Source organism: Hoplias malabaricus, chromosome 3 (genome assembly GCF_029633855.1).
Source record: "Hoplias malabaricus isolate fHopMal1 chromosome 3, fHopMal1.hap1, whole genome shotgun sequence".
Classification (NCBI taxonomy): Eukaryota; Metazoa; Chordata; class Actinopteri; order Characiformes; family Erythrinidae; genus Hoplias; species Hoplias malabaricus.
Window position 1 is genome coordinate 52,841,209 of NC_089802.1, and position 55,241 is coordinate 52,896,449.

Genomic DNA, 55,241 nt, shown 5'->3' on the forward strand with positions numbered 1-55,241 from the left:
ACTGCGTGATACAGTGAGCGTCCAGACGGCTGCACTGGGACTAATCACTGTGTTTTGAAAAGGGATTTTATCACAGGCTGCTGATCAGCACTATGCACCTCTGCTCTCAGCACTACCAACACACACAAGCTCACGACTCTAACAATTAGAATAAAAAAGTAAAACCATTACAGTCTTCACTCTTAACAAAAAGGCTACAAAGTGTTTGTTTTTAATTTTTACAATTTATTAAAAGATGTCACAAGCACAAAGAAATAACATTAATAATTCACAGATGTTCCCCTACGTGTTATGATCTACGGCAACTCAGTCAAAAATCAATGCACAACAATTCAAGACCAGGGAAATGAGAAGAGGTGGATTGGAGGTGAGCTGAAAATTAGCTTAGCAGGGTAACATCACAGTGCTTCTAACGGATGAAGGGGTTGCATAGTTGAAGGTGTGATTATGGAGTGGAAACAACAAAATATAGCAAGAAAGAAAGCAGCATCAGGTCTCTCCTCCCTATAATACACTCATACAGTAAGGTTACTAGCAGCTCAAATTGTCAGGAATGAAAGCCATATAATCTGTTTAACATTTACTTTGTGTTATAGTGGAGAAAATGGAGGCTTGAAATTAGCTGTTTTTTTTTTCTTTCTTTATTTTGTCCCTAAAATACTCCCCCCGTTGGTCCCCTAGTCAGTCAACTGAATAGAGGCCTGCAGTTAACTGAAACAGTCTAGTCATCAGGAAAAACAAAGTTCTTAACACCACAAAGAAAGTAGTGAACAGGAGGTACAATGTTATGTGCAAAATTCAGAACAATAGACAAAAGACTGTTAACATGACGATTAAAAGGTACAAATAAAAAAAAAATACTAAAAGTATAGAAGTGTACAGTGACTCAGTTTTGCCTCAAATCAAACTTCACTGTTTTGCACAATTTGTAACTTCCCTGCTCTAAACCCATGAACAGTTTAAACAGTTTAGTCAAATCAGACAGGCCTCCGAAGAAAACTGAAACTATGCAAACTAAGCCCTATGGCACTTCAGAGCTAAATATGAGAATCACAGAACTGAGCAAAAGGATAAATATTTGGTACCAATATTTCAAACAAAAACCAAGCCAAAACCTAAATCACTAGAAACCTCAAAAATGTGAGTATCAAAAGGATACACATCAGGTTTCAGCTGCGGCAGTCAACATTTAATAAAGTAACGGAAGAAAACTAAAACACTTAAAGATATGAGGTCTTGACTGGCATATTTCACCTATTAAATCGAACAAAACTGAAGAACTAAAAGAAGAAAATGTCCATAACACACATTACCACTACCTCTCCAAAAACCACCAAGACTGTTCATTTATCTTGATTGCTATTCAAACACACAAGAACGCAGAGGTAGAACTGAAGCCGACTTGTGAATGCAGACACACACACACACTCCCTATTCACACTTTTGTGTCCTCATTCAAATCAAACCATCAGATCATGAAGGGACCTGTCAGTATATTTGGCTCATGTAGGAAAACACTGTCTTGAGGGGGAGGTTAAATGAACTATTATAATTTGGGCTGTTACAATCATCCAATAAAAAGCTCATGAACTTAAAAATAAATGGAGGCAGGGAGAAAAAAAATTACCATAATGACTATTTCCTAATGCATCAGCAATACACAGTTACTGTTTACTGATTAAGACCAAAACACCCACTTCTGCTGAGCTGTAGCTTGGACAATTGCATATTTCTGTGAGCTGAGGGGATTCTTGGAAGAACACTAAGCAAGCATTACTGATTTTTGCTCAGGTTTACCTCAGTGTTTAATTGGAACACATTGACTTCAACTGCATTCCAAGAGCTAAAACGTGTGGGTAAAAAAAGGCAGGGTGATTATACTGCATATATTGAAAATTAAAGTGTAATTTACTTCTAAAAGTTTTGCATTTCAAGGCACAGTGATTCAGTGAGAAGACATGAACAGGCGGGAGCAAATTACAACTCAAATAATAAATAAGAAATAAAATATATTTCACACATTTGGCTATGTCTAAAAAGGGGTAGGGACAATAAAATGAGAACAACATGTTCTAATTGATCTGGGTTCATAAAATATGCACCTCAGCTCAAGAGGGTTCAGATCATAAATCATTGCACCATTATTTGGTTTGTTTGGTAGTGGTTTAATATCTAGTGTTTCTACCTCAAGGAGTAAAAACTGTGTGTATACTTTGGGTGTATACTTTTTCACAGGAAGAATGTATGAATTACCCATTAAGCCTTGAGTACATAAACCACATCCAGCTCAGATAAATGGTCCAAAATCACTGCAGACAAAAATACATTATCAACCTCAGGCAACTAGAAAATACAATATCCCCCTAATCAAAAGAAAACAGTACTGTAAACAAGACTGAATGAAAATTCAAACTTAAGAAAAATAAACACAATAGTAAACAGTTCTGTTTGATGCATCCCAGCAGGTCTCTGGTTGGAGCCTTCGTATTCTTCTCATGAGATTCGCAACTATAAGTTCACAGTATTCCACAGCATCTGTCCCTTTGTTTTCACCTGTGCAGAGGGGTGGGGTCCTGAACAGTCTGTAAAGACAGAATTGGGGAATAAGAGGAAGTCAGAAAAATGTTTAAAATTGTTTTTGTACACCCCCCCCACCCGCCTGAGTGTCACTGGGTCTCCTGAATTAGAGAAACAGAGAAAAGAGCTTGATTACAAAACTCAAAGACGCTACCAAGTTGAACAAACGATCAGAACGAACTTAAAGTGGCAGCTCCTAGACTCTGATTACACCAGCACAGTAAAGAAAGAGTGACATGTCATTCTCCTTTTAATCCTCTTAACCATATATTGTAATGACTAGCCCCTCCCCCCAAAGCTCTCCACTGCAGCTCCTACTGTGTGCTGAGTCATGAACAACAGCAGAGCAGTTTACTGCAGTCACTCTTCCATTCTGCCCATCTCTCTCTCTCTCTCTCTCTCAAACATACACCACTAATCCTTGTGGAGTCATACACTTGCATACAGCCTAAAGTACAATGAAACTGCCAGGCCCAGTTTAGTACATTCTTTCAGAGTGAACCATGTGCACATATTTCAAATTATCAATGAAAAGTCTACAGGAAGTCACTAACACAGAAATGTTATCTGTATCCTGTGGACATTATCTGTGAAATTAGCAACAAGGATCAAACATGATGGGTGGGGGACTAAATATAAATATTTACTGCATTAAGCAGCAAATCCCTGTAAAAACTTGTACACTCAATTTGTCTTTTGTGAATACAGTCAGTTAATGTATCTCAATTAAACCACAGGAAACCCTTGACCTGTTAAAGCTAAATTAGTCAAAATGTCAGAAACAAAAACAAAACCTAACTGCAACATGACCTTATCCCCTATCACAATAACCCTATTATTTACTCCAATCTTAAACGGGCCCAGACTGACCTTGCTCTTTAACCTCAACATCATTTGACCCCTTTAAGAAACAAGTAAATGACAGGGACAAAATGTATCACTGCTTCTCATTACGACCCGCACAATGTATATGCACACCGCAGCAGGTGGAGCAAATATGGTTTCAAAACAAAGCATCCACCTATTCACGCGCATGCACAAAAGACTTGAGTAGTCTGCGCTATTCTCTGGCTTTTCCAAGCAACAGTGGTATGTGTGATAAAGGCAAGGAGTGGGGGATGGGAAGAGGAGATGAACAGCAGACAGCTGTAATGTCCTCATTATGGCTGAGAGGTTGAGAAACTGCACCCCCACTGCTCTCTCCATCAGAAACAAGCCTTCCACAAAGACTATGATCTAATCAGACAAGACAACCAATACAGAGCACACTTTATACACATTTATGCTGATGTTGACCATTCAATCAGAGCCCACTTATTTACAATAAAGCATTGATACATGCTTTCTCTCCGCACATGTACTGTAGTTTCTAAACAGCGAACAGCACCCAAAACACTGAGTACCACTCCCTGTCACCTGCTCTGCCAGAAGAATACTCCTGCAGGGCTTCAGCACAGGGGAGGGAGAAGGGGAGAAGGGGAGGAGAGAGAGAGAGAGAGAGAGAGAGAGAGAGAGAGAGAGAGAGAGAGTGAGTGTGTGTGTGTGTGTGTGTGTGTGTGTGTAGGGAGGTGGGTGAATGGGTTCAGTTGTGTAACAGGAATCCCAGCCTGCTCTGATAAAAACAAAAGAATCCTCACAGCATGCAAGCAGAAGAGGAAACAGGAGGATGTCCCTTTACAAACAAGCTGTTTTTAAATGGCCCCCTACTCACTATACAGTGCGCTGTTTTAGAGAACTGAATTCAGGAGTGTCGTGAAAAAATTGTGGACCCTACATCAGGGTTTTTTTTTTTTTTACCAAATAACTTGTATTATAATAAGTGAATTATGTATGTGCATTGTCCGCTAGTGTATCAGTGGTATACTAGTAATTGCAGTGCATTGTGGGATTGCTTGTGTGCACCATTTTCCAAATTCTACCAACCACCAAATTGCACCAAATTCATTGAATCCTACATTTAAAAAAATAATAAAAATTGAAAATCAGTGCATTTCTACATGTACAAGAGGACAAGGTAGGTAATGTGGCAAAGGGGTCTGTGCAAGTTAACATTACTAATGGTGCTTTTCCATTGAATGGGATCGGCTCAACTTGATTCTGCTCGACTCGCTTTGAGCTTGTCACTTTTCCACCAGCACAGTTCCCCGCAAATGAAAGCCAGTTATGTTGCAAACACCACTGCCGGTAAAAAGTAGGCTCTGTTTGTTTCGTTGTGTATTAGCACATTCGATGTACCTGGTTCCAAGGAGCAGGTACCAGATTTGGCTAGTGGAAAAGCAAAAGATCAAAGAAAGTTCCATGCAGTGGAAAAGCGCCATAAGAAAAGTGACATCCCAGCACACATTTCTGAGTACTTCTAAAACCCTGAATAATTGAATCAAGTAAATTCAAAGTGACAAAACCTGACTAGATCGTGATTAATTATATTATTGGGGATGCACAAATATGAGAAACGCTGATGGTCTACATTTGTATTTTTCTTAATTTGCTAATTCACACAAAATGGGACTTCATCTAATTGGATTAAAACCTCAGAGAAATATAAAGCACTTATTTGTACCAGATTGCAACGTTGTAAAGTTAAATAAATAGATATTTTAGCAGGATTGCCTAAACACACTTCCCTTTCAGAGTATAATAAGTACATCAAATACGGGTTTAAACATTAGTCAAATTGAAACATGCCCAACAACCAAATTTTCTTTAAAATCCACTACCCACCAACACTGATTTCAGTATCAGTTTGATATCACTGTGCAACCCTGGTCCTGGAAGCACCCTGCCCTGCCCGTTTTAGTGGTTTCCTTGCATGAACACTCCTACTGCAACATAAATGTGACATTCACAATTTTATTCAAAAACACTTCGTAATATAATTCTGAGAATGTTATCTGACCATTTGCTACTCTCCAGCCTGCATGCTTGAAACGGGCCTAATGTGTTTATGAAGCATCTGTAAATGGGTTTAAAGTGTCTCGGTCCGATATGCTAGGCTTACTCTCTCTCTGCTTATGGCAGATTATGGCAAATGGTTTCTGTAGGTTTTTTCCACTCAAACATACCATTCCACCTTAAAGGAAACATCTACTATTGTTGGTAAACTCAGTTCTTTGGTTTACATTGACAAGCAAAACTTTTCAACATTTGGAGATTTCTGCACTTCTAAAATTACTTCAGATGCCTCTGCCATGAGCAGAGAGACAGAGAGAGTGTTTGTGTTTGTGTTTTTTTTTTTTTACTAATTTACAGACACTAGGCCTTCAGAAATACATTAGACCCGTTTTCAACACTTCGACTGGAGAGCTTGCAAATGTAGTGGAAACATCTTCTGAATTTTATATAATTTTTAAAAATTACAATCGTGAACATCACCTTTAAAAGAACCTGAAGTTCTGAATGTAAACCAGACAGAACAGCATTTCCCTACAATCGTAGGTGTCCCCTTTCACTGATTACGGACACACAAACAATAATAGCCATATTCTCCTCAACATTTACTATTACAGACAAAGGTCAACAACAAAGGTTTCAGGCACCAGTACCTGAAAAAAATGTGTACCTGTGTGTGCATACGTGAGGGGTGGTGTTCAGGCGGCACAGGTGACCTGTCCCATCCTGCTGTGTAGCTCCAATGCATCTGGCCGATCCTGAGGGTTGACAGCCAGCATGTCCTGCAAAAGCTTCCGGAGTGCATCTGACATTTGTGAGCGCCGACGCTGAGGAATGCTCAGCACCATCTTTGGGTTTTCCAGCAGAGCCTCTCCCACTGGCACAATGTCTGTACCCTGTCGCACATATGTGCCTAGCAGCTCCCGCTTTGACTCGGCATCAATGAATGTGATCCTCTCGATCATGGCCCAGATTATGATGCCCAGGGCAAAGATGTCAGCTTTTGCTGTGTAGTGGCCTTCCCACACTTCTGGCGCCATATAGAAGTCAGAGCCACATGCCGACGATAGCCAAAACTTGTTGATGTTGATGCTATTTTTGTTCTTGTCCTCTGTCTCGTCTGATTTGCGGCAGCCTGGCCCCAGCCCAAGGCCTGCACATACTTTGCTAAGACCAAAATCGGCCACCTTGAGCACAGGTGTGCCTGAACGCTCTGAAATCAGGATGTTGTCCGGTTTGAGGTCCCTGTGCACAATGTTGTTCTGGTGCAGGAAGGCTACAGCACTGCTCAGCTGCAACATGAAGCTGGCATTGGTGTGTGGATCAGGCCTGCGGGACAGGATGAACTGATTAAGGTCTCCTCCCTCACAGAACTCCATCACAAACCACAAGTAGCATGGCTCCTGGAGGCCCGATAGCACACGCTCACCTAGACACACATGAATATTTATGAGGCAAAGAGAAACAACCAAACTCAAACAGGAAAATGATCAAAATAAAGGTACACATTAAAAATCCATTACAGCTATACCCAAACTCTGAGCTAATTTGTGGGCAAAAATTAATCCTGTGTTTCTGAGGGCGTTGTTTTCTGAATTTTACAGAATTAAATTCAGTTTCAAGCAGCTCAAATGTTTCCTTTCACAATGCACAGTAAAGCTGTTACACTTCATGATTTTTAGCCTGATTTCACCCCTGGTGTGCAATGTACATAAAGCGCTAAAAGGATTTCCCAGCCTAGGAACTTGACCTAATGCAAATGACGCCAAGGATAATCTGGTATTGTAAGAGAAGAAACAAGTCAGTCCTAGCTGTCCCATATAGCCCCAAGATCATTGTGATGAACAGTCACTGTTCACCAACTAATGTGGTGACAATGCAGAAGCTGTGCTTAATACAAAACGGTTTAAAATGTATGTTTATATAGTTCAGCACATTCACTCTGTCTATGACCCAGTCTGGGATGGACACTGCCCCCTGACCCCGTTCCCAAAATCAGGGTTGCATAACCCAAAGCATGACCCATATTTTTTTTTTCATAAATCCGTCCACAACAGGCTCTGTGGCTTTTACCACTCACTAATACAAGCATTTCAGTAAAGTAACATACCCTATACGTTACAATAATTGTGTGTATTTAGGTACCTAATGTAGTCTGAACTTAGACTACAAGGTGTTCCTCAGATTTAGGTATTTGAAGCGTGTTCTGAGTGACCTCCCTAGCTGTAAGAGTGTTGAGATCTCAAATCCAGTTCATGTTATTTAAATAACCACCGTTTCTGGCAGCTTTGTTTCAACGTGAGGGCAGTTTGCACTGGGAAGAACCGCACACTGTTTACACACAACAACAAAGTCATTCACGGATTTATTTTCAGGCTCTTTTTATCGGAAAAATGAATTCAAACGTTTAGAACTTGACTGCTGTCGTGAAACAGCTCCAGAGCTAAATTTAACAAAGGAGAGAGCCTAGGCCCCGGGGTGACGTCATACATTGACTAAACCCAGACACGTTACAGCAGTTCATTAACGCAAACTCTTCCGTTGTAACACACCATACAAAGAGACCGGGGAGAGCCGTCCCGACTCACCTTTCAACGAGGTCTCCACGAGTCGCAGGTACTGAGCGGAGCGCTTGTTTCCGTGTCTCACTGTGTGCGCCACGCCGCTACTCTGCAGCACGCACTCCTCCAGCTGCACCACGTTCTCATGTCGCTTCTCGAGGCTCGCGAGCGCCCAGAACTCGGCCAGAGCGAGCTCCACGTTCTCCGGCGCATCGCAGCGGAGCTTCTTCACCGCCACGAGCGCTCCGGAACTCCTCGCCACGGCCTCGTACACCACGCCGTAGCTGCCTCTGCCGAGCTCGCGGAGCAGACTGTAACGCGGAGCCGGCGCTTTGCGCTCGGAGATCTCGCGGCTTCGGAGGCGCTGGTGTAGCACTGGGTCAGTGCCGTTCAAATTCACGTTGCCGTTTTCGACGCTGAGCTCGCGCAGCACGGTGTTTACGGTCTTAACGGCGCGGGAGCTCAAGCTCCGCTCGCGGGCTCCTCTGGTCATCCGCCTCAGCTCTCGTTCCTCTCTCTCCGCCGCTTCCATCGCATCTCCTCACGTCTGCAGCACCCTCTCTGGAATCCCGTCAGAATACATAACTGTCCACGGAGCTATTCCCGCAAAACGAAGCATAGGACACTTCTCGCGCTCACGATTGGCATAGCGAAGCAGCGCGCGCCCTCTTGCTCCCTTTGAACTGAAGGAGGAATGAATGGAGTGCGAGAGATTAACCGGAGCAGACCATTTAGGAACAGAGGGGGGATTCCTTCAGTGAATGTTCAACGAATCACTGCATTCTTGGATCAACTGCCCCTATCATTTCAATGCTCATAAAAGACATTGAAGTGTTTAACTGCATGCTAAGGATTCATTTTTTTCTAATACATCAATATTTTATCAACTGTTATCCAATATTACACATTCATATACAAATTATGCACTTATATCTTTAATTTCACTATTTTATGTTCTTAACTATACAAAACTTTGGCCAGCTCCTGTAGTCTTTAAACGCACTCTAAAAACAAAATTAACTCGACAGACCAAATATCATCTTAGACTAGTTCAACTGTGACACACCCTTCTAAAGAAAAGATAGTGTTTCATCCTATCCAGGGTAGTTGTGGGGTCAGAGACCGGAACACACCCTGGATAGGAAGCTAGTCCATCAAAGGGCACCACAAACTCAACCAGTCTCTCACACACTCATATGTATGGAGACTTTCAAATAGCCAATACACACAAACATACACAGGGTTACCAGATCTGAGATGGAGTCCAAGTGAGAACATTTCTTTGTTAAGGATATGCACTTACTTACAAAATTAACAAAACATATAATTTGATCAAAAATATTTAACATTTTTATATGTGACTTCATGTCAACACTTTTTCCTTTTGGTTTTTAAAAATATCCTTTGAATGCTGTTACTTTATATTACAGCAGTCAATGTTTTAAACTTAGGGGAGCAGACTGGGTCTAAACTACAGAAAACTAATTTTACTACTATTTAATATGAAATAAAATGTTCATAATCTTTGCAATTTACATTTAAAAACAGAAATCCTGTTTTGTAATCATTTGTTTCTGATGTCACACAAGCCATCGTATTCACATGTACTCATTTGTCCTGCCAGTTTGTCTGTGTCCATTCACTAAAATACATTTCAATCTGTGTCTATTCACTTAATAAAATTTGAGTTAACAGACATCTATTCATTAGTTAAAAAATATTTTTTGACTTGGGCAACAAAACAATTCATTCCACAATGTTTTACGTTTGTTAGTAACAAGTTTGGATATAACAGGTTCCTAAAAAGAATATCTAATGTGCATTGTAATCCAATTTCATATCTGTATTAAATGTGATATTAAGCATAATGCAACTTTTTCATGTTTGTAAGTCTCTCCCAACAACGTATAAAAGAAGGGAATACATGAATGTAATATTTTGGACCAAATTAAATGAACATTTTAATGTGGATATAAATGTGTTAAGCCATTTTACCAGCTGCGTGTTGTTGGCCCTGGCGCAGTAATGAGGTGACCCCCCTTCAAGGTTCAGTAGGGTGGTTCAGTCCGACACGTCATCTGCACGTGTGCGGGGCTGTGCGTACGCACGTGGATCAGCAGAGGGAGCACAGTGGCTCTGTAGGCTGCAGTGATGAATAAGGGTCTGAGGAAAGAGCAGAGTGATCCAGACATCCTCAGAGTTAAATCACTGACACTGTGTAAAACGACATACAGGGAATAAATAGCTTCATAAAGCACTGACAGACAGCGGTCAGTGGCCAATTTTGCCACTTTACTGGATATTGCCTTTACTGGAGAAATATCAATTTTCATTTCATTTTCTAACTAGTACAAATAAACTATTAAATATAAACAACACGATTAAACGTTATTTTTGCAGTGCCATCAGCACCAGTGCATTCTGTGAGAAGGTGTGTTTGATAATTCAGCACTAGTGTGGCGCCTCCAGTAAGTGCCATGCAGATGCAACACATCACAACCCTGAACCCCTAGTGGCAAGGATGATCAGACTTTTTTTTTTTCTTTTTTGACAATTTGGCAAATTTGCATCACAACACAAATTATGGAACGCTGGACCGAAACCAGAGCACCTGCAGGAAACCCACAGAGACAGGAAGAACACACCAAACTTCTCACATTGACCGAAGGTGAGATTTGTACCTAAGACCGCAGGACCACAGAGCTGTGTGTTGTTTAAACTAACTGTGGTGCCACGGTGTGGCCCGCTCTGCTGATGCTTATATCATGGGTAAAATGAAGCACAACGTGTGCTGCCCAAAACTACATGATGAGTACAGTTATAACAACAAGAGTGTACACTGGAAGTATTTTAAGACCCTGAATTACAGATGATTACAGACAATTAATCAGATTGAATATCTTCTGTTCATATTTATATTACTAAAATTGTAAAGATGCTTTTGAGTTGGGAATATTTGTACGTGGGGTGCTGCCAACATTTTTCTGTTGTTGTTGTTCTTACCTTCTTAGCCACTAGATATTTTATTTTAGGGATTTATATTTTAGGGATTCAATTATAGAGACATTTTGAAACATATGTTGAACTATCAAATGCAACACACTAAAACACCACCAGATTGATCCTCCACCCAAATCACACCTCTGTGTGGGTCTCGGCCATTTACGAAGAGGGCGACATGTGACTGACAGTGTATGTAGGGTCACATATGGACTACTGTCTGTAACTGTAGAACTACAGAGTACACTGATATGGGAAGTGGAGATGATAAATTAGACACGTATAAACATGGTGTTTGTTATTGCTGATCAGTGTATATCTAGAGGTTTAGTTTGAGCTGTCAGACAAAGACTATCTTTTGGTAAGCATAAATAAGACATACGAATGTGGACAGGCACTAGAGTTATATTACATCTTTATATCTGTATGAAAAAGAGTTATGGTGAAAAGCATGTTTACAGTTATCACTGTCAGTGAAAAAAATGGTTCGCCTTGTCTTCAAATATCGATCAAATAGCACCACCTTGTGGCTAAAGTGTCGCATTAAATTAATCATGTGAAATAGTTATAGCACTTTTGACAACACAACAGTTGACCAAGCATTTTATTGTATTTATGGTAGAGGTAAGATACCTGCAAACATTTTGGGAGCCTCTCTGATCAATTTCACTGGTTCGCAGAGCTTTTAGGAATCTAATTAAAATCAATAACATAATGTATTTATGTCATATATTAATACATACAAACTGACATGTAATTGATGAATAAACACATTAAGATTTTATTGGGGTAGGATTCCTTCAGATTGTTTGTGTGTGTGTGTGTGTGTGTGTGTGTGTGTGTGTTTACGTTTTCATTTTACTGCAGAATGCTAATGTGTAAACCACAAATCCTTTGTTATTGTTGATTACTGACTATTGTTCTGATTTGCATGTGTCATGACTTATTTCCTGACATTTCCATTTAAAACAATTCTATATCATTCAATCAATACACAAACACAAATGTATATTCAGAGAGGTTGGATGTAAAATGGTGCACTGTGTAAAAAATTACAAACTTCTTTAAAGTGATCAGCTCTGCTATGCAAATATAGCAATTATATTAGCTATCAAATATAACCAGTGAACCTGCACTTGTCTTCTGAGTTTGTATCTGTTTTGTTGGCTTTTTATTTATGTCTTAAAGGTAATGTTAAGGTAATGTTAATCTCTAAATGTTAATTTTATCATTAAAAATGGCACAAGGATATTGCTTTATTCCTCCTCCATATGAGGGTAATATTGTCTTATTTTTGCTGTTACAGAATACATAAGGTATAACTGACTCTAAATGCAGGAGACCATTAACTGCACGAAAGTAAACGTACAAACAACAGTAATTTTTCCTTCAAACACACCATTCCACATTCTTTCCACATTCTTCTGAATATAAACAAAATACTTAGTACAGCAGTTCCACAGAATCGTAGATGTTCCCTTTAATTCCTTTCGTTTGACGTTTTTTTTTTTCAGCAGGCTGGATGAGGGCTTGTCTGATATCTGTCCACAAGCTCTGTAACAATATGCATTGAGTAAAACAGCACACAAATGGAAAATTAATAGAACATAATTATATAAAACACACAATACATAGAATAAAACAAATCTAATTTGCATGATACTGGGTGAACATTTCTCTCACGCTCTCTCGTTCCTATGGAGGGCAGCATTGTGATTAAGCATTTTGTGTGACAGCTATATTTCTGTGTCTTCTGTGTTTCTTATTAAACCCCGCAAATGCGGATGAACAAGTCTTGCAGCTAGTCAACACAAGCCTCGTCAGACTCCACTGAATTTAACATGACATGAAATGTTTTGGTTGTGACATATTCTGCTTCTTTTTCTACTACCACAGTATGGAGTCTGGACATCTAAAACATCTGTAACATGCTCAAATTACCACAAGGATGAAACAACACAGCACTATTCTCCCCCTGCATAAACAGCTCTGTTCAGAACAACCAGTTTAGCACATGTTACTTTAAAAGATACTGAGCCACAGCTGTAGATATTAAGCTGTCAAGACGTCAGGAACATCCTAAAATGTCTGAACTGTATGTTAGATGCAGCAGAAAATCAGAATGTCTTGTTATATCTTATGATTACTGAAACAAAAAACTGATTGGATGGTTTTGTTTTACAAGCAGAGAAAAATTGTATTGTTTTAAAATACTCTCAAGTCAGTAAAAGTTTGAGACAAAACAAATCATATATGACACAGAAATAAACAAAATCTCCAGGTAAAGTAAGATAAGTGAAGGTAGTGAGTGAAAGAACAATGTAGCCTCACCAAAAAAAAAACCCTGATAACTGAATATGTAACTGGTAAGCTTTATAACATAAACCATAAGAAGATTCCCCTTAATCATATGCAAAGTATATGCATGGACATGCGCGGCATTATGTTGTGCATGCAAACCCATTAATGATCTGAATATGCACTTGTAAAGAGGGATACAAAGAGCAGGGGTGACAAGAAAGCATCCCTATGTATGTCTCAATAGTTTGGCACGTAGAGCAATGATTGTGGAGAGTGCCACGCTTTGCAGATGAGTGGCTGCCATGGCAACCTGACAATCATCACAGACACTGAATCTGTAAAGGTTCAGTTGTGTACACTCACCCCTCAAGGCACAATCCATAAAAAAAAGGTGCATAAAAACACAGGTGTGATGCAGACTCTTGTTTTAGCTGCAAGAATGAACTTTAGTTGGGTTTTATAGCATTCAGTGCCGGCATTCGGGGTCAGTGATACCTTGTGGTAAATTGTTCAGATAAAGGATTACAGTCATCTGTCTAGCAAGCATGACGTGAACAGCAAACAATTAGACTTACTGTGGAAAAATGCTGATATAATAATAATAATAATAATGAGTTTCAGTAATAGTACTTTTCAGTTATTCAAAAATGCTTACACTTGCTTTTACATGAAGGATTGTAGATGCAGGAGTAACAGTAATTATTACAAAAAAAGTTCTGTTTTGAGATTAGATCTGAATAAAGACAGGGAGAGAGACTGATTACTCAAAGTTGGAAGAGATTTCCAATGTCAGAAAGCAGATCTTAAAAATACTTGATCCCCAAAACCAAATACATAATGAGTGATTCAGCTGTAGAAGACACAAAACAAAAAAAGGGAATTACAGTTGTATAAGTGATTGGAAATAATGGCCTGAATAAGAGTTTCCATGTCAACCTGAGAGAGTGGACACTAAGCGAGAAGTTTGGGTCATGAATTTTGGACCAGAAGGTGTGCTTAAAAACATCCAGGTTAAAACCTTCATTTATTTAATTTCCAATCATAACGATGCCTTTAAGTACCAGTAATTTGGCATCAAGAAAAATCAGAAAACATATATATTTTAACAGCAACATTTCTCAGCACAAGGGTGGCATGGTGGTGCAGCAGGTAGTGTAACAGTCACACAGCTCCAGGGACCTGAAGGTTGTAGGTTCAAGTCCAACTCCTGTCTGTAAGTTCTTCTTCTTCTGGTGTGTTCTCCCTGTGTTTGCCTGGGTATCCTCCGAGTGCTCCTGTTACCTCCCAGGGTCCAAAAACATGTTGGTAGGTGGATTGGCAATTCAAAAGTGCCTGTGTGTGTGTCACCCTGTTGCCCCCTCCATGGTGTGTTCCTGACTTGCGCCCAGTGATTCTGGGTAGGCTCTGGACCCACCGCGACCCTGAACTATATAAGCAGTTACAGACAATGAATGAATGAATGAATGGATTTTTAAACACAGAAACCTTTTCACTTTTATTCTGATTTTTTTCCAAGAATTTTTCCACATCATATCATAACCTCCTCAAAAATATAGACAATGAAAAACATGTACTTAAGTGCCATGTCTGATTTTAGCACAGTGCTGTACATCATACAGAATGGATTATAGCCGAAAACTGTCACTGGCAAAAAATTAAAACAACTTTAAAAATAGTAACATAAATAAACATTTTACCTGATTCAGTGACATAATCCAGTTCCTAAAAATAAAACCTGTTATTGCACATCAAACTACTTCTATATTTTCTTACTGTTTTCAGCAGTGCAGAAACTTTACTCGGAGAGAGGATAACTGTGAGGGTGAGGAGGGTTAAAAACAAAGCCATACAAATGAGATGCTCTATTTAAGGCCTCTTAAATGTCTCCCTCTAGAAACTCAATCACTCCAAACATAAGTAATCAGGAATTATTAAGGAGTTACACACACACAATGGTTTAAGTGAAGTGCTACACTGCATTTGCTACCTTCCTACTTGTGAAAAACAAAGTCTTAATTTTCAATTGTAAGGATGCTTAAAAAGGACACTGTGCCCTTGAAATAACTGCCCCATGAAGGAACACTTTAGGTGATTTCCTGCTTTTTAAAATCTGTCTATTGCAGAGATAAATAAATATAATTTTTTTATCCTTATCCAAATTGTTGCATGTTTTTGTTTATTCACTGACTTACAGTGCTCGGTTTTTCACTTCTCAAAAAAAAAAAAATTCTTTGTAATAATATGCACAACAATGGTGACTTACACAATGTGTATTTAAACGTTTCAAATGTTTTTGCAAAAAAATGTATTTAAGTTCTATTAAAGTTTAATTTAATATGTCAATAATTTTGTGAAGTTGTGAAATGATAATTACATATTTTTCTGAAGATTTGTCATTTGATATCCACTGTTTATAATAAAGGAATTCAAAATATTTTTTTGTATTTTATCTTATACATTATAATTTACATGATTAAAAATACATTATATGTGCCATTTTGAATTTTCTATTGCTCTGTTCATCATTCCAGATGCAAAATTCATAATTTATATTACCAGCTGCCCTGTAACATAATTATGAAACCAGTGAGAAAAACAATGTTTTTGTTGAAATTATAACATTTCCTAACATTTGTAGGTATACTGATATAGAACTTTATGAATGAAAGCCCTGGAAATACATTGTTCTTTGTGTTGGAAAACAGCAGATTTCAGACACAGAATTTTTGTGACAGTATCTTTTTTCTAAGTTACCAAATATACATTTGATTTTGTGCTGAAATTGAAGAGATTCTGAATGCATATTCAAGGTGTTTTCTTCAGCCTGAAGAAATTAATTAATCTGTGTTCCCCTCCACAGATCATACATTTCATGTTGAAGAAGTCCAGTTCAGGATGGGGCTTACTGATTCAGCAGGTTGTCATAGCAACTTCTCACCTTCTGAAGGCTCTGGACAAATCATCCACTTCTGGAAAACAGCAGCAAGATGTGGCCTTGAGGAAGGACAAGCTTTTGACAGCAGCAGAAGTTGCTGAAGAAGAAGGTAAAAGGCACAGGTTCCAAGTTTCCTTTTGGCAAGCACATTAAATATGAGGCATGTTTTAGCAAATGCTTTTAGTATGTTTGGTTAAAATTTTATTGTATTTAATGGCATACAATAATTTGGGCTAATGTTCTTCAAAAAAAGATACAAAAATATAATAATTATAATAATAATAAATGTGCATATTCATGTGCAGTGCTATATCAGACTTAATAGCACAGGTCAGCTGCAGAATAACAAAGTGCAGACTTCATGCATAAGACTTACCTTAAAATCTTGCAGATACTGCCTACACAATGAGTGTTTACTGATTATATTCATTACATGCACTTAACCTCCTACTTGATGTACTAGAGGGTGTACAGGTTTTGAATATTCTTTTTTAATATTCTTTTTGAATATTCAGATTTAGACCCCATGAATCCTTTATCCACATCTCAGAATTTAGAATTTCTCATGTCTCTCAAAGAATAACGTGCTGTTTATCAGATTGCGACTATGGTTCTGTGAAGTTAGGGAAGTGATTATAAGGATTTTGATTAGCGATTTATTAAGATAAAATATTAAAAATTAATGCAATATTTTCTGCTTAAACCCTATATTTTACAGTGCATGTGAAACATAAAAGCACTAAATTAGAAGACAATTTGACGAAGTAAGTAAGGTACACTAACACTTCCAAACATGTGTGAAAGACTAATTTGGTGGTGTGACTTGCTGCACTAGTGTTTCTAATCTAATAACACCAGACAGTAGGCCAGGCTATAGGTTACTACTGCATTTTCTATTCTAGGCAAGGCTATAATGCCAAACCAGAACTATAATAGGAGGCAGGGCTGCAAATAAACCTTCATTGTATTCATTGCTTGTTTAATTGGATTTTGCCTCTTTCAACATTAAGCCCGCTGCCATATTTAGTTGTGTATGTGCTGCCTTACTGATTACTTACTGCACACGCTTAGAAGTCAAAGCCTCTAGTCAGAATGCCTCGAATCTAATGTTAAGCATTGGCAATTAGATTGCTGTTAATCTTTTGATGTCATGAGGACACTAAGGATGGAAGGTGGCTTGTAGAGTAGAGTAGTTACACCCTTTGGGACATCATGCTGCTTTTGTAGTAACAGACTATAGTATTCACACATGCACCATTATATTAGTTATACACTACTCATTCCCTGTAAATGTCCAATACAAATTCAGAGCTCCTTGTCTTTTAATTACTGTATTCAAAGCCAGGCTGCAGTTAGCTGGTGTATGGTAATGCTCTTTCCTCAATATGTACTGCCCATTTTTATTTGCCATACAATCTTCATTATTTGAATAACTGCCTGATATTATATTTAGAGCTTTGATAGTTTTTATGGAACGGATGCTTTTTTGCATTTTAGTTTACAATTTAATTTATATGATTTTTTAGTGAAACAATATATTGTTGCTGAAAGACAACAAGGCGTCTTTGTTTTTCCCCCTGAATTTGATCACATATGCTACTCTCTATTTTGAAAATTTCACAATAGATGGGACAATAGAAAAACATTTGAAGAAATGTGTTTTATTTTTGTAAAACAACAATATTATAACAACATATCTTTTCTTAACCATGCTGGGGTTTCTTACACTATGTACACAAGCAAGCCTGTTCCATGTAGCAGATGGCTGAGATTAAGAGGCTTAAAGAGGGAATCTATATGGATGACAGGACACTAAGAATCATGTCTTAACTAATCAAATGTTTTAAAGATTCAAATTAGCTTTATTAGTGTTCTATTAAATGCCGTGTAATGATTGAACTATTATATTAGATGAAGAATACAAATTGACCTTTACCTATTCTGGGGAGAATGAGTGTGAAGATGTTGAAGACTTGTTTTTTTTTTATTATTTATTTATGTGAATAGAAACGTACCTACCTCAGTTCTTGTTCTCTTCATCTCTATATTGCACACTCTCTCTGACTGAGGCCAAAATACCCCTCAGTATTTACATCTAAACAATTCCTCCTGGTCCTCCACTTTAGATGGTTCTCCTTGGCACAGAGCCTTTTTCAGCAACACTGGTGCCCTGTGTGGAGCAGCGGAGTTCTCATTGTCTCATCCTGGAGTGTGCTTAGTGCAACAGGTGTACATACATGGTCTGAGGAGCTGTATCCAAGAAGGCGTATTAGGTAGCTCAGATAGGTGCTCAGGCCTAATCTGGGATTAGCGATGCAGCTCTGCAGATTTTCTTAAGGATTTCTCAGGTCTCTCAGGGGGTGGAGAGCTGTGCTGATGCCAGGCAGGTGATAGGGCTCTGATGCCACCCACAGCTAGACCTTTATTTCAACTGTAATCACACAAATTGCTTGTTCATTAAGGAAAGTCATTGTTTCGGTTTGGCAGTGAGTTTTTTTTTCTTGTTGATTCCACATCAAGGGGAAGTGGAAAATGGTCAGGTGCTGCATTAGTGCACAGTAAAACAGCATCAGGAAAACAAATTCAACTAAAGGTCAAATATGAGTAAAAATATTGTTGTAAAATGCAGTAGGCACAATGTAGTGGGTAACACTGAGACTCGTCATGAAAAATATAGGTTTGACTGATGACCCAGGCAAACACACCACACTATACTAATAGGTGAATGGGTCAAGACTCTAAACATTTGCCAACCACAGTAACATTGTTAAAGTGGTTAGTGACTTTGAATAAGAGTGTCTGCTAAATGCTGTACATTTAAATGAGTGCAATCTATGAGTTGTCTCTTAATTAGAATTACAAAATGGAATGACATAAAATCTTCCATTTATAAATAGCTAGGTCTTGCTTATGGTGACTTGGATAGACAGTGATAGCAACTTCTCACCTTCTCAAGGATCTTGACAAATTGTCCACTTCTGGAAAACAGCAGTAAGATGTGGCCTTGAGGAAGGACAAGCTTTTGACAACCTTTGCATAATAGACAAAAGTACAAAAAAAGTTATTTTCACTGATCAACTTGTTTATGTGTTGTACCTATGAACAAATTTGGATATGATTTCTGCAAGAATCTCCCAAAAAGATGGGACAAAAGCAAACTAAGAGTGAAATGTTAATAGAAAATATATGTTTGTCTATTTTGAATTCTATGCAGAACCACTAAGGAGTTTTCAGATTGGTCATCCCAGATATGATATATTTATGTGCTGTGATCTGAGGTGTCTCTGATTCAGCTTATTCTCTTGAAAAAAATGAATATCTTGTTTTCTGTGCTAATAACGATAGAAACCATCCATAGTGTTATCAGTAATAGGCACAAAAGGCAACATCCCTCACGATGTGTGGGTTGCATCAGTAATTACATCATGGATGACTTGCATTGATGCAGACATTGGATTTTTACAGAGACCTACATTGCGACCAAGACAATGTCTTATTTTGTGAAATCCGTTGTTATTTCAGCAAGACCATGCCATGTCTTTTTTTGTACATGCTACAACAACATGACTTTGTAGACACAGAGTGCTTGTGCTTGACTGACCTGCCTGCAGTCCAAATATGTCTCCTATGGCACATCATAAAGAGAGGAATCAGACAACGACGATCACAGGTTGTTGAGCTGCAGAAGTCCTAAGTCAAACCTGAATGGGCAAATATTCCACTTGCAATAGTTCAACAGTTATTTTCCTCAGTGTGATGTAACAGTGGTAATCAACTCACTGTCACCCCTCTCTAACTTTTTAGAGTGTGTTGCAGATATCAAACTATAAATATAAATGTTTATATTTACAAAATACTATCAAGTTGCTAAGAAGAAAACATTGGAATATTTTCTAGAATTTTTCTGGAAATGAAGTTTCAATTACTTACATATGATAAAATATTCCATTATGAGAAATGTTTAATGTCTCAGTTAAATATTCTATTTTTTCTAGGTGCCACGGGGGTTTGGGAATTGTGTCATTTAGACCTCAGGAGCCACATTCAGTCAACTGTTTCCTGCTGTAGGCTCTTCTGCTCAAAACATATGGCAGCAAAACTTCAGCTTGTGTTAAAATTAAAGAACTATTAAAAGATCTCATGTTCATTATGAAAGGTGAAAGCTACTTCTTACATGATCTAATGTCCATATAGATGTGATGTCTGCATGATGTTTATTGGAATGTGTAGGGCTTGAGTAGAAAACGTGATTTAACCCTTTCTGCACCTCTAGGTTAATGAGACGTTGACAGATCGTTTTTTTTTTTTTTTTGAGGGGATAAAATTATTGGTGGGGACAATTCAGTGATCGCTGGATATATGTGGGGACACGGCACCTCCGTCCATGCTAATTCTTTTTAGTAATATGAAGTACAGTGGAAATCACATTTTGTTTTCTCACCGGTTTTCAGGCAACGGGTCCTGCGCTAGGACACGGTGCAAGAAGATGGGGTTTTGTCAGAAAGCGGGTGGAGAAAAAATTACGCTCTTGAGCGTTTCTGTAGGCTCCGCCCCTCCCGCGCTCATTAGCCGTTGGTCAGTGAGGAGTGAGTCTCTCAGAAACAGTGGATTTAAAAATATCTGCAAACGCGAGGACTGGGGTGGATTAATATGACCCAGTTTCACCAGGAAAAAAGTGGATTATGGCTCAAATAACGAAAAGTGGAGGTTGGTTTTCAAGAATGGGATTTAACCTTGTCAGGTTGAGAGGAACTTGAGGATTTAAAGGTGTGTAACAGCTCGGTAACAGCTCGGAGAACTCTGCACAGTTCAGTCTGCCCATGAAGTAATTTCTGTTCATTCTCACTCAAGCCTCGCAGGTGAGGAGAGCTCCATTCTAAAATGCTACATACACATTAGTAAAAATTTCACATACAGCGAATTTTTGAAAGTTACAATTGAACATTATAAATAAAGCATTGATTTTTTTGCACTTTTAAATCATACTCCTACCAAGGTAGGCTGGTTTGAAGAGAATAAATTATACTCTAAATATGTTCTATAATAAATGTAAGAACGATACCCTTCACATTTTGACACGTTGAAAGTGAAGCAAAGTGTAGTTTGGCACATGAGGTACTGGACCAAAAACTCTCCAAAGCATTAGCCATCAGTGCAGCCCCATACAATGAGAATAACTGCTTAGCCAGATTCACAGATAACAGGAGTTGAACCACTGTCGATTTAACCTGTACATCATCTCAGAAGGGCTACAGGCATCTTTCAAATGTGTAAATGTGTCTTTGAGAGATCTGTTCTAAAAAGAATGATGTCTCCAAATTAAATTTGGGTTACGTTTGACCTTAGTTAAAATACAAAGAGCAAGTTTTGTTGTTATTGGTCATGGTTTCTCCTTGTCCTCCCCAGCCAGTCAAAGAAGTACATTATACAGTGTGATAAGGATAAAGGGGACTTTGAGGCGAAAAAAACAACAACAGGTTAATCAAAGGGACTTTCACAGCCTCAGACAGGCTGCTCCTGAAACTTGACCATTTTCAGAGAGCATTAAAGTGCACGTTATTTCCTATAAGGCTTTTTTTATGATCGGAACTGAGAAGGTACGCTGTCTCACAAAAGTAAATGTAATGTTCTTTATAGCACAGTGGCAGTTCAGAAACATTTTCAGTTAAAGGGGAGTTCTTGTTGCACGTCCGATCCACAATAACCCTAAATATTATCAGTCAAAGATAATAGTGTCATTTTGGTGCAAGCAGATTTTTTTACACTTTGGCAAAATCAAGACAACAGTGATTCAAGTTTTTTTTTACAGCAGCCGACTCTTGTCATCTTGGTACATTTTAAAGGCTTGTAGGCTCCTGGTAGATCTGTGGTGTGATCTTTCAGAGGGATGGGTGACTGATCCTGTTTAGTGTTTAGTCTGTCCAACTAAGCAGGATGTATTTTTAGGCCCTGAGCTCAGATGGCTGCATTGTCAGTGTGAAAATTGGTTTGTGAAGATCACATCAGCAGCACATCTCTTGAATCTCTTCAGAGCACAGTTCTGCAATCATGTGGACTGCTATTCATTCTGAAGGGTCTGTGATGATCAACAAGCAGTGTCTGCCAGTTCAAGAATACTAAATCATTTGAGACCATTTCATCATTTGCATTTGTCTTTTATGTTCCCACTAAACCAAAGACTATACATAACTTGTTACTTTTTTCATTTTTATTACCTGAATATTTGTTAAAATAAATGGTATAAGCCGGAGTGAACTGTCAGCTATTATGTATTTTGTGTGCAGTGTTGTAGCAGGAGCTTCATGTCCTGGCAGGGGTGAGTGTGAATAGTGAGAATGGCGAAAATCTGCACGGGAGAGTCATACCCGTCACGTCAAAGGTTATCAGGCCGAGCTTTGGATGATGAAGTGGAGCAAACTGACAACGGTGTCAGCAGGTTTGAAATCACAGGATTTATTTGTTTCTGTTGTATGAATTATCCCTGGTGTAGTTGTTTTATGTGTGTGACATATTCATGATTATACATACCTAAGCAGGCTCAAACCTTGATAACAGCTATATATCACTAGTAATTCAGAGTTGAATAACATTTGTGTAAGTGTCTTTTACATAAACAAATGAGCCTGGGGTGCATGTCTGTATTATATATATATATATATATATATATATATATATATATATTATATATTGTTTTAAATTGATATTATACTACTGACATACAGTACCACACTGATATTGCAGAAGGCTGGTATAAACAGATAAACCCTTTGCTTGGAAAGTATTGTACAAAAAATACAACTTATTATAAAACGTATGATTTAAACACTAAAACCCACTACTTAAATGACCTATGGACTATTCTGTTAAATAGCAATCAAATAAATAAAGGAAAAGATGACTAAACAAGAAAATGCTTCCATTGGTCCTTGGTTTGAAGAAAAGCTTGTGTTACTTTTTGCCAAGGGTTTCTTAAATGACAAAACACTGACCTTCTTGCATGTGAATTATTTAAACATGGAATTTTTTTGCAGGGCACATTCTATCTATGAGGACACAATCTCTGACATGCAGGGGATCAATTCTACTGCAACCAGTCAGCAACTTGAGGAGTCTCGCAGAAGCTCATTCACAGGGGCTGGGGCCATGGCCAGGTAACACCTAGACATATAACTACTTCCTTTAATCATCTAGGATAAACGTCTTCAAATCTGGGTCTTTTACATTTCTTGTGTTAATCACATTTTTTATCTTAATAATTTACTGGCTAGCTCTATCTATACCTATCAGTTACTGCAAGATCCCAGCACAGAGCATGTATTGTAGGCCTGGATTTGAAGACTTCTGATTAAGACCTAACAGTTGGGGAGTATCCCTGCTGCAGGAGACATGGGTTGTGAGTGAAATGGCTCCCTGTTTACATCAAATTTGGTGTGTGATTTTTGACAGCACTACAGTGTTCTCATAATAAGCATCATAGCTCACTATCTGAACTGAATGTGGACCAAAATGCATTTCAATTTCACTCTTACTAATCAACAATGTACAGTGAAACAAATTGAGACGACATGTCTTATACATGTCTACATGTGTTTGTTTATATGACCAGTGCTGATGCATTTTGATGGTGAGGAAGTGTCTGAATACATTTGGTTTTTCTAGCACTACGTACCGAACTGAATAATGCCTCAGTTTATAGCACAATACTACTGAGCGATTAGGGAGCTGTTTCAGTGACAGCCCTTGTTTTACTGACTAGATTATTAGCAAGATGTTTTGTGAGCTAAATCATCTGAATCAAAGCAGAGAAAACACCTAATTTTACCATGCACATATATTCCAGAACCACGGTTAAGAGACACCACTCCATTCCATGGTATGCCAAGCTGAGTCAAATGCACGGCACATGCAGAAGAATTAGTTTGATTGACAAAGGCTGTAAATGAATGCTTAAATGAGGTTTATAATAGTAAATAAACAATATCATGCATTTCTCAAAATTTGAAGGCTGATATTAATGCAAGAATTTATCTTTATGAAAATAATTCTAGAAAAATAAAAAATAAAAACAGTAACTTTACACAATGCAAAAACATTCGGAACATTAACAAGTTATTGTTAAAAGAGTGTTCCAATTATATTGTTTTGTAAAAGAGTGCATATGACTCAGAAGGCAAAGAAAACTACATACTGTACAGGGAGCACAGGAGTGTTACTCTCTTGTATCAATCTCCCAGGCTCTCGCACTTCCTGTTTATGGTGCAGAACTGGGTGTCACATAGGCTGCAGCGAGAGGTTGAGCGACCTGACTCCTTCCTGGAACGATTCCGTGGGCCAGAACTCAAAGATATTTCCAGCTGTGGGAGCTATGCCCTCTCCTCCATAGGGCATCCTGATAGGCCTCGTAAGAAGAAGTAAGTCAGTAACCCAGGTCCTGGTGCAATCTTTACATCATTGAGTTCCGAGTGCACATCTGGAGGGCCAGAGCACTGCAGAGAGTAGTGTACTACCCCTTTTAACACTCTAGCTTCATCTCACTGGCTAGTGGACAAGAGTTTCATGATTTCAGTTCAGGGTGTTAAACTAATCTCTGCAGGCCCCTTCAGGACATGAGCTTGATATTTCTGCTTCACAGAATAAATAAGGTTTATGCAAGGTATAAAGCCGACAAATGGCATGGAGATTGGTCTGCACCTCTGCAGGGCAATGTGGCACAACTACTTCTGACGCTGACTGGAAGTGAAGATGTGGTTAGAAACACTGGTTCAGTCCAGAGAGCCAGTACGTAGATTTTCAAGTAGACTTTCCAGTGAGTAATAGAACATTGCTCTTTTTAAGTAAGAGAGCAATGCTAGAATAGATTAGGTGTCATGTAAATTTGTACAGAATTTCCATCAGCACTGATTAACCAGACACTGAGTGCTTCTTTCCTCTTAAGAAATACAAGTCAATGGCCACTCGCAGTGTACAATATGAACAACTGCAACAACACAGACGAGTAAGTATAGAAGCCCCTTTAGAACCAAACCCATAGTTAACAGATTGTAACTCTAGGATGTCTTAATCTGTGAAGTGGGTGTAATCAGAGGAGGATGAATAATAGTTATATGCATAGTTCCAGGGTGTTTGTATTACATCATGGTGATGAATAAGAACATTATAAAAGGTTTTGACGTGCAATTGTAACACTATTGTTTGGAAGTGTTAATGCTGCCACCTACAGGCCAATAAATCACAATACACCCTATTAGTTTAGTGTTTAGACTTAGTGAGTCCCTGAAATAAACACCATTCCTTCCTAAACTTAAAAACAAAGTTGTCACCTTTAGAAAAAAAGATGAAAAAAAGAAAGATGAGAAAAAAGAGGAAGAGAAAAAAGATGGAGACCAAAAGGATGAAAAGAAGGATGAGAAACAGGATGAAAAGAAAGATGAGAAAAAAGAGGAAAAGAAAGACGATAAGAAGGATGATAAGAAGGATGATAAAAAGAAAGAAGAGCCACCGTAAGTATATTGTAGATAGTGCTGACCCATGCAGTCTATTGGATTAACTGTAGAACTACTTATATACTGAATGAATTTTAATTTGCTGAAAGGATTCCTGCTCAGTTCTGTGTTAAATGTATAAACTGTTCTGTAAGAAATCGGGCTACTGTTGAAGGTTTTCCTCATATTCCTTTAGGAAAGAGGTGTGGATCATGGACCCAGCCACAGACACATATTATCGATGGCTCACAGTAATAGCAGCACCTGTATTTTACAACCTTATGATGATCGTAACAAGGTCAGCTTATGAACATGGTAATCAAGTTTAAGTGTGTGAGGTATGGGATGATTGAATGCTGATGGTATTGTTGTGGTGTTTATATTTCAATAGGGCCTGTTTTAATGAGCTACAGGACAAATACACAATCCTGTGGATAATTTTAGACTATGGCTCGGACGCTGTCTATTACACAGACACATTTGTAAGGTCAAGAACAGGTAAAGACTTAGTTAATCTCTGTAACATTAATCACATTTTATGATTTCATTTGTTGTTGCACAGTAAATAAAAGAAACACAATGTTTCCTCTCAATATTTCCAGGGTTCCTGGAGCAAGGGCTTCTGGTTAAAGATGCCAAGAAGTTGATGGACCATTATAGAAAAACTTCACAGTTCAAATATGACATTTTATCTATGATTCCAACTGATATTTTAATGCTGAAAGTAGGATACAACAATCCAGAACTGCGATTCAATCGTCTTTTTAAAATGGCACGGCTCTTTGAGTTCTTTGACCGCACAGAGACCAGAACAAATTATCCCAATATTTTCCGTATCAGCAACCTTGTACTTTATATCCTGATTATTATTCACTGGAATGCCTGCATCTTCTTTGCAATTTCCAAAACCATCGGCTTTGGTACAGACACATGGGTGTATCCCAACATAAGCCATCCTGAATATGGACGCCTATCTAGAAAATATATCTACAGCTTGTACTGGTCCACTCTTACACTCACCACCATTGGAGAAACTCCTGCTCCTGTGAAAGATATTGAGTTTGTGTTTGTTGTTGCTGATTTCCTTATTGGAGTGTTGATCTTTGCTACTATCGTCGGTAACGTCGGTGCAATGATCTCCAACATGAATGCCTCTCGTGCTGAGTTCCAGGCCAAAATTGACTCCATCAAGCAATACATGCAGTTCCGTAAAGTCTCCAAAGACCTAGAGGCCAGGGTCATCAAATGGTTTGACTACCTCTGGACAGAAAAAAAAACTTGTGATGAGAAGGAGGTGTTGAAGAACCTTCCGGACAAGCTTAAGGCTGAGATTGCCGTCAATGTCCATTTGGATACGGTGAAAAAGGTGCGGATCTTCCAGGACTGTGAAGCTGGACTGCTTATTGAGTTGGTGCTTAAACTGCAGCCTCAAGTATTCAGCCCTGGAGATTACATCTGTAAGAAGGGAGACATTGGAAGAGAGATGTACATCATCAAGGAAGGGAAGCTCGCTGTGGTGGCTGATGATGGCATCACACAGTTTGTCGTTCTCAGCGATGGTGCTTACTTTGGAGAAATCAGTATTCTTGGCATCAAAGGCAGTAAAGCAGGGAACAGGCGAACGGCCAACATACGGAGCGTAGGTTACTCTGACCTTTTCGCCCTCTCCAAAGACGATCTGATGGAGGTCCTAATGGAGTACCCAGAGGCCAAAAAGGCCCTGGAGGAGAAAGGAAAGGCCATATTAATGAAGGATAACCTGATTGACGAAGCAATGGCAAATTCAGGGCCGGACCCCAAAGATTTGGAGGAAAAGATTACAAGGCTGGAGAGCAGTATGGAAGCTATGACCAACACGTTTGGCAGACTCATGGCAGAGTACACATCCTATCAGAGCAAGATCAAGCAAAGGCTCACCAACATGGAGAGCAAAGTAAAATCACTACGTGCAGAAGATCTGTCTGAAGTGGTTGAAGACAAAAAAGAAGAGAAAAAAAAATAAATGCAGTCTGAAATAAACACACAATGTGAAAGGATGGACAATGGACTCAAGGGATCTTTTTTAATATGTATATATTTTCAAATATAGGCAGTGAACTACTTTTAAACTGTTTATAAATTTTGTTTATAAGTTTTGACTATGAACAATATTACTTACCATTACGTTTATGTAATAAGTGTTAAATTCAGTTGACCGTTCTGTATATGTTCGTTGTAAATGTTCCTCATGTGCTGCACTGTTCCTGGTTGTGCTGTTAAATAGACTGGGATAGAAATGAATTTGTCCTGTTTGCTGTAGGAGTCGTATGAAGCAAAATTCTTTTTTTAATTGGTAGGGACAATTCAGGATGCTTTGACTTTTTTAAGAATTGAGTTTGGCGAGTACTACCTGGTATTATTCTAAATTAAGCCATTGTTCAACAGGTAAGTTTTGCTAATAGACTTTTCAGAAAGTCTACATTTCAGAAGGACATTGTTTCTGAAAGTATGCATTATCAGTTGGTTCGAATGGGATAATTCTAAAAGCAAGGCCGATCTTCATTAAAATAAATAAAAGATGCTTTGTCCTTAGGGTCATTAAGAATATTTATCATCTGAATCTGTTCTGCAATAAATTATAAAACAGTGTCTGCCTCTCAATCACTGCTATTCAGCTTTAAGAGGAAGGTTACTTTCATTTAATATAAATGTTTCAAATCTGAGTGATTTCGCCTGACTGACTCTGGTTTCAACTTTTTCATGATGCCTATATAGTGATAGAGACTGCTGGATAGTAAGAGAATTTAGACGGTTTAATCAGATTACAAATATCAAGCACTCGTAACTGCATTTTGGTTACATTTTTTCTCAGGTAACATAAATAAACCAGGCTATTAACAGAATAATTACTGCTTGTGCCTATAAAAGACAAAACTGAGTCACATGACTGCTGAAAGTGGCAAGGTGTAGTTTAGATGGGGAAACTGGTCTCTTCTGGTGGCTGAAAACAAATTTGCTAATAAACCAGAAGATCAGAGTAATCCAAATGTAATCCAATCAGAAAAAAAATGAGAAAGACATTTATCAAAACTAGAACTTAATTGCACTTTAGGACGGATTTGGACACAAAGACTCAGTGGAATCATACTGGACAGGAGAAGAAAAGGTGGGTTTGTGTGATGGCGTTTCCTTCTCTGAAATATCGATTTATAAAATGCCATCGCGCAGCCATAGCCACAATTTATGCTGAGTGTGGGTGCGTTTTTCTTTTCTGTGTCAAAACATGAACAACATGGTTTTTTAAATATGAGACTAGTATGACTAGCCTTTTATTATTGTGATTTTTTTTTGGGCATTCAATATCAGTCTGACCTTTGACAGATTTATAAATGTTATGTATTTAACAAGTGTTATAAATGGCCTATGAATTGGTCATGTAGCATCACGGACACCCCCCTACAGTAAAGAGAGGGGTCATCCTTTACTGTAGGCACACACAATAAAAGTAATAGGATCTAGCAGAGGCCTTTCTGCATTTCTTAGAGAATGTTGACCAAGAGTGCCTTCGACAGGTTAAAGTTCAGGCTGTGCTAACCCTGTGTAAGGCTCTTAGTACTGGGAACAAGCTATTCAGGGGAACTAAGCCACAAGTTGGTGCTCAAAGTGGCCAGGGATTGACATAAGCCGTCCAAGTCCATCAGGACACTGACTGAATTGAGGCAGATAGGAAACAGATCTAAAATGAAAGATCTCAGACTGGAAATGCACTGAATGATCCAAGACCACCTTGTGATTATATGCTGTACCTACATGCAACTTTACATTTCATTTTGAACAGAATGAAGACTGGCCTAATTTTCACAGGCCAGGGTGGAACCTTACTGTTAACTGCAGTAGCTTAGCTGGTCATCCTCTAGAACCAAATAGCTGCAATACAAAACATTCACATATTGTAGTACCACTCATGCTGGAAACAATGAGAATCAAGGATGAAACTTGAGAAATTTGGAAAATTTAAGGGAACAACCATGTTCCCGATTTACCGTGGCATCGTTATAAATAAATGGCCATTGATTCTAAGTCTTGGGTAAATTTGAGATGGGGTCTTAGGGTTTGTAGTTGAAGTTTAGAAATACAGGTATGTTAATGAATTTAAATTCCCTCGTTTAATGCTTCTTGCGTCAACCCATATTTTATTTTGCCACCAAGTATCAAAACAGTCATTTTCAAGTTATTTATGTTTACACACTAAAGTCTTAGTTTTTCAGTTTTTAATTTATTTAAGAATAACTGGAAACAAACGATCAAATGCTTTCATTCTCAATATCAAGTTCTGTTACCCCTTTAATGTGAGCGCCATCAGCAGTGGAACAAACCACAGACATTTATCTGAGAGAAAAAAAACAAACAAACAAACAAAAAAAAAAACAGCAAAATGATGAGAAAAATTTATCTCAGTGGATCCAGGGCATCACTAAAAGTGGATTTCCAGCTGTACTTGAGTAAACCTAAGGGGTGATTCTTAGCATACACGTTTGGCACTTGAAGATAGTGGTACAGTTTGTGCCAATGTCCCCTCATTCATTCAATAGTATAGTAATTTGGGCCAGACACTGTGTGGAGCAAAACAAAACTACTAAAATGTTAACCCAGCTGATTTCAATGGAGTACTGATAAGGGTATTTTGTAATTAGCTAAAAAGTCTGCCAACCTGAATTAAAATAATAAAGTAAAGACTGAAAAGAAAGAGACCTCTCCCTTTTCAAATAAGGGCTCTGCAAACATTTTAAAGGAGAGGTGGTTTTCTTTGCCTTTAATTCCTATATTCATAGTCTTTCCTTTGCCATGAGTACACCATGAGAGCAGACTGGTTTCAGCTAATCATGTCATCATACTGAAGTAAGACAGAGAACCAGACTCTGCAGCTAAATACAGAACACTGGCCATAAGCAAGCAGCACAACTTGCCGACATGGCATTATAAACTATGCAGTTCCTCAATAAATACAGATTCCTGGTAACAAAGGTTGGACTGAAGTTGCTCTGTACCTTAAAAAGCATCGCTGGAGATGTGCGGACCGACTGGGGAAGACCTATGAACCATGAGCATGACGTGTCAACAAGCAGTCGACAGAAAACTAACAGACATTCTGAATATTGAGTTAAGTGCACTTTCACAGTTCAACCATAGTACAACAATAACTTCCTCCTCCCTTTACTCTTTTGTTCTTTTTTTGTAATATTTCTTTAGGTTTATGCGGTGATCAGTCCTGAAAGTGTTGGAAATCTTTAACCGTCCCTCCTTTTACCGAATAAGAAATCAAACAGTGAGCTGAATTCCAGGCAGACATGAAAGAACAGACTTTATCCCTTAAAATAAATAGTGCTATATCTCAGTGCATACAAAAAGGGAAACTTAACACTTACATTAGGGGAGAGAGCCAAGAGTCCAGTGTGGTTTTATCTACTATTTAGGCACAGGCACTCGGTCACCAGAACTTTCCTATGTTAGCCCATTTCACATCCTGCCTTACATTTAAACTTGATATTTATGTTTTGTTGTTGGTGTAGTTTATTTCGCCTTTGACGAACACATGAAATCTCTGAAGCTGAGTGAGTTCTTTTGTGTCTCCTCAAGACTCAGAGCATGCCGAAGCCTTTGGCGTAAGTGATGGCTTTGAGGAGTCTCTCTCTAAGTTTCTCCTTGGTGGAGTATTCAGGGAGGAGCAGCACATTGAAACAGGTGTGAGAGGTTGGTAACCTGATGAAAAAAAGAAATAAATTCATAGATTATCAGCTACCTCTCAAACAAATAGTTAATTCATGTAAAAAAAAAAAGTACACACAGAAGGCACAAAAGCACAGAAACTAGGAATATCATACAACTCAGTATACAAATCCACTGCCATTACCTGTCAGAGTCTGGCCCATTTTTGGCAATGATCATCTTCAGCTTGCCCAGGCCACCCACTGGCGCTCTGTCTGTGCCTGTGGTGAACTGCAGAAACAGCCTCTTCTGCTCCTGTCCAAATGAGTGCACCGTCTCCCAGAAGTCCCTGAAAGTCAAATACGTGTCCCATTCAGGAATATCGAACATGCATTCCAGTATAACCACCATTTCCATCTCCACCTTGGGAGTCTTCTGAATGAAGCAGCCAAAATATAATTGCTAAACAAATTAGTAAAAGGGCATCACAGGACCTTAAATATAATAACCGCTACATAAAATGGTTCTAAATTAAGTACTGAAATACATGAACAGCTTTTTCTCTTACTTAATAATGCAACAATCCCTGTTGTAACCTCCATCATATTCCGTAGTCTCTTCAAGTGCTTGAAAATCAAGATTCTGGAAATGAAGGAGGAAAAAAAAGGTCAGGGCTGTTATCCAAAACACAAACAATTCAGAAAGTGTAAGTAAGATCAGATGACTAATTTTTCATGGAGCTCACTTACTCTGCTGCCACATATAAGCAGCTCAATTTCCTCAGGTCGAAATAGATACTTCAGGGGAGATTCATTAGTGACCATATGGAAACCTCTTCTGAATGCCTTGAATTGTTTCTCCACACTTTTGTTCAGCATATATTCGGCATATAGCCCTACGAATTCCTGCAGAAACATACAGTTAAGTGAGACAAATGAACTGATTTGTTGTAAAGCTACACAATTATGGCTATAAATGTGTCTGACCTTCCTGTTATCGTTGGTGACAGGGATTTTATCTCCATTCTCCTTTAAATCGTACATGAGAGGGTTTCCAAAGAGGTCTGTCTGCGATATCTGGAACGTGATCATCATGTCCTCCTCCACGTTTCCCTCATACTCCAACAGCTCCTTCAGGCTCTGATGAAGAACCTGACCCAATGAGATGCACATGATGGAAACATGACACAATTAATGAATGTGCTGTTCAGCTATCTATAGTTATTTGTTTATATGAAATATTAAAACAGCATTTTTTCCCACCATAATAAACTCTGACAAATACGAGACAATAATAAAAGTAATGAGAAAAATAATTTTACCGGGTGAGAATCAGCAAGGTCTCGAAAAGTTCCTTTCTTTCCCATTAGCTTTCTGTAAACTACCATAGGAAAGTGCACGTCCAGAATGCAGTTGTTGTAGATAGCTAGGCCCAGGACAATACCTATCAACGTGAACTGGCCTTCATTTTCAAATGATGATGGGTTGAACCAGAAAAGCTTTGTGCTTTCGTCATAGGTGAACATTCCTGCAGAAAACATGGGAAGGGCAGGTATAAGGCAATAACCAAAAGACTACGGAACATGTTGATTACATGTCATGTCATAGCTGACTGTATGTATGGTATCTCCTGACACACATCTCTATAATAAATAGGCAATATAAATGGCTTTAAAATGACTATAAAATGTTAGATTTTACATTGTTGTCCAAAGAAAAACATACATCTTTAATATAGTAAGTTTGTAGTAGAAGAAAAAAAATGCCTTCGTAACTTTCAATGGATATCAGTGTAAAAAGACTTTAAGCTGCATTTCTATTGGTTCATACATAATGAAATTTTCATACAATGTGAATGACAGCTGCTGTGTTCAAATGCATTCTAGAAATCAACAAAATTGGGATAGAAACTTTCCTTTGGACAGTGATGATATGGAAATTTCACTCTTTTGCTTTTATTATTAGATAGCCTAAAGAGGAATCTCAACAGGCTAATAATCTAATAATACTCAAAACTCGATGTTTTGATCTGGAAAAGAGTTATGCCATTTTCATGGTGATCATGAAGATATCAGGTTTACCTATATCTGGGTTAAAGATCTCTTCTACTACCAGTTGAAAGAACTCTTTGGAAACTCCTCCTTCATCCACCCCCTGCTCTCCTTCAAACTCCACATACAGCTGCTTCTTCAAGTCTGCAGGGTTTTCCATAGCAATCATCTCCAGCTGAAATCACAAGTGTCACAGTTGGAGTCATTAATGTATTTCCAACAACAATGCGATATTTCCAGGAGTGTGTTAATTTGATTTTATGCAAAGGTTGAAAATACAAGTGAAGCTCTTCCCATTAACCAAGAAAATCTGCTATAGTCTTACCCTGACAAGAGCATCGTCAATGATGTGGTCTCTGCGCACTTTAAGGCGCAGATATGGGTTGAGCTGCTGTCCTTGCACCAGGCTGTAGAGGGCAGTGATCCTACGCTCGCTGTACATGCGGATCCGGTTGTCATAATAGAGGCCCAGGTTTTTTGTCACAGCATTAAGGATGAATGGACAAGTCATGAAGGAGAACTTGCTCTCCGTCTCCACCTTAAAGAAAGTGTAGTCCTTGTCCATTTCCAGTACATCGTTCAGCGGTTCATTGATGAATTCCTCGAAGGGAATAAGGGGCTTGCGGCAGTCTGAAGTGCGGATGCCCAACTCTGTCTCCAGAGGGTCCACGCGTGGCCCTTTCTTGTTGCGCCGCTCCTCACCCAGCAGCTCCTGCAGTGTCAGCTCACTGGATTCGGGGATGGGCTCGTCGTCCTCCTCCTCATTGTGGTCTATGTCCAGATCACCACCCAGCACGTTTGCATAGTAGACGATTTTCAAGCACTTGGTGGCCGCAACCACACCATCATCCTCGTTAACCAGGTTGTCGCTGTTGAACTCATTGCTGATGACTGTGTATGTGATAAGCTGCTGGAAAGTCTCCACGAGGCGCCGGATCTGGTTCACTCCATACTGTGACCAAAGCCGCGCTAGCTTGGCCATAGCCGGGAGAGGTAGCTTGCTCATGGCCTTGCAGAACTGTGGAAGGGCAATCTCCAGGTACTCTGGGCTGTGCAGGTTGCTGTTTTCCATTACAATGATGAATACATTTAAATAATTGGGATCAGCGACGTACACATTATGATAGGTTAGATCACATTCTACGTTAGGCGACAGGTACACCAGCGCATTCAGAAATGCTGCCTCAACCTTTTCGTTGGACAATAGTCTGTCATAAACTCTTCTTACGGCATCAATGTCCACCGACACCTCGACAGGGCCCAGCTTTTGCACATTGTTACCGTCATGAGAGGCCCCTTCTCCACTGGAAGCTGCAGCAGCTTCAGGGTCCACCTCCATGGCACTGGCAGAACCAGAAGCATTCTCTTTTTCATCTTCGTCTTTGTCCTCATCCTTGGCCTGCAATGACTTCAGCTCTTCCTTGGTGTGCTGCTTAGCCTTGCGAAAGCTCTGCACCAGACTTTCTGCGCTAGAGAAGACCCTCCCGATGACACGGATTAGAGGGGAGTAATCTTCCGTCTCACTACAGACAGCGAGAATTTCATAAACCTTATCCTCTGTAAGATAGTTCAAATCTGAAAAGGCACAGAGGAAGAATGACATGGTAAAATCAATGATAGAAACAGTAAAAATCAAATCTTAAGTTTGCTCATTGTAATTTCTTAGGCTATAAAGAGACAATTGTTCAACTGTTCTCCATGCTTACCTCTAAAGTCTTCCCTGGCGGGAGGCAGATCTTTGTGGTTCATCTTCCCGTTACTGCAAGCAGAAAAATTGTTGGCTCCTTTGGCACTGTTCTCCGGGAAGGCCGAGCTAGCGCCTTTCTTGGATGGGTGAGGATCACAGAGTTTGGCGTTATTCTTATACAGCTCCAGGGCCTTGATGGCCGCTGCATTGTTATCCATGCGCCGGAAACCCGGAGAGGAGCCACAAGCCTCATTCGTGCAGGCCTCATTTCCACAGCCCTCAGTTAACTGGTGGTAGTAACGCTCAATTAAATGCTTTGCAGCTGCTCGCTTCCTGCATCAAACATTCAAACAGAGCAGCAAGGGATTAGTAGGGTTCACTCACAAAATCACATATAATGCCACAAAATAACAAATATTACTTTGCATCATTGGTCAAAATGTACAGAGATCAAATACAGTGCAAGTTTGGAAAATGTTAATAATTTACACAAAAAAAAAATAAAAAAAAAACAACTGCATGGTCTGCCTCAGTTCATATACATCATCGCTGTCCAATTAAAAACATGTATCTCCATATTTGGTGAGTTCAAGTCACCACCATCATTTGAACAGCTGTCCTTCACATTGTGTGAACATTTCTTGACGAATGGACAAATAGAAATGCTCCAAAATGACTTTTTACATTGACTTACATTGATAGTTAAGAAGGTATTTTCCTTCTCCTTTAAAAAGTTACCATTTTGGGAGATAAATGTTTTTCACTGGACAGCGACAACAAATTAAGTCACAAGAATATATGACTGAGACAAAACTGCAGTACAATAAGTCATTCAATACGAGAATAATAATAAAAGAACTATTGAAATGCAGAAAAGCAAGCATTTCATGCTGTTCTAGTCTATGTTGCCAAATCAAATATTTAAAAAACTCTCTAAAGCATAATATTTCATATTCGAGCTGCATGCTTATGACACCCGGGTGTTAATATACACAGTCTTGTCGCATCACAAACATTAGAATTACAAAAAAACAGTATAAAATACAGAAGACTGAGAAAAATTCATAGGTCTTTGTCCCCCCCATTTTGCTGGCACAAAATAATACCTTTTGTGTCAAGAGCATCACACACTACTGTAATGTGCTAAAGTCAGGCACCACTTTAAAAATAGTCATCAAGTACAAGATGTTTCTTGAGAGAGTTTAAAATAAGATGGTGAATTCATAGAGTCAAAGTAAAATAAAATTTACAAACTGAATAAAGAAAGAACACAGTGATCAAAGCTATGCAACCTTCTTATAAAAAGAATGGAAGATGTAATAAGTTGAATGGAGATAGAATAAACACGGAAAACTATGACATTATTTTTATAACGTAAAAGAAATACTTTGTAACTTACGTCTGTTTTGACTATATATTAAATAAAAATAATTTCTACTTGTAGATAGTGATGCCGTCAATGAATAATGAAAATGCACTGAAATGTGTTATTTTGACATTTGAATAGGAAGTGTGTACTCACATTAGAATTGCTTAAAGTTTCCAATGCTGGACTCTTATGCTCTGAACTCAAGAGAGAACGAAATCCGGTCAGGAAACAATCCTGTAAAGGAGAGGAGGGATTAGTTCTGGACAAAACAGCACTAATTTCTGTTCCCAAGTTGCACTCTGGTACATTTTAATATGAGGATAAAGAATTGCACAGATGAATAAGCACTGAGTACCTAGCATGAACGTCTGTTATATTAATGTAAAACCAGCGCAGCTGAAAAGGATGAGAGTGCTGTATGAACTACGGTCGTGTTGTTGAGGTCTACGTTACCGGACCTAAGAGGAGCTGACAGGTGCTGTGATGGGAGGAAGTTCAATAAAACCAGCGGGCAACGTTCGCGGTGGACTGATTTTAACTAGAAACGACATCGCTCCAGCGGTTCTGTGTGTCATGGCTCCATCATATAGTGGTGGTAGGGCTGTATCTGGTGTGTGCTGGCCAGGCCTCCTGGGGGCAGGGGGGTATGACTGTGCACAAACACGGGACCACCTCTCGGCTCCTCCGCGGCGGAGCAACAAACACAAAGGTCCCGTTTAATATGATACTTTGAACAAAACCGAGCCGTTATTCCGACGGAGCTCTGAGGCCCGTCACAGCGCTTCGTAACCTTGCAGCTACTGTCACCGGGAAAGAGCTTCACTAGCGCAGAGCTAACTCCGCTAATTAGCCTAGCCACCTGCTTAAAGCGCTGAATAACTGAAGTTAGCGTCCTATTCTGCAGCTTCTTTCACAGTTCTCCGCTCCACATTAAATGGTGCAAAATTCCAATAAGACGCTTCAGTCTCGTAATTAACGTTTAGTCCTCAACTTTTTCATAATTTTAAGAAGGAAAGGGTATTTCGAATAGCAAGCTAACTTCAGCTTCGTAGTCCAAAACTGCAGCACCATTTAAGGTGGAACGGAAAATTCAGATAAGAAACTGGCGAATAGGAAGTCAACTTAATGTTTTTTTCAGAGCTGTGCAGGACTTATGATCCCTATCTCATATTGGTATTTAAACAAGTCTCTGCAGCGATAAGCCTGTCTCTCCATGGGTCCACTGGGCTTCCCCAGGCCGCAGCGGCCGAGCTGTCTCCGCGGCACCGGAGCTGAGGAGCGCCAAAGCGGGAACGGAGCCCTAAACACACAGCGCCCCCCGCCACGGATCGGCGCTCGGAACACAACCCGAGAGATCCGCAGACAGCTTACTTCTGAATGCGCTCTGTCGCGGGCCTGTAATCCTGCCACTCAACATCACAGTCGCTCCAGTTGTGTTTGTGTTCAGCTCCGGCCCCTCAACCAAACATTCTCGGCCATCTTGATCGCTGAGGCAAACACAGTCCGCATCCCAGGGTGCAACATGAAACCTTAACCAACCATAGATGTTCCCCTACTCAGCCACAGCGCCGGAAAACAGCAAAGGCTGTGTCTCAAATACCACCATACACCCTACATAGTGCACTACACAGAACCTGGCTTTCTCTCCGAAATAGCACAGCTGATTTTAAAAAGAATGATGCAGCTAATAGCCCAACATAATTGTCTTTATTCCAGACATATTGCACTTTTTGATTGTAGCAGCCTTTATTTAATATCCTTCGGAGTGCACTACATAGGGATTCATTAGAAATGGGACGAAATGTAAAATATATTGTAGGTTTATCACGTTCACTTTTGTAGTAGGTATGAAGGCAGTTCAAAAACCTGAAAACTTCCCTTAAAAAAAAACAAACTTCTGCACTTCGCCGATTTTATACTTTACTATGATTTATGGGGTTCTCGCAATAACAGCACCTACCACAAGACGGTGCAATGTAAAACAGAGACCATAGGGACAATTTAATACAGCTTCGGGCCTGATTAAAGTGGCCTAACAGAAATGGAACTATCAATTTATTCTGTTGGAAACATTATGGCTATATAATGTGATTTTTAGACTGATTTCAGCCCTTATTCTTAGTCTTCCCACATCTGACTCTCGGAATTAAAAACCATGTCATGGGCTCCGATTTTTGGTCTTTCAGCTGAGGTTTAGATTGGTCAAAAATGTTTGAATGTATTTTTGTAATGTACTGGGCAATTTGTCATCAATCAATGTAAATTAAGGGCATAAAATCATATAACTATATTAAAATGCCAACACGACACTCGTGTAATGGAGCTTTTTAGTTTAGATTTTTAAGCAATTCTTAAACACATTCTAAAAACTACCACACACATCGTATGTCTCATTTTCAGTATGTTCCATGTTCACCAGACCCAAACGTTTGCACAAACATTTATGCTACGGTACTGCAAAAAGCCTTATTGTTTTCTTATTTTTCTGGGGCCTGTCAGAAAAGATACAGTGTAATATTTTCACAGGTGATGCTCAGTTGAAATGTAGGTTTCTTTTATTTATTTCAGTATTCTTCTCATTAGATTTATTCTGTATAACAATGAGCATGATTGTTTAGTTGATGTTGGTTTTAATTCTGATTTGGATGCCTCCCTACACACTCCTCATATGTTAAAATTTGTTGGTTACACCTGTACAAATATCTACGTTATGAAGCTTACATCTTGGCACAGCAATGTTTACATGGATTGTCACAGTTGTATAAACCAACCTTAATACATGTCATTCTGAATTTCACACGAGCTCACTATGTTGGATTCAGTTAATATCAGCTTTCAAATTGTGAAATGGTAGTGTGTGTTCCCAAATCATTTAGTTTAATATGTTTTCAGAATCCTTTAGAAATCAGTAAGGTAGTGCATGATGTTGACCATTCACAGTTCTATAATTGGTATAGACAAAAATACATGCAATTTCATTTTTGTTGGTAGGTGGATTGGCAACTCAAAAGTGTCCATAGGTGTGAGTGTGTGAGTGACTGTAAGAGTGTGTGTGTTGCCCTGTGAAGGACTGGCGCCACCTCCAGGGTGTATTCCCACCTTGTGCCCAATGATTCCATGTAGGCTCTGGACCCACCACGACCCTGAACTGGATAAGCGGTTACAGATAATGAATGAATGAATGAATGGTTGTAGTTAGGTTCCTACATTTTGTTCTTATTCTCAGCAATGTAGTGCCCAAGTCAATAATACAGAGACAATTCCAAGAAAACTGAAGTGTGGAAGCTGTATAATGTATACACTGACCAGTGATGCCTGAAGCGGCCCTGAATACAGGAAACAAAAGTGTGGCATTACATGTGACTTGAGGAGCAGTAAAACTACTCATGATGCTCACTGTGTGTTCATAAACAATTTGAGGACAATAAAAGTAAATATGAAATATGTTTGTACATTGTAAACCTGAACAAACAAACAAACAAACAAAAAGCATTAAGGCAATCGGTTGCCATAACAGTTTTATATTCATAAACAATGTGTATACAACTTCATTTAAAGTTTAATGCAACTAAAAAATTATGCATTTCTGGTACTCAATAATATTAACAAATTAGTATTAACGTATTTGACCATAAATTCATTCGTTATCTGAAACCAACGTGCCAGTCCATATGGCATCACACCTATGGACACTTTTGTACGGCCAGCCCACCTACCAATGTGTGTTTTTGCACTGTGGGGGAACACACCAAACATCTCAATGCAGTGACCCGATGCAGGTCTAGAACCCACAACCCCAGTACTCTGGAGTTATGTGACAGTGATTCTACCTGTTGCGCTACCACCACTAGCACTGAAATAAATATGAACCTTAAATAAACACATGAACCAAACACATGTCCAAGTTCACTAAAGGCAGTGAACCCCATACCATCCTCCATCTCGGCTGAAAATTGCTGCATTGGTTCTATGTCTGTGACTTCAGACGTCATGCTGCTAATAACATTCAAGTTCAGTTAAATCTCTCATATCCAGCTATTTTTACTTAAAACCACAAACAGGACTCTGCTAAATCAAAATTTTAGTTTCACAAACTCAAAAAGAAGGAATTGTTGAAAAATAATTGAATAGTTTTATTGAGTGAAACTCAATATATTTCAATATATTTTAAGTTAGACTCACTCTGTCCAGTTAATTACTTTGAATATTAGGTTTTACAATGTAGTGAAGTGGATCTTCAAGTAATGTATATCCTCTCTTTCAGATTAGAGTTCATAATGGTCTTAAGTCTAATAAAGAGCAAAATCAATTTTATTTCTCAAGTCATGAACACTCTGTGAGCATTAGAATGACCTGAAATATCGAGTTTTTGAATTACTATATCATTTCTAGAGATTCAAGATTTTCTGTTTGAGGACTAGGAAAACCCCCCTTTAAAAAAAGTGTTCATTAGAAGCTCCTGTTTATGAATGCAGAGGGTGTATTCACTGTCCACTGATCTGTTAAGTCCTCAGCCCGCTATCTGCTGCCTGTACTCCCACTCACTGTTACTCCTCACACAGCACCAAAAATCCCATTCCAAAGCTGTCATTCTCTGTAGAAGTCCGTAACAATTCTGACAGCACATGTTTTGAAAAAAAATGATGAGGCATTTCACAAGTTTCTTCCGCTGTAGCCTGTTGAAACTGTCCTGGGTGTTGGAACAGTCCTGGTCCTAGAGCAATCGCACTACTATAAAAAGTACCAAAAGCAGAAAAGGTCCAGTTATGGCTTCGTAGTGCTGCTGACTTGCGTATACCCTGATAGCAAGGAGACAGCGGACCACTGTTGTGCCACTGAGGACAAAGTTGGAGGTCCACTAGTGTTTTGCACAGCGTTTTCTGTGCGGACCGCTGGTGATTAAACAGATTTTTAGACAAAATACCACACTTTTCCATTCACAGTCCAATTTACATTTTTTTCCTTCATTAGGTTTGTTTTGTTATTCTTTATAAATAATATTAGTAAATAATTATAATCCAGCACAGTGTCAAGATTTTTAGCATAATCATTTTATATCAGACTCATTATTGTATCTCTCATAGTTGTTGGTAATATTTTTATTAGTTTGTTTTCCAGAATAAAAGTCTGTGAATTTAAAATCTGTTTGAGGAGATTATAAATGAGTTATATACTGTACAGGTCAGTAATCTGAGTGGTTCAATGGTGGACCAGCAGTGGTCTACAGTCAGTGGTGTGCCAGCTTTTTACGCCAGTGGACCGATATATGTTCGCTGTCTGAGTATTTAAAAGCTCAGATACTCTATCACAGAAATAAAAGGAAAGAAATAAAAGATAGCAGATCTAAGCAGACAACCGAACAGCAAGGAGGCATGCAGTGGTAAGTCAAAACTCAGAGAGTTCTTTTTAACACATGCTTTAGTCAATTTAATTTTCTAACAAGTTTAAAAAAAACTGTAAACTGAACTGAACAGTTTTAATTACAGCCCAGTAAATACATAGTAAGTACCTGTTAAGTAAGGAGTAAGAAAAAAGTATGTATAGAGTAAGTATGATAATAAACGTACCTTGTTTTTACTCTGAACCTTACATAAGTACAAAAAAAAAAGTTAAGAGTTAAGTAGGGACCAATATAAAATAAGAGAAGTAAAGGTTATGATTTATATTTATGCCATTCTTACCAGATATCTTACAGACATTAAGCATCGATTACAAATATTATTTTCAGCAGAAGCACTGGGTAATTTACAAAAATGATATATTAAACGACTTCAATAAGGGATAATATAGCCTTTAAAATTACAGTGCATATTGTAATTACAGGCACTAGCAGAGCTTCATGCAGGTGCTGTTCACACATGGCTACCTAAAGAATATCCTGGAGATATGATCACTATAACAATCAATTGTGTCCTGGACATTTTACACACTGTTTAGTCTATGTATTGAGGCATTGTACATGTATGTTCTGTAAAATGTTACTCTTGGCCTGTTTTACCCTTTTAAGCTTAATCTTGGTATTTAGATTATATTTGGTCTGGACTTTTGCTCTGAGGACATTTTAGTAAGTGGACCACATTTAATATTAAATCAGTACTCCTGCGCTATTGCACTGGTCAGGAATGGGGTTCATGCGTGTTGGCAAAAAACAACAATAATCATATGAAATTCACATGACTTATATCATGTTTATGAGAGGCCTGGAGTCACAATTGCTTCACTGATGACATTATCACTGATGAGAGGAAGGAAAATGTGAGGACTTTTTTCTGTAGTGAACAATGGAGGCATGTATAGTTCTGAAAAATGGAAAGACATCCATGTTTTGAGTGATTCAGGTTTGAAAAACTGTGATCTCATGAATATAGATAGCTGTTTAGCCTGAGGTCAACAAGGTCCAAGATTAAACTAGACAAACAGCACATAGACACAAAGACATGTCTGCTCTACGTTTTGAGATGGAGTGTCTCAGTGAAGCCTAACAGAGCTAACCTTTGCCCTAAATGTTTTGTTGTTAAGAATGAAATTGGCTTATACCCGTATTGACATTCTGGAGAACAGGCATCACTGAGAATCAGCCCCAGATGATAGATCCAACAATCCACAATTTGAAATTTGTTATGAAAAGATCATTTTTTTGTTGCATTAACACATTAATTTTGGGACTCTGTAGTTCCTACCAACCCATAAAAATAGTGAAGTGAAAACACTCTAGTCAGCTTCCTGATCTGTTTAATTCTGAGGACACAGTGCTGAACCTGCATAATGTGAAAGCTCAAAGACAAGAAGAAATAAACTAAAATAAACACAACATGCAAAGATAAATAAGAGTATTGATTAAATTTGTTGAAAATGTAAAGGGCTGAGAAGAAAAAAAAAAAAACAAGTGAAAACAGTGTTAATGTCACTTGCTCCTTGATTCTGGGCACTTCGCATTTGTAGTAAATAGAGGCTCATGTTCAACAGGTACTGAAATTGGTCATTCTATACAGGGTAAGAAAATTGCTGTGTTGTTTGATCCTGGCATTTTGACCAAAGCGTGTCACTTCATTTAAACCTTAGGAAATTGTGATAACTTGTGGAATAAGTGGCAGAATAGGTCTGAGAGATATTGCAGTGTACAGCAGTGTTGTCATAAAATATTATATATTTTAAGTGTTCAGGTTACAACTAAAATGTATTAAATGATAAATAATATAAACAGATAATGGGGCACGGTGGTGCAGCAGGTAGTGTCGCAGTCACACAGCTCCAGGGGCCTGGAGGTTGTGGGTTCGATTCCCGTTCTGGGTGACTGTCTGTGAGGAGTTGGTGTGTTCTCCCTGTGTCCGTGTGGGTTTCATCCCAAGGTCCAAAAACACACGTTGGTAGGTGGATTGGTGACTCAAAAGTGTGTGTGTGTGTGTGTGTGTTTGTGTGTTGCCTTGTGAAGGACTGTCGCCCCCTCCAGGGAGTATTCCCACCTTGTGCCCAATGATTCCAGGTAGGCTCTGGACCCACCGTGACCCTGAACTGGATAAGCGCTTACAGAAAATGGATGAATAAACAGATAATTACACTATTTATTTATAGTAATTTGGTTTAATAATATGTCATGTTATCTGATTTAAGGATTGATAAGCTTATAAGCACATTTTAAATCTAAAATATTTTAATATGAATACTTTGAACTTTCTCCTGGTGTTACACAACTTGATACATTTTGAGGGATCCTCTTCAGCCAACATTTGTCTGCTCTCAGAAGGGATGCCCCTCCACGCCCCTCTCACGCACACTCACAGGACCAGCACCCTGAGCAAGATTTAAGATTCAACACTTACTGCTAACTACTAGTGAGAAATGAGCAGTAGGAAACCTCTTCCAAAGCATGAGGACAATGTGTTTTTTAATGACTGTGAAAAGGTTTATTTAAATTTGTAAATAAAAAAAGTATGCATTGCTTGTTGTTCTCGTCTAGAGGATTGATCATTATTAAATTATTATCATACTTATTTTTTATTTTAAGATGTAAAGCACCTAATGGAACTGGCTTGAAACTCACTCACTTACCCACAAACACATACACACTCATTTAGTCACTCACATACATAGTTATGTATGTGTCACAGTTTCTCACATACTACCATTAACCAAGGGATGTTATTGTGCATCACATCAATGATTTACAGGATTTGAATACTAATATATGCATTAAATATAGATCATTAAATGTGCATGCTGCAGAAAAATTAAAATTGCTTGGGATTTAAAGTTTATTGTTACTTAATCTTTATTTAGTGTGACTTTGGCAAATTACTTTGTACTTAGACAATAAATGATAACTTGTTGACACAATGATAATAGATGTCACTGTTCCAGCATTTGATAAATGACCACCTGATACAGATGTGACAGACAGTGATTAGGTTGAAACACACTGGAATATTCTGGATATATTAGAGCATATTAACATGAATATATATCAGTAAACTCTATGGGCATAGACCTTACCTGTAGTCTAACATGGCCAGAGAGGTGCAAACATTGTGCAAAACAATAGCCTACCATTCTCCTCAAAAATGCAATTAACTTTCCATTCCTGCAGCTGTATTCTTTAATGCTGTAGCTGTGAATATTTCACGGTTGGACAATATGACGCAAAACTAGATTTTTATGAGAACATTTTACAGCAGTGCAGAGACAGCGCATAAAACAATGGTGTTGTTTCAGAAGGCAGTGTAGATGGCATATAATAACACTTTTTCAAATGTCATAAAACTGCACTGAAGGTGGGAATTTATTGAGTAAAACACACAAACAGGTGCAGGTGCTGTGGAGGAAACAAAATGACCTACAAGACGGGGCTGAACTGATCAAAGCAGACAGTGTGTCCTACAGAAACATAAGATAATCTGTGATCAAATTAAATTCAAAAGGATCACTCTGCGGGCGGCATGGTGGCGCAGCAGGTAGTGTCGCAGTCACACAGCTCCAGGGACCTGGAGGTTGTGGGTTCGATTCCCGCTCCGGGTGACTGTCTGTGAGGAGTTGGTGTGTTCTCCCCGTGTCCGCGTGGGTTTCCTCCAGGTGCTCCGGTTTCCTCCCACAGTCCAAAAACACACGTTGCAGGTGGATTGGCGACTCGAAAGTGTCCGTAGGTGTGAATGTGTGTGTGTCTGTGTTGCCCTGTGAAGGACTGGCGTCCCCTCCAGGGTGTATTCCCGCCTTGCGCCCAATGATTCCAGGTAGGCTCTGGACCCCCCGCGACCCTAAATTGGATAAGCGGTTACAGATAATGGATGGATGGATGGAGAAACACTCTGCTGTACCCTCAATCCAATAAAAACACTACAGCCCATTCCCACTTCTCCACACTACAGCAAATGAAAAGGATGATCTGTTTGTTTCACTGCGCTTCTAAGCTTGAGGCTCCAGTCAGAGACGTAAGACCAGCGCAGGGCTGGTAAAGCAGCAGTAAAGACCATATGGAATGCTTGTCCATCTTGGCTGAAAGGTTTGTGAGTTAATGGTAAGAATTAGGGAGCTCTGCATTAGTAAAAGAAAGACAAAGACTTTGGAAGCCATTTAAAGGTCTCCTCTGTTCATAACCACCATTTGTGCACATCTGCGAGTTTTCAGATTCAAAATTAAATTTCACACTTTATGGTCTATACACTGAAATATGGAGCTGTAACAATAAAATAAAAGGTCATTTTTTTATATGTATTTTTTTGTGCAAAATTTTCCCTAATTGAGGTGTTTGCATATTCAAAGCACTAGTCTGCCCTCTTCCATCAAACAATGTTTAGGCAGCAATGGCTTAAGGGTTAGACAAGAGGGCTTAGGACTGAAAGGTTATTGGCTTGATTCCCATGACCAGCAGGAAAATTGGGGGTGGTGAGAGTGGAGGCACCCTTGAGCTGCTCCTCATGCATTGGGATTGGCTGTCCACAGCTCTGGGTGTGTGTTCATTTTGTACAATGAGAAATAATTGCATATTATTATGCACTACTACTACTACTACTATTACTACTACTACTACTACTACTACTAATAATAATAATAATAAACATATTAATGCAATTAAAATGTTGTTAAGGCCTCTTTAATAACAAGGTTGTGATGATAAGGTGAAACTATATGAAAACATGTTTGTTAATACAGGAGCTTGACTGCTTCTGTATCATAAATCTCTTCCATCACCAGGTCACTTAATCCAGAGGCATGAGCCTTGAGACCTGAGAAGGAGAAGGAGAAGGAGAGAGAGAGAGAGAGAGCGAGAGAGAGAGAGAAAGAGAGAAAGAGGCCCAGCTGTGTCCTCACTGTAATCTCACATTGGTGAAGCCAGAACTGCACTTCCTTACAGAGTGTTCACTCTATCACTCCATTAGGAGTTAAATCTACAGGAATTGCACTGCACTGACACACGGAAACTGCCCTTCCTCCTGGGAATATTCTCTTTTATAAAGAGAATATAAGCAACAAAACTTCATCCTTTTAGTTTTCTCTGTTTCCTTCTCTATCTGCCTCTCCCTGGATCTTTCTCTGTCTCTCTCAGTTTTCTATTAAATTCAAAAAGTCTCTCTCTCTTCCTCTATTTCTGACTTCTCTTGCTCTTACTCTGCCTCTCTCCCTGCCTTTCTAGCTCATTTTCTCTCTCTCTCTCTCTCTCTCAAGCACAGGAGGAATCTGAATTTGCTGACCTTTCAGAGGGCGAGAGGAGGCCTTAGTTATATTTATCATAAGGCTGTCCAGTGGAGTGCCCTACTTGAAGTGACCTTTACAGCAGTGTAGTTAAACTCCAAAATTACAAATGGCACTCTGTGCAGGTGTAACAAAAGATGAAAGAAGAGAATAACTGACAAAAACATCCTCCTCTTTCCAAAGTCACTGCTAAGAACTTCTTTTTCTGAAAAATTAAAGCACTTTTCAAATTTAAAAACAGTACGTTTATTCCTTGAATGGAGAGAAAACTACAGTGCCACTCTTTAATTACAGAGAACAATATCTTGTCAACAGAAATGTTTGTGTGTGTGAGTGAGACACACACACACACACACACACACACACACACACACACAAAAGAGAATTAAGAACAGTCCTGACTGGTCCCGGCTGAAGATAGTGTTCATGTTACCCCATAGTGAAACCCTGTAACTATTGAGATATATTATCACAAAAAGTCCTGCTATGTCTGAGATCTTGATGTTTGAAACAGGAAATTGCACTGGTTAACATTGCTCCTCTTCAGACCTTTCAGGGACTTCCACCTGAGGAAATCTCTGCACAAGTCAAATGCACTCCATTGATTTTTATCACAACGCAGGCAGCAAAAAATCTAAATATTTACTACATTTTTTGACACCACTATTAACAATATTCAGATTTAGGCTGAATCCCATTTCACTGCTTGTCCCTACCACTGAGCCCTACCCCTCTGTTTTGACTAGGGGTAAGGGGTCCTGGTGGTTGTTTGGAAATAAACCCACCAATGTCAGTATATTCTCCTTTAAAAATGAGGTTTAAAGTTGTATTATCTCAGTTAAATATATTTTTAATGTAATAGGACCCTTTTCATCACAACAGCTGTACAACATCACAATTAGGAAGCTGACGATACAATAGATAACTAGTTCATTTATAGTTCCACCTTAAATAATAAATTGGAATAATTGGAAGAAATGGAAGAAGCTGAATTGAATTTCATATCACCAAAGAAGTAGAAGTATGTGATGATATATGATTAATAAACACTTCTTAAGCATATGACTCCCTAAATTTACCTGAATATTTATCACTGCAGACCAGTGTAGAGCTGCCTACAGGGCACCGCTAATAGCCTGGGAATGAGGCACTGCTCTTTTTTAATTTGTGTTCTAATGATATATCAAGCTCCTGAAGGGTCACCCCGTTTTACATTGGAAGATTATAATCTCTACCCTTTATAACTCCATTCCAAAAATGACACTGGAAAACACTACTAAATATATTCTTCCTTAAATTTAGAATAGCAGCAGAATTTATTTCAGCTTAGTGCTTTTATGAATGTAATTTTAACATAATCATTTTCCAACCTCTCTTTCTCCTTCATCATAAATATGCCTACACACACACCTACATACACACATATAAAAGGTCTGTTCATTCAAATTCTCAGAGACATGGAAAACAAAACATTCACTGCTATCAGATGTCTGAATACTTTGTGAGACCGTAGTGATACATACACTTCCTCACAGACCAGAACAGCATAATGTTTAAATGTTTTCCTTCTGCTCAAAAAACTCTGTTTCAGATTCTCTGCAGGAACAACCCTTCTTATCATTTTGCTGATAATATTTGTGACCTATTGTATATGGAACAAGGAAATGAATACTTTCAGGATCCAAAAGTATACTTTAGTGTGTTATTGCATAGTTTTGATGTCTTAAGTCTTATCTAAAAAGAGGAAATATACAGTTAAAGAAAAAATCAAAAACCTTCTCTTTCCAAAATATTTGTTGTACACTGAAAGAACCTTGAGGAACTGAACAGATGTCTTTCTCTCCTGAGCTACAAAGACAAATGTTGATGAAGTTCAGCCACTGCAAAAGAAAAAGTATTACACATCATTTTAACAGTGTCCTTGAAAAGTGACAAACAAAGATGTTGTAGTTCAGCCAGAAGAACATAAATGAGTTTAGAATGAAAGAAAAAGCAAAGAAGTAGTCTCCAAGTAATATCTTGGCTTCTCTGTCTCTTCAAACATCTTAAGCACCTAATTGCTGTCTCTCTAAGTGGCTGATGCTATCACATATGATTTTGGGCACCAAGTGCATGTAGACATGAATGTGAAGCCCTGATCCTAATCAAAACAGATTTACAGCACGAGTTTTGCTCTTATCTCCAACTGAGCCGTGAGGTGGATCCTGGAGCTTCTGGATGACCATCACATGACAGCTCATCGCTCAATTTTTTCCTCCTCATCAGTTCTTGAATCTGCTTAAATGGCACTGGTGAAGGGTGCTCATCAATCAGCACAGCACCTTCCTCCTCCTCCTCTTCCTCACACTTCATTTAAAGCCTGAATGGATGCCATCACAACCAGCCTTTCACATCCTCATTGAGACCTGTTGAAGAGCATTCTGCTTTTTCAAACTTGCAGTCACATTGTCGAGGAGAATGAGAGGAATCATCAATCAAAAGCTACTTTGATGTTTGGGCTGAGGAAAGGCACAAAGCTTACTTTTCTTTTTAAATTATAATTATTATTATCTGACTACCATTTTGGCTCTGTTCTCTATTGTTTTCTAATTTTCACCTATGGGTTTTTACAGCTTAACAGTACATTTGAATGAAATTCTATGTATAAATTATAATAATATATTACTTATAATTATATAAGTAATAATTATATATATATATATATATAAGTAATAATTATATATATATATATATATATATATATATATATATATATATATATATATATATATATATATATATATCCATCCATCCATTATCTGTAACCGCTTATCCAATTTAGGGTCGCGGGGGGTCCAGAGCCTACCTGGAATCATTGGGCGCAAGGCGGGAATACACCCTGGAGGGGACGCCAGTCCTTCACAGGGCTATATATATATATATATATATATATATATATATATATCACTGTTTAAGAAAGCAAAGTGCATTATTATTATACTAATAGCAATGTTAATAGCAGTAGTAACAGCAGCAGTAGGAGAAGCAGCAGCAGCAGTTGTATTAGTAGAAGTATTAGTAGCAGTAAAACTAAAAGTACTGGCAGCAATACTAATATTATTAGTGGTAATACTAGTAGTAGAATTCATAGAAGAAGCAGAAAAAAAGAGTAGTAGCAATAGTAATAATAGTAGTAGAAATTGTATTTGTGGAAGTAGTAGTAGCAGTGGGAATAGTAATAGTAATGTAATTACCACCAACAATATTACCAGTAGTAGTAGAAGCAGTGTTAGTAATAAAAGTAGAAGCAGTGTTAATAGTAGTAGCAGTTGCACTAACTAATAGTAGAATTAGTAGTAGTAGTAATAGTAGCAGAAGCAGCTGTAGTAATAGTAATAGCAGTAGTAGTAGCAGTGGTAGTAATAGCAGCAGTAATACTAGTTGTAGGATAAATAGGAGTAGTAGTAAGAGCAGTAGTATTAATAGTATTAACAATAATATTAGAAACAATAGTAGTAATATCAGTAGTAGTAGTAGTAATTGTAGCTATAGTGACAATAATAATAGAAGTTGTATTTGTAGTAGTAGAAGCAGCAGTAGTGGATTATTAGCAGCAGTCGTTCTAGCAAAAATAGTAGCATTAATAAGATCAGTAGTAGCAGAAGAATTAGCAGCTGTATTACTAGACGTTATAGTAGCAGAAATAATAGCAATAGTAGTAGAAGCAGCAGCAGTAGTAGGAATGTTAGTAGCTGTAGTAATAATAATAGCAGCAGTAGCACTACTAGCCTCAGTTGTAATATAGTAGTTGTAGTATTACTAGTAGTAATAGTGCTAATAATAGTAAAATTCATAGCAGTAGTACTAATATAAATAATAGTAGTATTTTTAATGAACATAAATTAATGGCATTAGAAATGCTGTATTAAGACTTTGATATGACTCCCTTCCATTCAGATCATTTTAAACATAAAGCTTTATACCATAGACACTACTAAAGCAGCTTGGAATTAAATAAAGTCCAGTTGCCTAGTGAGTATGAGAAAGTAACACACAATACATCCAGCTCTGCTCCAATGTACTCATTCATATCATTAATACTGACCCTAAAATGTGAGCAAATTTTCTCCACATAGAGCAGCATGCACCAGCCGAGCTCTGAAAAGCAACTTTCTAAATAATGCATGATTTCAGCTGATGTGATTTTTTCCCCTTTGCTCCTTCAGATGCATTATTATGCTCTACGCGTGAGCTATGAAACAGAAACTGGAGTCGTACATTCACAAAGACATTTGGTTTATGCAGCTGTCACTGCTGTATGTGGCAGAGAGAGTTCAGTCAGTCAATCAATTTCACACATACAAATACACATGAATATGCATGTTCCCTCTCTCTCTCTCTCTCTCTCTCTCTCTCTCTCTCTCATACACACACACACTACAGATTGATTGAATCCTTCATCAGTTACAGCAATAGAGACGGTAGCAATGGTGCCATGACCCTCATATTTTGAATAAAAAGCTTAAAAGACCCCTGTAAAATGTTAGAGATTAAAAAACCCAATAAAAATATAATGCTCTTATTAATATATTCACCCACTATATCCATGCTCTGGCGTCTGAGGAGGCCTGTGCTATTACTCACATGAACACTGGGGGTCTCTGTCATTTCACTCTTGTCTTACTGCCTTCAGAGTGTTTCCAATGAGTACATTTCAAATGAGTTGACATTACCCCCTCAGACTTCTGCTTACACTACACTTTTATATTAGTAATAGAACAGTGGATGTTTCATGAGGACTTGCATATACATTATATACTTTATTGTATTTTGTTGTATTTATCACTTGTATCTATGAAATTTTTACATTTGCATTGACAGTACTGTGCTAAAGTGGAAAAACATACAAAACAATTCTTTAACAAATAAATACAATATTTACATTCCTTAGTATTTAGTACATTATTACTTTTATTGCAAATACCATTTTTAGGAGGGAAAATGCATAAACATGGACAGATCTGTCCATCAGTTCTTTGCATTTCTATTACACTTTATAATCCCAATAATACATTTAGTCATTAAGTATTAAATATTGTTTTTCTAAAATCTTCCTTAATGCCCACTTCCTTTCAGACCCATAAATGCAATATGACAATATTCCATAGTCACCCACCCACAGAGTTTTGAGTTTCACTGTCATCGTAAAGACACTTTATATTTGGATTAAGAAATATTTCACTGTGTTTTGAGAGGTTAACCATATGCTTGCTGGCCTATATAGGCTGTGTGTTGAAACAGGACCTACAGAAAGTTTCAGATCCTGAGAGAGCCTGCTGGAATGATTGTACCCCCAAAGAGCATCAATAAACCATTAGGTTGGTCAAAGTAACGGCTGAGAATTAAGGGCTTGTATAAATGTGCTTTTATTAAATATAAATTTTTACTCACTTGCTTGGCTCACTGATGGACACATGAGTGAAAATTTAATGCACAATTAAAGCACAATTCATGTAAATTCATTAACTCATTCATTATCTGTAACTGCTTATCCACTTCAGGATCATGGTAGGTCCGGAGCCTACTCGGATTCATTGGGTGCAAGGCAGGAACACACCCCAGAGGGGCGCCAGTCCTTCACAGGGTGACATACACCCACACATTCACTCACACACTCAACTTATGGACACTTTTGAGTCACCAATCAACCGTGGGAGGAAACCGGAGCACCCACACACCAAACTCCTCACAGTGATAAGGAACAATGGTGATCAAATAAGTAAAATTTAGAGAAGGCCATTTGGAAGTATATTATCTTACAACTTGACAAACAGGAAAACAACAGGCCAGGTGACTGTAATAGCCTTTTCTTAATACTCAACCTGAAATCCTGAAATTGACCTGTTTTATCTGGTGTGTGTGTGTGTGTGTCTGTGTGTATAAGCTAATTGCACAGCTGTCTTACATGATCTTAAAAATTAGCTCTTTGATTACCATTGTATTTGGGGAAGTCTATTGCTATACCTTTTTTTTTAAATCAAAATGTAGTGAATTTTGCATTTCAATTAGCAATACAGCCCATTCCAACTGACTTTACATTAAGGGACAACATTGGCATCGGACGTTGACATCACAGAACGTTGCTGTTCTAGTTGAGGATAACAGTGTCTTCAAATCACCATAATATTTATTATAAAATATACTCTACACAAAGACAAAGCATAAGATGTCATAAAATAACCAAATAACAGGAGATCAGTGTAAGTCATTGCCATGGGATTGGTCAGCCTTGCTGCAGGGCATACATTTCCAGCTGTGCACATCTGCAGTCACCCAGACATAAAGGAGGGATTAAGAATAGTCAAAACAGTACATTTCTGTGAGTGTATCACAAAACCAATTTTGTCGCAACTATAAAAAAAGGAAGAAAATATTTTAAATTTTCAGTGTATACCGCTTTTTTACAGAAGATGCAAAAAAACATTACATAATATTATAACTGCATGGGAAATGTACATTAAAACATGGTTCCAATATGACACCATGTTAAATCAGGAGAACCCCCTTGGACCCCAAAATATTTCAAATATAATGTGTTTAAAAGGAACAGTTTGGTTTAAAATGTTGTCCAAATATAATCAATCAGTGATCCAATGATCAAGCTGTAAGATGAGCTGATGCTAATTATTGCCAGTGTGAAGGAATTCATAAAGTTGATCCCAGTTTACTGCAGGAACAGGCCCTGTTCTTCTGTGAGGGTTTTCCACTAGATAATGTAACACCACTGTGAGGCTTTGATTTAATTCAGGCACAAAAGCCTTAATGGGGTCATATACTAAGATTAAAGGAGTAGTTCTAGATCAAATGCTTCTCTTCAAATCTTGCCAAATCTATTGGATAATGCTACATCACTTCAGACAATGAAGTTTACCTCTGCTACAGTCGCTCAGCCCTTAAACTCACATGTAGATACTCCAAAGGAACCCCTTTTCCTGTAATTGCTTTCATGTGGTCTATTGGTCACGTTTGAGGTAAGGAGTTAACTATAAGGGGAAATCTGTTAGCTTTTCTTGTCAGATATTGCTTATTTGACCACAGTGTATTCATAATAGACTATTTACTCATACTGTGTATATGGTACTTATTTTCAAGCATTCCTAAAGAATAAGGGGGATGGGTCAGCATGGGTCAGCTCTGAGAATAGAACAGGGACAACAGGGCATTGGGAACTGCTGCCCCATTCATCCTGAACTTGCACTAGACCCACAGTGGCTGAACACAGAATCAGTGTTTCTACAGCTGTGAATATGAAACTTCTCACAGTTTTTACTCACAAAACTCTACATGCATCCAGCGTAAAAACCTGTGTCAAGTCTAAAATGTGCATCATAACAGTCTGTTGCGGTGACCCCTAGTGGGAGCAACTTGAAGAGAAATAATAAGAAAGCTTGTGGGTATTAATCCTAGTATTATACTGTAACATTTAATTTATGTGTATTTTATTTAAACACACCCACACACATATGTATGTGTGTATATATATATAATTAATACTCTCACTCAGCTAACCACCTATTTTGGGGAGCTCATCTTGTTGTGTATGCATCAGAAAAAGACAAGGTGTCTGCTCTTTCTTCCTCTGGCTGCAACATTGTGCATTTTATGAATTTGTTGTTGGGCTGAGGGTAACTTTGCTTTGTTATGACAGCGGAAACACTGTCTATTATACTAAAGAAGTCCTGTGCTTTCGGCTATCAGCAGTGTTAGATAGCTTTTTAGCTTTCATTAATACAACATATTAACTGTTTGGGCCACTTCAAGCTCACCTATTTTCTGAAGGGGTTGAGGTATATTATTATTACAGCTGTTATACTTGGTAGAAAATGTACCGGGAGTGAAGGACAGTTGCAACAAAAATACAGACCATAGTGTTCCCCAGCGGCTAGGCTAAGAAACACTGGGCAACTTCATACTAACCCATCATCCAGTTACATATGTGAAAAGACTGTGAATGGACAAATCAAAGTGGCTAGTGGGGAATTC

The 55,241-nt window shown here is 38.4% G+C and overlaps 3 protein-coding genes across 8 annotated transcripts; 1 reads left to right on the forward strand and 2 right to left on the reverse strand.

The window, feature by feature from the left end:
• Nucleotides 1-243: 243 nt before the first annotated feature.
• Nucleotides 244-8,729, reverse strand: stk35l (serine/threonine kinase 35, like). The gene is made up of 3 exons (XM_066666358.1): nt 8,055-8,729; nt 6,137-6,895; nt 244-2,582 (listed from the first exon to the last, which is right to left on the reverse strand). Exons 1-2 carry the CDS (start codon nt 8,557-8,559, stop codon nt 6,165-6,167), a joined length of 1,236 nt encoding a protein of 411 aa, XP_066522455.1. The 5' UTR covers nt 8,560-8,729; the 3' UTR covers nt 244-2,582; nt 6,137-6,164.
• Nucleotides 8,730-20,830: 12,101 nt separating this feature from the next.
• On the forward strand, nt 20,831-28,571 carry cnga3a (cyclic nucleotide gated channel subunit alpha 3a). Of its 6 annotated transcripts, none has more exons than XM_066663074.1 (9): nt 20,831-20,970; nt 22,548-22,699; nt 23,295-23,414; nt 24,498-24,674; nt 25,199-25,258; nt 25,590-25,763; nt 25,942-26,043; nt 26,137-26,243; nt 26,348-28,571. In XM_066663074.1, exons 2-9 carry the CDS (start codon nt 22,599-22,601, stop codon nt 27,745-27,747), a joined length of 2,241 nt encoding a protein of 746 aa, XP_066519171.1. In that variant the 5' UTR covers nt 20,831-20,970; nt 22,548-22,598; the 3' UTR covers nt 27,748-28,571. The 6 variants fall into 6 exon arrangements, with proteins under 6 accessions (XP_066519171.1, XP_066519169.1, XP_066519170.1 ...); XM_066663072.1 differs by having other exon boundaries at nt 20,838-21,122; XM_066663073.1 differs by having other exon boundaries at nt 20,838-21,030.
• A 267-nt stretch (nt 28,572-28,838) lies between these two features.
• On the reverse strand, nt 28,839-38,083 carry ube3a (ubiquitin protein ligase E3A). The gene is made up of 11 exons (XM_066663071.1): nt 37,908-38,083; nt 36,690-36,770; nt 35,187-35,500; nt 33,806-35,055; nt 33,511-33,655; nt 32,752-32,957; nt 32,417-32,581; nt 32,180-32,335; nt 31,999-32,072; nt 31,636-31,779; nt 28,839-31,484 (listed from the first exon to the last, which is right to left on the reverse strand). Coding segments are annotated over exons 2-11 (2,577 nt in total). The 5' UTR covers nt 36,692-36,770; nt 37,908-38,083; the 3' UTR covers nt 28,839-31,363.
• Nucleotides 38,084-55,241: the final 17,158 nt, after the last annotated feature.

Excerpts from the sequence above, each read along its gene's own strand:
- stk35l (XM_066666358.1), bottom strand. The coding sequence starts at position 8,559 with ATGGAAGCGGCGGAGAGAGAGGAACGAGAGCTGAGGCGGATGACCAGA. Across the intron at positions 6,896-8,054 it reads CGTGGAGACCTCGTTGAAAG|GTGAGCGTGTGCTATCGGGC; the intron begins GTGAGTCGGGAC and ends ATGTGTGTCTAG.
- cnga3a (XM_066663074.1), top strand. The coding sequence starts at position 22,599 with ATGGCGAAAATCTGCACGGGAGAGTCATACCCGTCACGTCAAAGGTTA. Across the intron at positions 25,764-25,941 it reads AAAAAGAAAGAAGAGCCACC|GAAAGAGGTGTGGATCATGG; the intron begins GTAAGTATATTG and ends ATATTCCTTTAG. Across the intron at positions 26,244-26,347 it reads ATTTGTAAGGTCAAGAACAG|GGTTCCTGGAGCAAGGGCTT; the intron begins GTAAAGACTTAG and ends CAATATTTCCAG.
- ube3a (XM_066663071.1), bottom strand. Across the intron at positions 33,656-33,805 it reads TTGACGATGCTCTTGTCAGG|CTGGAGATGATTGCTATGGA; the intron begins GTAAGACTATAG and ends TTGTGATTTCAG. Across the intron at positions 31,780-31,998 it reads AGGGATTGTTGCATTATTAA|GGACTTCTGGGAGACGGTGC; the intron begins GTAAGAGAAAAA and ends TTTGACTTTCAG.